Source organism: Physcomitrium patens, chromosome 17 (assembly GCF_059467195.1).
Source record: "Physcomitrium patens ecotype Gransden chromosome 17, ASM5946719v1, whole genome shotgun sequence".
Classification (NCBI taxonomy): domain Eukaryota; kingdom Viridiplantae; phylum Streptophyta; class Bryopsida; order Funariales; family Funariaceae; genus Physcomitrium; species Physcomitrium patens.
Genome location: NC_143426.1, coordinates 8,028,138 through 8,098,555, shown reverse-complemented (window position 1 = coordinate 8,098,555; position 70,418 = coordinate 8,028,138). Strand labels below are relative to the sequence as shown.

Below are 70,418 nucleotides of genomic sequence, written 5' to 3'. Positions count from 1 at the left end.
TTTATGTCCACTTTTAAAATCTTGAAAAGGGTCCTTCAAAATCTTGACACAAATTGAGTTCCCCTATCTGATATGATATCTTTAGGTAATCCATGATAGCGATAGATATTATCAATGAAAAGCTTAGCTTTTTCTTCACCTGTGATAGATTTTGTACATGGCATAAAATGTGCCATTTTGGTGAAACGATCTACTATCACAAATATAGAATCATAAGATCTTGAGCTTGGAAGATCTGTGATGAAATCCATAGAAACTGAAGACCATGGTTGTTCTAGTATAGGTAATAGCTGAAGAAGTCCGTAAAGTCGATGACGAGGAATTTTTGATCTTGAACAAATATCACATGATTGTACAAAGTCTTTGACTGAATTCCACATTTGTGGCCACCAAAAATCTCTTGATATGAGTTCCAAAGTCTTATTATATCCAAAGTGCCTTGTTGTTGGAAAGTCATGACGTGCTTGAAGAACACGTAAACGTGCTTCTCCTTCTGGAACATATAGGCATCCTTCAAAATATAATAGATTATTCTTGAACTCGAACTTAGAAGGATCATGAAACTTGGAAGAATTATTCTCGATATCATAAACAAGAGGGTCTGAGGACATACTGGACTGGATTTACTTTAGAAAAGTTGAATCAACAGTCAATGTTGATTTCATTGCTCGAAGATGAAATTGCTCCGGTTTCAAGAGGACCGTTCTTTGTTGCTCAAAAGCTGCATCTCCCTCTTTTGGTGCAAAATAAGAACGTCTAGATAGGGCATCAGATAAACCTTGTTGTTTTCCTGGCCGATAAGTGATAATGAACTCGAATCTTGACAAAGACATACTCCAACGAGCTTGACGACGATTCAACACGCGTGCTGATATGAAATACTCGAGGTTCTTGTGATCTGTATACACAGTGACTGGACTAGAAGCGCCTTCTAGATAATGACGCCATTCTTGAAAGGAATCCACGATCGCAAGAAGTTCTTTATCGTGGATCTCATAATTGATCTCGGCTGCTGAGAATTTTCTTGAATGAAAAGCTATCGGATGAAGTTTGTCATCTGTTCCCATTTGTGATAAAACTGCACCCAAGGCAAAATCTGATGCATCTGTTTCCATAAAAAATGCCTTGGAAAAGTCAACACGATATAAGATTGGTGCAGAGACAAACGATGTCTTCAAGGCTTCAAATGCTGCTTCCGCTTCTTGATTCCATTGGAATTTATCTTTACTAGTCAAGCGTGTAAGTGGAGCTGCAACTCATGAGAAATCTTTGATGAAGATCCGATAGTAATTGGCAAATCTCAAGAAACATTGGACATCTCTTACTGTCCTTGGAATCTTCCAATCCATGATTGTTTGGACTTTCTTAGAATCCATCATGAGACCATCATTTGAAATGATGTATCCTAAAAAGTCAACTTGAGTAGTGTGAAATACACACTTTTCCATCTTGGCGTACAATCCTGCATCTCTAAGTTTTTGTAATACTTGACGAACATGTATTTCATGTTCTTCGACGTTCTTAGAATAGATCAGGATATTGTCTAGATAGCAGACGACAAAATTGTCTAAGAATTCACGAAATACATCATTCATGAGATGTTGAAAAGCAGCTGGTGCATTCGTGAGTCCAAAGGGCATGACATTATATTTGAAATGTCCATACCTGGTTCGAAACGTGGTCTTCCATTCATCTCCTTCTTTGATCCGTACTAGATTATATGCTCCTCTTAAATCTATTTTTGTATAGATCTTAGCTTGATTCAACTGGTCAAGGAGTCCTGATATCAAAGGTAATGGATACCTGTTCTTGATTGTGATCTTGTTGAGTCCTCGATAATCAACACACATTCGTAAAGATCCATCTTTTTTCTTTACGAATAGAATTGGAGCTCCTGCTGGAGATTTTGAATGGCGTATGAAATTCTTCGCTAAATTCTCATCAATATATGTCTTGAGTTCAGCCATCTCATCTTGCGATAAACTGTAAATTGGTCCAAATGGTGGCTGAGTTCCTTCCTTGAGGTCGATTGAACAATCATATGGGCGATGCTCAGGAAGAATATCTGCATTCTTTTTCTCAAAAACGTCTTGATACTCCTGATATTGACTTGGAATGCCACTTGAAGTCTTTACGTTTTCAGAAATAGGTGCAGCATAAATAGCAAAAGTTGATCCTTCTTTTGCTGCGTGTATAAATGCTTTTGCACCTATCAGTACGGGTTTTACTATACTAGACTTATAATTTTTTACTTGGTTGGTAGAACTATTAATAACGCTTTGGAAAAAGTCAAGTTTACGTGAATTCCAATCTATTCGAGGGTTATATTTTTCTAGCCAGGATAAACCTAAAATAACTGGATTGGACGGGGATTTAATTATGTTAAAAGCTATGTAGCTATCATGACCGTCTATTGTTACTTTTATAGGATGAGTTTCATGAGTGACATCTCCAGAAGACAAGGGACGACCATCTATGACTTCTACATGTACTGGTTTAGGTTTCTATACAAAGGGTATTTTACGACTTTTAACAAATTATTCATCTAAAAAACATGCTGAGGCTTCCGAATCTAATAAAGCAGAGGCTTTGTAATTCTTAGGTCCTAAATATAAGTCTATTATAAAACAAGGAGAGGGTTCTGAGGAGAGGATAGGACCTTCATTAGGAATTGTACAAGGTTCCAGCTGCACGGTCCCTATTGTAGCTGGACGAATCCGTTTTCTGACATGTTGTCTTCTTTGACCGTCGTACCCCTCATTTTATAGTTGCGTCGTTTCTTTGGACAATGTTGAGCAGTGTGCTTAGGTTCTCCGCAATATAAACATAATCCTTCTTGATGACGACGAATCTTTTCTTGCTCAGTTAGGGGTTTAAAACGTACCGCGTTAATTTGCATGTCTTCTACTTCTGAATGTACGTTTGGCAAAGATGTTGATGTTGCCATTGAGTAATAACGTTGAGGTTCCCGTGAATGATTCTCGGATCAAAATTCGAAAAGTCGATTATCACATTTTACTGCAAAATCGATTGCTTGACTCAAAGTTTGAGGATCACGTAAGTTGAGCATCAATTTCTTTACTTCGTATTGCAATCCATAAAGAAATTGACTGATGAGTGCAGCATCATCCCACTTGATGTCAATTGCAAGTTGTCGAAATTGTGAAGCATATACTGTTACTGAGCGATTTTCTTGTCACAGAATTCGGATCTTATTTGTTGCAACACGAGTTACATCGTGTTCACCATACATAGATCGAAACTCCGCCAAAAAAGCTTCCAAATTGTCCAATATTGGATTTCGTTGTTCAAGAAAAGACAAAAACCACGATAATGCAGAACCAGAAAGTAGAGTGTCAATAAACCTGACTTGTGATCTTGGAGTTGGATAGCTTCGCGGTTAAAGTTCAATTGCCAATTGTACTTGATTGATGAACCCTCAAAACTTTGATATCATACCATCAAATTTCTCGGGTAAGGCAATTCTTGGTTCTCTAGTACTTACAGGGTGTTATACAATTGGGGAAGGAACGTGATTTGTTGTAGATGTTGAAGCAGCTCCGATCATCTCTATATCCCTACTTTTTGCTATTCTTGTTCTTTTATGTGTTGGTAAATTGAGTTGATGCATCGCAAGCATTAACTCCCTCATTTGCTCTTGCATTTGTGCCATTGCACTCTTCATTTCAACAAGCTCTGCCATAATGACACTAAGAAGAAAAATTTGTTTGATACTGCTCAAGACAAAAGAAAAGAAAGACTTGATAACAAAGAAGATACTAAGAACAATATCAGTTTAGAAGTGGGTAATCCGCAAACTTCTAATACGCTTATGTCTTGTCAAGAGAAAGGGGTAATCCACTCTTACTCAAAAAAAAACAAAGCTCTGATATTGTAAGTGTACTCTTGTCAATCTGTCAAGGACAAAGACTTGATGAGGGAAAATATACACCAAAAGGCTATCTCGATATAATAAGTCAAAATATGAACAAGTAGGTATATTAAAAGGAAACTGGAATGGCTATTGCCACAAGACAAGAAACTAAAGACTCTTGAACCTGGACTAGAAGCAAGAAAGGAGTTGACAAGAGTGAAGAAGCCTTCACTCTTGTCTCTATATATACTATCTAACAAAGGACTACGTGGCGACGTTCTATAGGACCTCCAATATGTGTTGACTTTGTAGGACACATGCCTTGACTTAGAAGGCAAGTTTTTCTACGTGTGGGCCACATAGTTAGCTTGATCTTCAAGCTAACAACATGTGTGGCACATGGCCAACTTGTTGACCACGTTTCTAATCCAAAAAGTCAATTAAAGACACCTATGAAGTCAAAGCAGCGTCTAGGAAGTTTCTAGGAAGCTTCTATATTAAATATTATAGAATTAACTTACTTTTATCTACTTTTACTTACTTCTACCTATTTCTATATGTAATTATTAGCTTACATGATTATGGCCGTGACAAGTACTTATCAATAATGAACACCAAAATTTTAATATTTTTTTGTCAACTTTACAAGTGGTCAACAACTTTCTATCATCACACATCCTAAGATTCAATTAGAACAACAAACATTGTAAAGAAACATGTGTCATGGTACACCTTCATTAGACATATATATCTTTATAGCCTAATATAATAATAAATAGCTATAATGATATAATTTTAGCCAATAATACTTATTTAGATTACTATGAAATTTGGAAACAAGTCCATTTGAAATTGAAACAATGTCAAAAATTCCAATATATTATGAGCATTTAATTCTTGTTGGATGATGAAGTCCAAATATGCATATGTCAAATTTGGCATATATATGCATTTCTATCCTTCTTTGAAAAGAAAAAAATATACATAAAATTCTACAAATTATATTATATATGCAAAGCATAAGATTGGTAATGTTATAAGGACCACCTTTGATATAAGTTGGGTGATGCAATAGAAGAACTTCAACATTGCTTAAGCAATGAAAGGAGTCAAACTTGGCTTGCAAAATGCATAGACAAATTCCAACAATTAGAAGCCACAAAGATCATTGGACAAAGCTTTTACGTGCAACTAAAGTAGAAATGCATGAAAGATGGAACTTCGCCTGAGTTTCTCAAAATATACAACAAACAATTAGGAGCCTCTCACATAACAAAACTTATTGATGAATATGGACAACTCCATGGTAGCCTAGAAGTTTTGGCATATTTATGCCAAACCTACTATTAGAAGTTATATTGGGCCTGCCTAGCCCTTAAAAAGATAAGGGTAGTAGGGCAATAAGTAATAGAAGGAGTCTCTAATTAACTAACTGAGGAATTCAAAGAGTACCTTAGGAGGCTATTCACCTTAAATAAAATCACAGTGGTACTAAACTCTATATCAATCGACAAGTAACTTAGTTCCAATAGAATTATTTTAAAATTCTATAGAATATTTTGAAATATCATAAGACATGAATATTTAGATATGTTGCTTAGAAGTATTTATCATGATAGCTTCTTTAATAGAATAATCTAAGGCCTTATAGCCTTGATTTATAAGAACAAACGAAGGTATGATTTCTCTAATTGGAGATCTATTACATTACTTAATATTAGCTATAAGATTTATGTTAAGGCCTTGTAACTTTGATTTCAACTAATATTTATATATATTATTAGCATAGATCAATCTATATTCCTATCAAAATAATATATTTTTGACAACCTATTATTAATCCATAAAATTATGATACAGACAAAAAAATTAAGTCAACGATTTTTTTTTTTTTTTTTTTTTTTTTAAACTTGACTTCTCAAAAGCATATGGTATGGTGGAGTAGAACTTCTCATTCAAATTATTATACAAAATATAATTTCTATAGAAATTTATATAAATAATATAATTACTATTTTAAAATATTAAATTAGTATTAAAATTAATTTTTCTTTTTTTTGACATCCTATATAATTGAGAGAAGTATAGAATAAAGATATCTACTAGTGCTGTACTTATTTCTCATAGTAAAAAAGTTCTTAATTTTATTTATGATAAAAGGAGTTGAACAAGATACAATTAAAAGAATATAATTTTTTATGATGAATTGACAAAAAATTATGACATAGTATACAAATGTTACATCTTTTGCTTTACTAGGCACAAAAAACAATGTGAGGCATGCAATTGATATTTTGGAGACTTTTTTCCAAGGTTTGGGATTCATTATTAATTGATTCAAATCTAATAGATATTGGAAATTAAGCACATAGTAGTATGTCTTTCATAGACAAATAAACTTAGTATTATCTAGGCAAATGAAGAAACTATGTGTAAGCTATTAGGTGCCTTATTTGGTTTCTCTCTTAAATAAATAAAATTTGACATATTTTTATAACAAAAAATCAACAAAAAAACTAAACTATTAGAATTCAATGATAGTTAATATAACAAGAAGAGGGGCCATAATTAACAACATATTATTATTTACAATGCTCTTCTTTATTTCATTATGGAGAGGCACCAAAAAAAATATATAATTAAGATTAAAGCCTCATTTAATAACTACTTAATATGATCAACAATACAATGTGCCCACACAAAAGTTGAATGAATATTATGTTATCAATTCACAAATAAGAGAGGAATTAATCTCATTAATGCAATGGTGTTGTATCACGTGATTTATTATTTGGGAATACACTAGATATCTAGCTATAGAGAGTTTAGCTTAAAATTTTATATGTATCTTGTCTTAGCTTCTAAAACTCCTTTATTTTGCATAAAATTCAAAATATAGCAAAATCCCTTTAAAACATATTTTTTCCACGAAGGATTTTCTCTTTTCAAACTTTAGAAATTTATAACTCTTGATCTAACAATTCAATTTTTTTCAAATTTATAGAGTAGGTAGAATTCACCCTTAAGTTTTATCACAAAAATATCCAACTGCAAAAATATACCTCTGAGCTTCTAGCATCTAAGAAACCCCAGCACATGCTTTGAATCCTAATTTATAAGTACTTGAGCACTATTTTCTTAATATCTTAAGAATCCAATATTCAAATGCCATAAAATTAATATAAAAAGTTTATTAACATGAATATACACATTTCTTAAAATTTTGAGCCAAAACCTTGTCAAATTTCTCAAGATATAGCTCAAGACACAACTACTAGTAAATCAGGTCACTTACTACCCTTAGATTGTATGTGTTGACTTCAAAATCCAATATCTCTTTCAATCCAACTGAGAATCTAGTAAGCAATATACAAAAAGTGTAGCCGCAAAAGTACTCTATCTAATTGCAATTGCCAATCCTCAATTGCCCTTTGTACACATGCGTTATGTTAAAAAGAGTGACAGTAGCTCCAACATCAATAGCTTAACTTTGAGCGCCTATATCTCCTTCATATAAACTCCAAATCATACAAGATTTGCACCATAACCATAGCCAAAAACTTGAACTCTCTAATCTTAGTCTTTAAAGTTCAAATTCCCTGAAAAACTAACCTTAATCCCTAATATGGCCTTAGGCAGTCTCCTTCAAGTCCATTGGACTTGATTTTTAGCCAATAGGAATAGAGATTTATATCATCCATCTTCATTCATCCATATTGGTACCTCAATTACTCCCTTTTCTACCAAAATCCTTCTTCAATCATTTTTCTTATAAGATTTACATAATTTATGCTTTAAATACCAAATAAAACAAGCAAAATAAGTTTTCAAAGGTCACCAATGTCTAACACAGGTGACTCTAAATATTTAGAAGTTACTATCAATCAAAACCAATCTTAAAAGCCACTATCAAAAGAAAATAATTTTTTACAAATTCTAATAGTAATCCTTTTATAAAACCTTCTTTTAAAGTAATAATTTAACCACACTCTACAACCAACTAAAATCCAGTAACATGGCTCTTATTATGTTGCTAAGTAAATTGTACATAAAATATATAATCACATTATTTTTACATGGTAGCCAAACCACAACACGACAATGGATGTAATAATAATATTGATGGATAGTTAAGAGGATGGAGCCAAGCAATTTTAATTTACACCTAATATTGAGATATTACTTAAATAAATTTTAACTATTTAGAAGAGAGAGATGGCACTTAAGCTTAGAATTCTTCACTCTATAGAAGCATTAAAGTAAGAAGGATTATATAGTATAAAATAAAATTGCTATAGCATAAAAGACCTTCCTTCCATGCATCACATATATGAACCCAACATGCAATGAAGAATGGTTAATATGTAGTATGTAGTTGCAATCTAAAATCTTTGGAATTATCCCAAGATTTTCTAAAACTATGGTAGCAATTCTTCATAAAAATGAATTATAAACATATAGGGATATAGAGAGGTAATGCAATCTTTTGAGTTTTATAGAAATTTAGGACTACTTTAACTTAAAATCAAAAGAAGAGGGAGCATAGATGATGTTGATAACTTTATTTTATTGACATTAAAAATAATTCATGATATGTCCAACACTTCATCTTTGCAAAGGAGAGTAGGAATGGCTCTTCCCCTCCAAAGAGTCAATGATGTCCAGAATGATGTAGCAAATTAGTCAAAACTATCAAGTGGATCTACAAGCTATAGAACATTAAATATGCCATAAGGTTAAAACATATGTAGTAGAACCTTAGTCACAAAGTGTCAAAGAAATATCAATGGAAATGAAAAGGCTCTAAAATCAGAGAGCAAGGAGGCCACAACATGAAGTGATATATACTAAGGGTAGAATCAAGAAAATTAGAATAGTTACAACATGGCAAGGGATAACAAAGAAGTTGTCCTTTCTCTGATATGGCGACATAGATTACTTACTATGAGACCTTAGGTGCCACTAATAGCCAAGTCAGATCTCTTTTATGCATTACATGGCAAAATTATGAAAATCTTTAGTTAAAAAGTGATTCACAATATAAGAGGTAGCAACCTAGAAGTGAAGAGGTGTGCTACTTGTAAACTTTAAGCTCAAATGGGCAAATACATGGAATAAAGAGTGGATGCATAAAGAGGCGGGCCTCCTCTAATTAACATGGCATTATGAAATGGCTATTAACAAGTAAAGAAGGATGATAGATGATAGTGTTGACCAATGTTCTCTCATGTATTTGATGGAAATTAGAGAATCCATACTTTACCATTTTGGGGAGTGTTCCTCTACTAGTAAAGTGTGGAAGTAGGGGATTTACATTCTACAATTAATGGCAAACATAGACCAAGGTGATAGACAACAAAGAATGACAATTTGAAATGCAATTATGCGAGTGCAATATGAGGGACATGAAGAAAGGAACCACAGTATGGGCATTGCGACTGGCCATCTTCCAAGCCCCACACAGTTCCAACCCTTGTAGAAACATTATCTTTTTGCCTACAGGATTCCCAAAAGCTTAAAAGCTGTGAGTAGAATTTGGCTACTGTTGAGAGGTGTGATTGTCTAGACTCTTTGGATCAAGAGAAACAATGCTGCATTCAATGGTGTGCAGTGGGCGGAGGAAAAATTATACCAAACCATTTGGTTGCATATCATCAACTATGGGAGAAATGCTTGGTTTAAATCCTAACAGCAAATGTGCAACACAACACTGCAAGCGGAAGAGTGGGCCTAGAAGTTCTGTCAACAGTGGTGCAAGAACAACATTCTCTTTTTGTGTTGTTGATCTCTCTGTTTTTCATTCTCTTTTTCTCCCCTTCCAAATTCCCTTCCAACTGAAACCTCAACTTCTCCCATGGGCTATTACACCAGTCTAATGAGCCTTTGGGTATAAAGGAAAAAGGAAACATTGAGCACAGGAGAAGACAGCAGAAGCAGCAGCAGCAGAGGACAGAAGGGGAACTGGAGGAAGTGGAGTGGAGTGGGCAGCCGTCAACTGACCGAGTTAAAAACAAAATGAATGCAACAAGGGATCTTGTCTGGGAAAGGGGAAGGGATGGATGTATAGATGGATGAAAACTCTCCATCCATTTTTTTTGTCCCTTGATCTCCATGTGACAAAACAAAAGAAAAAAAAAAGTTTTTTGAGAGAGAGAGAGGCTCTGAAAACAATTACAAATTTCCATCGATCAGTCAGTCAGTCAGTCAGTGCATTCAATGCGCTGCCAGAGCTTGAAAAATTAAATGAATACAAAAACGCCATTGCTCTGTTCAAAATAGCAAAACAAGATAATCATACAGATTATATAATCATACGTTTTTAAATATATACATGTATGTACAGATATATTGGTATCTACTATTTATATATGAATTTTCATTTCAGTGTCTAAAGGAAGGCCGAGGAAGGGACACCCAGTGGGCAGGCTTCCTTTGTCCGTCTTATTATGTGCCTATTCTCCCCTTCTGGATTTGGGTTTCCCTCCTACTGGTGCACATGGAGACCACCCAACATTCCTTTCATGGAGAAAGTCCAATGGAACCCACAAACCATGAAATCATTTAATGCAATAAGTGAAAGGATACATATAGAAATGGCAAACAAAGAATGAGGTTTTCTATGTCCTCCAATGTAAAAGCTTGTCTTGAAGTTTGTGTAATCACAGCATCTCATCTATATGTAGACACATTAATTATATGCATGTGTATATATATATATATATATGCAAACAAAAGTTATTGTGCATATGTATGCAAATGCATGAATGTGGTGTGGGACTTTGGTCCAACTGGGCTGCAAAAAGCCAACACCCAAAGCCTTCCCATGTGGAGCAGATAACATGGCAGCAACACAGTGAGTCTTAAGGCTCAGGATTTGAATTCAAATCACATCATATTCAGGTGCTATTTGGAGACAAAAGTTTGTTGGAAGGGGTGGGGAGGGTAAAGAGGGGTTTCAATGTTTTATGCCATGGCCTATTCCTATAATAGACTGAGTTGGTGCAACACATTATCAATTAGCAACAGCAAAATAGTCTGATGCTGTTTCCAGCCTCAGTGTATGATGCCCCTTTTCTTTAATCTTCCTATTCTTATTCCCTGCTCCTCTTTTCTTCTTTATTGTTTCCTACAGTAATGCTCCAAATTCATTGAATTCTGTGCACAGCCTGTGGTGAAGGGAATTTTCTGAAGCTGATAAAGAATCTCACACTTCAAGGTATTGTGGGTCATACCTGTAATGTGTGTATGTGTGTGTTTATATATATATATATGTAGAGATAAATAAATAAATATATATATATAGATATATATATATACATACATATGATTCTTTAAATTTATTTATTGTTTGGCACTTTGGGGGATTTAAAGTTTCACATTTATAGCTTTAATTAACCCGAATCTAGCTATCATCCCATACTGTGAAATAAAATATCATTTTTTCACCTTGTGGCTTACCCAATAAACTCGGTTCAAGACACAGTTCTCAAAATATGTGCATGACAGTTTTATTTATCAAATTCTCTGACACCATTTAGTCAACACACAACCCTAAATATATACATAAATCTTCACTTGATGCATCATATGGAGTGTGATTGCTTCATCCATGTGAATTTCACATCTGTTTCATAAAATATGTAAGAAAACAATTTATATGTAGAATGTGCAGTGGGTGAATAAAGAAATACAATACAACTGAGAATATGAAAGAATATATATATATATATATATATATGCATACATACATACCCACACACACACTCACTTTCTGCAAGATCATTCATGAATTCATTTTTAAAGCTGATTTTTTGTTTTTATCTATCCACATAGAGAACAACAATGAGCTCGTAGAGTTAAAATAATAATGCATCCATGTGAATAATATACTCATCTCCTTTTAATGGTTATGCATTGTTCCATTAATCCCTTTCAAAATTGAGATGCCTTGCCAAACTAGTTGTCAGACTACTTGTAAAACACTTCCTATTGCTTCTCTTCATGAAATCTACAATCACCACATTGAAATTTCTTGTCAAGTTCAGAGAATGAAGTATGGGTCAAACCAGTCACGAAGGGATGATTTCATCATCTAAATTACAGAAGCTTTTGTTACAGTCAGCCAGTGCCATTCAATTGGATGCTCACCATGGTGCCCAACCACAACTGTCGGAACTGGGCTTGACTCTGGAACAAGGAACCTGTTCCATGGCCAACTTCACACGACTTTTTGGCAGTATGGGGGGAGATTGCAGATGGAAGCAATGCATCCCCCCCAGGCAGGGGAAATTTAATACACAAGTCAGAATGGTTGGTACCACCAGGTGCTCTCCTGGATTATAGAGCCTGCCTTGGTCTCTAGTTATATTTTGAACTGACCTTACTGTTCTCAGAAAGATTAGGCTTCTGGCATACAGTTTTGCACTGCAGTCTTCTTCTCTCTTGAGATTCAAATATAAATATTAAAATAAATAAATAAATAAATAACCCACCCTTTGCATGGGGAATGGTGAAAAAAACCATCCCTTCTTCTCCCCTCTCTCTCTCAGACACTTTCAAAAAACCATATAAGTTACATTGATACAGAATGAGGTTGACCCAATGGTTTGGATTAATAAATGAATTCTGGACAGAGCATCTTGGATCCTACCACCCAAGGGTGTGTGCAGAGACCATATCCTAGTTGACCTACTTGAGTAATGCTAACATGAAAACCTTGAACCTTACAATTGATTGGCATCTGGGAGTACTAAAACTCCACACGCTCTGAGACTTTAGAGTTTCATGTAATTTTCATATCCCATTGTGCTCCAATCCTACTCTTATCCATCCACAATTTATTCCGCCTTTTTCGAAAATGTTGTGCAAAAATCATTCTCTAAATTTGTTTTCATTGCATGGAAAAAAGAACTTAACTATACATTGCAATGTTCACTTACCAAACTGTGGAAATGGACAGATAATGTGCAAAAAAGCAAAGAGAAAGTCAAATATGGGGGTTGCGAGAGTATTCAAGGTCACCTTTTTCTTTTTTGCATCTTTGTCATAACTTTGGAGGGGATTTTCCACTTCGCCACATTATCACCCAAACTCCTGTCAAGGGTCGAAACATTTGGGATGGAATTTAGCGTGCAGACACAGAGCTACAGTCCAATGCGTGTGTGCATGGATACGAGGGGGCACGATTATGGGCTTCAGATCCTCTAGGTTTGCTTCATGTTTTGCTGGATGTCGACAACTCTAGGGCTGGCTCCGTGTTGGCTCGACGTCGATTGCTCAAGGAAAAAGGGGACCTTTGTCGACGAACAACGGGCGAGAGTGTTTTGGACCAGGATTTCTGTGGTACAGAACCACCTAGACTTGCTTTCATTTTCGCGTCCTGGATCTATAAAGAGAGACCTGCAGAGAATAGAAAAGGAGGTGACAGTCAAGGAGATTGACCATCACGTTGTTTTCCTAGTTATGGAGCCTGGACCTACTTCCCCCTGTTGAACTTTTGAGACGAGCCCCTCCCTCCAAGTCTAAGAATAATCCCAGCTACAGATTCGACTAAATTTAGAACATGGGACTTTTTTGTTTGGGCGTAGGTGCCAGTTTCGGCGAACTGCAAATGGATCTCGGGTGGCTATGAACCCGCCGATCCTCGCACTCCTTTTCTTTTGTCAGGCAATTAATAAATTCCGGTATATTGGTTCCGCTTGCTTCCGATCGCAGTCTGCGCGGCACTGATCTCGCCTGTCACGGCATCCGCACCACTCTTACCATTCTACCGCGCTACTTACCCCCTTTCAGACATCATTTTACCGAACTCATCTTCTTCTGTTTGCTTCTGGAGCAGCACCCAAACTGTTCTCCTGTTCCATGTACACACGGGTTGGGATCAAGGTAAATGGCCTCTTATGCTCCTCCGCGTGCGATTAGCAGCGATTCCATAGGTTTAAACTCTACTGTGGAAATGCAGAGTCCTGAAAAAAAGTCACTGGAGGTAATTTTTGCGAGTCCTTTCCAGCCGTTGGGATGACACCCAACAGTAATTTTTTTGAAAACATTCTGAGCAGGAAGTGTTTGTAGCGCGGCAACGAAGAGGGATATGTGTATTATACTCTAGGGAGTCAAAGCAAGAGAGGGATAGATCGTTTTTATGATGAGTGAAAGCGGACACATTTCTAGATTGGTTCGAAATATAGATCCTTTAAAGCTCTTGTTGGACTGTTGTGAGCTGCTTCTTATCGTTGGTGGCTTTGTAACGGTGTTTTGTGCAGCCTCTGGAAACCGTCCCCTCATCACTGTGGACAGAGAATCGCCACTGGTTCAGCTGTCTACTAGTCTCCGTAGGTGCTTTGTATTGAAAATCCACAGCCGTCACCGTGCCGAATGTGAACCTCGACAGCGGCAGCTCTGTGGCTTCTAGCCGTCTTTGATATGTAGCAATTCGGAGTGATTGCTCGTTGAAGGCTGTGTGATCCTGTCTGGTACTTCTTCTGATCTGTTGGTTTCAGCACAACTTCTGTCGTTAGTGATTGGTGTCGCTCTTAGCACGACATGGCAAAATTGCTTCGTAGCATGTATTTCGCTTGTTGCCATTAAGATCGGTCCCATGTTAATGGGTCCCGGGTTCACAGCTATTCGTCATTTAATCTAGGGGCTCCTCTTGTTGCTTCGAAAGGGTACACAAAGCTGAGAATCTTCTTGTTGTGTCATGTGCGCGAAGGGATTTTGGTTTCAAACGAACTTCCTTATAGAATCCTATTTGCTGCGAGAAAGAGTAGAATTTTGGCAGTGTCTCTTCTCCATCGCTCTTAATCTTGCGGAATGCCTGCAATTGAGACAATGTGAAGAGGAGCTGTAATGTACCATGATTTGAAACTTGGATATAATGCTCACCTCACTATAATTGCGAAGCAAGTGGGTAAAGAGGGTTTGAGGTCAAATAGCATGCATTCGATGAGGGGAGGTTGCTCGTAGTGGTGTATATTCTGCAAGTATTCTCCGGCTTTTGGAGCTGAACATTCCAATCCTCTCAAACACAACCACCTGTTATTACATGAAAGTTTTGAACTTTGCTCCCGCTTAATTTTTAGTCGATCATGAAAGTTGCTCAAGGTGAACATGTAGACCTCTCCTGAAGTGCCTTAGCAGAGTCAAGCGACAGTTGCCTCCGCACATGAGCATTACTCGGACAAATCGTCATGGCACAGGTTAGAACCCCATCCCACAACCATGTGCAATCTTCTAAAATTGGAGGATGCACGGGTGCCTTCTTCAACCTCTTCGACTGGAACTCGAGCCACCGCCCCGCTTCGATCAAGCGTCTACCTGCAGGTGAGCTTGTGCCCGGGTTTAAGCTGATTGTATGGACACGCTTCGATATCTACGAAGTCTATTGTTGGAATGCTTGTGGATTTCCTGGTTTGCTTATTTCGCAATGCAGGAGTTCAGGGGTGCACACTTCAGGGGATTTTATTTCCCCCCTGGAATAGCCCCATCAGTCTTTGCATCGTTCTTCATTTGTGAGTGTAGTTTTTTTTTTTTTTTTTTTTTTTTTTTTTCCCCTAAGTGTATTGCACTTGGCATTGACTAGTCTGATTCGCTGTCCTGCTGTTAGTACGGCAACTGCTATTATTCGACACATTACGGTGTCAGTTGAACTTGTTCTGATACAACTGTGTTGATAAGCAGAGCGGCCAGAGAAATCACTGGGAAGATCCACGAGTTTTCGGGATGATCGCAGTGCGGGCACGAGAGGTGAAAAGCACCGAAATGCCTCACCAGCCGCCAAGACCTCCTCACTCGGGAAGGATCGTGAAGTTACTTCCGATGGTGATACAAACACCAAACCACCAGGATTGGTTGCGCGTCTCATGGGGTTGGAGTCTTTACCGGAGGGTCCTCCCCATTCCAAACACCGTCGATCGCGAACCTTCTCAGGAAGCGAATCAACCCTTCTTCCAGAGAAAGCCAGTCGTCCAGAGAAGTTAGCACTGCGAGACTTGTTAAAGCAGGATCACAAATCTTTGGATAACTCCCTGAGGGACGAAATCCTTGTGGTTCCTGTGGAGTACAAGGGGACGCCGGAGACAACATCAAAGAGGGATGTTTTTCCATCGCCGGTGAAGAGCATAGTAAAATATGTGGATTCCTCACCAGGATCTTGTCGCTCCGTCTATGCTCTACCATATGTGCACAAGGATGAGAAGTCGCCATTTCTGGCTCGCTTACACACCTCGCCAGCGCACCCTAGCCCGGTGTTGCAACCCTCAAAATGCCACAACCAGATGGACTCTCCAGTTAAGAATAGCCCAGCAACAAAAGCTAAAAGAGCTTCTCGATTCCTCGAAGCTGCTGTGAAGATTTTGGAAGAGATTTCCGACCATGAACGAGACCTCCCGCGAGAGAGCATTGGTCCGAGACCCATCACTGATTTTGAAATTTCAAGTCCCCCTTCTACAGGAATTGATCCGCTCCATTGCCGTTCAATGAGGAAAGTCTGGCGCGGAAGCGAGGACGCTGATTCAATTGACAGTCGGAGTAATAGATCCCTGGCAAGTCGCGGCTCAGTTTCATTCCGGGAACCACCAATGAGAGACCGCATCTGTAGAGACATTTTTGATACGTCTTTCTCGGAGCGCGCAAACTCCCTGTCGCCCCCTCCGCGGAGATCAGGTTCCAGGAAAGGAGCAGTTGTTACTTGCACTGGACACAAGGAAGTGAAAGGAAGTGGAATCTTAAGAACGCCGGAGGCATCGGTCGGAGGATTCAAAACCGATGTCAGAAAGTCCCCTGCAGGCGGAGGAAGGGCCGGAAACGAGTTCGATCAATGCCTCTTAGACCGTGCCCAGTTTACGCATCAGACAGCGGCATCAGCATGCAAAATTAAGATTGCGTATTCCAGGACTAAAACAATCCCAAGTGACTTGGAGGAGAATGACTATCTCACGTCTGACGAGGAATCGTGTACTCGTCAATTTACCTTCCCAGAAGCGACTGTGCCACGAAGATCCAAGTCTCCAGCGGATCGCTCCAACTTCAGTAAATCTCCCAGTAATGGCACCTCGTCACTCGCCGTGAAAGCTAAAGCGAGAGCGAAAGGAAACTCGGAGAAACAATTCTCTTTGCACGTGGAGCGACAATTGCTTGATAAGCTGCCCCCACCGCAGTTGCATGGTCGGTCTCCATCAGGAAGCTTGCTGTCCCAACCTGATGGATTGCAACCGGTCAGACGGTCGTGGGACCGAGTACTACAAGAGAATCTAGAGAATCTGCCTCCAGTTTCAAGCGGTCGCATTCTGCCGAATGAAATTGCTAAGTCGAGGAATGCGAACTCCTCCATTCATCCCAAACAATTCACAAGCCATATGGACGAGGTGAAGCTCTCGGTTCGCACAAGGAAACACGCTGCTCACAAGCAAGACAAACAGATAGTAGCAGCAACACAGTCAGCTGCGTCGCCTGCTCTTCAACGCCAGTCCGAGTTGCCAGTCGCACCGAGGCGAACGAGAAGAAAGAGCAGGCAGGGATGTCAGAAGGTCCGAGAGAATTCTGAGCCGCCATCAGCCTCAAGGGCAGGCGAGAAAACGACGGCTGCTTCAAATCTACCTGGCAATCGCAGAATTAAGAATTCGGAGGCAGTTTCCAGTGCAAGACGAGAGCAGCTATCTGGTAATTATAATCATGCCGTCACACAAATCTCTAAGAGGGGAGATAATTCTGCTAAGCAAGCGGCAGTACGAGAAACGAATGAGCCTCCCGAGCATTCTTTGAAACTGGACGATGGAGGCCACAAAGTCAATGATCTTGGCAATTATCATGACTATGAGTCCACCGAGCCTGCTCTCGGAGAGGATGCAATCCATTCTATTTCTGATTTTGTCGACGTGAAATCAGATGCGAGAGTCGAGGGTCGTGAGACTGACCTGCTCGATCATGACCTTCAGAAGCTTGATCAAACTCAAGGTCCGGCGAGAGACTTGTTTCCTGTTTCAGACATTGGTCAACTTGGCCTGGGAGAGCTTGTTCTTGGAATGGAAGACCTGCATTGGGATGATGACATGGTTGAGCAACAAAGGGAAAAACCCTCTCGTGCAAGGTATTGTGAAATTCAAGCTTCTGGAGAGTCGTTGCAGTCGGTTTGCGGTTCATTGGATGAAGATGTTTGCAACGTCGATGCTGGAAGCTCTCCTTCACCCCGCAAGGTATAGTTCACCTCAGTACTTGCGACCTGTGATGGCTGCACTCTTGGTCATGTTCTCATTTTCATTCTCAAACGGCCAGGCATCAGCAGTCTCTATTATGCTTTAGCTGTGTTTGACTTTGTGAATATAATGCAGATTGCAAGGGAATGTCTAGAAGCCGACATGCTCGACGAAAGCTCGACGTCGGTTTTGATGAAGCATTTGCCTGGTAAGCCTTTGAGGCTGGACTTGGACATGGGAGAAATAAGCCCTTCGTCAGTTTTAGAGTCACCGTTTGGAGATTCCACTACTTCGGAGTCCAGCATTGCAGGTGCTTTTTATCACCGCTTTACATTCCTCGAACCTCGTGTTCTGGTTGGCACTTGTCTTTCTTGATTTCAATTTCACTTCTTAAAGTCAGAGTTGTGGTCTCCTGCTGAACCATGTGACTTTGGTGATCGCAGAGACAGAACAACGAGAGGCTAATAGTCTTGAAGAAGATGACACTATGAATCTTACGGATATTGTTGGGGAACTTGAACGCGAAAATCAGATGGAGGTTTCCAGCCCTACAACGGTCAGCATGTCGACGCAAGAAATGACCACTTGTGACAAAGTCCGGCAAGCTCTTTTGGACATATCCTCGTTCAAGAGCCTTAATCAGGAACATGCATCTGAGTTCATGAAGGACGCAAAGACCGGTCTGTATGAAGAGAAAACCTTCGTCCGGGAAGTTCTTTCGGCTGCTCAGTTGCTGTCCAGTCCGGGTCGCTCACCAAACTGGCATGTGCGGGACCTTGCGATGGATCCATTTCTCTTTGATAAGCTGGAAGGTGGTGAATCCTGCCCTGAAAACGAGGGATTTCTTTTTGAATCAGGGGGTATGTGGAGATCTGATCGAAGGCTTCTCTTCGATTGTATAAATGAGTCGTTTTCCCAGGGTTCCAGGCAGTACAATGACCCGCATCCATGGCTGAGAAGACCGGTAATAAGAAATCCTCCAGTGCAACACAAATTGGTTGAAGAGGTCCATGACCAGATCAACGAGTGGCGGAATCTTGCATCGCATGCCATCGACACCCTGATTGATATCGACATGAGCACTCGTGCTGGCAAGTGGACAGATTTCAGTGAAGAAGTAGCAGAAATGTGCACCGAAGTTGAGGCCCTTCTGTGGAATGTGATGATGGATGAGGTGGTTCATGAACTTGACATATTCTTACACTGAGCTGGTAGCCAAATGCTGGTAAACAATCGTTCACCAACCCGACTAGACGGCCACCTCTTTATGCCTGCAATTTGCATGCTTCAACAAGCGCTGGTCGGAGTTTTACGAGCTTTTTAGCATATCTGAGATCAGGCAGGACAGAGCATCGTCTCCACATTAGGTTTAGCATGTGTGTCCTGCACAGCTGCAGGCAGCAAACATGCTTTATTTGTGTGTGTATAATACTTATTTTATTCTGAACTTCGATGATTCTCACGCAATTGAGTGTGCAGAATCTCTGTTCCTCAGTTAGTTGTGTCATTTGTGACGAAAGAGTGCATCGCCATGCGCCTTGTGAAGTGGACTGTTTTCAACTCATGGTCTTTAAGGGTAGCATTTATACAAATCCTGTCTTCCGGATTTTTCTCCCCAAGTTGAAATCAGCATAATTGACGGCTGCTGTCAGGATTGCAATCGAGTTCTACATCCATCTGCAAGTCCTTGAAACCCTTCGCCTGTCTCACACGCTTACAACTTCCCCACGGTCCTTAACAACTGTGCCAGACTTGCGTAGCTGTTAGAGAAGTTTCTTTGTCGTATATCATCCAATGAAGAGAGCTTCTTACAGCAGTCATACATTGAACAAACATGACAACCAAATAGGTGACTAATCGCAGCCTGAAATGGTCGAGCCATGGGAGGGTGGCACTTAAATCACCGCTGCATGATTTCGTCTGTCATGAGGAATTGGAAACAATGGTTTGAACTGTCAGGGATACGGAATGTGCACACTGAATCCGGGGGTGTCAGCGTGTAAAGTTTGCGGAGCGTTCAACAATCACTGGACGCTGAGTCTTGCTATGAGAGAGAAGCAAAATTTGTTGCTCTCAGAACGGAAGAGGTACAAAGGTGGCGGCTTGATTCGTGGTTGACGCACAGCAGGCCATTTCATGTGTGCGTGAAGAGGTCGCTGTACAGCTGTTATGGCGTAAGGTGCAAGTCCTCATCACACGACATTCAACTTGGTTAATTCTTCTCCATGTAACATTGACAGATTTCTAAGTTCGATTTCCAGGGTGAGTGGGACGAAGACCCCTTCAATTGTGGACACTCGCGTAGAACGTTTCGGTGAATAGATAACAGGGTTTCTGAGGCAGAATATTATTGAATCTCGGGGATAGGGTGCTTGCAAGTTTTGTGAGTGTTCGATGTAATATAAGCGGTTCAATTCTTGGAACACAAGTTGGTTGTAGATATTACGGAGTTGAGATTGGCCTCTCTGACTTGAAATGGAGCGTATCGAAATGGGGGTTTAGTCGTGGATGTTGGTAGAGGACAATACTTCCGACAAGATGGCGACAAAAGAAGAATCGCTCTTCGCATCAGCTGGATCCTGATTCGTCTTTAATCAGCTTGTCTTCCGTTGCAGCATTTTTAGGAGTTGAAAAAATCTTATGGGATTTCCTTCTGGCATTCCCTCTCATGTCCTTGGTTTTGTGTTTCATACACTAGGCTTAATCTAGCTTGTAGATGGAGGATTACCTTCTCAGTAGATACAAGTATGTAAAGGAATTATGCAAGCCTGACGGTCGTTTGCACTCAAGAAACCTACATGTAGCATTTTGTCACGAACGTTATTGTACCCACCTTCAGACACATATAGAATTGAGCTTTCTGGACGTTTTGTTGCAATCACTTCAATTCCGCACTTGAAAAGGCATATAAATACATCGACAATCCAACTCATGTTCACGAACACATATTTTTGTACCGCATTCTGTGATGTTATGACTCCATTATTATATCGAAGTTTATACCCGTAGATTACGACTTCTCATCAAGTCGTTGGCCCTATCTGTGTGCCCAGACGTTGCAGTTTTTAATTTGAATTGGGCACAGGATAGTAGATGTTTTAGGGTTGCCTACACATGTACCACTGTAAGCCATCGCATTTGGTAAAGAATGGTCCCTGCGATTGGAATAATAATGTGGCCTTGTAGGTGAAGCTCCTGAATATCTCATCTTGAGCATCGTATTTACATGCCTGAGATTGTTCAGTGGCAGATATGTGCCGTATATCCGCAGCAGGCAACACTGTGCTAATAGAGAGTGCCAGAGCATATCGAGTTGTGGAATTGCATTTACCAAACGTCGTATTTGTTTTCATGGTTGTGGGTGTGTGAGGCAGTCTTTTCCGTTTACCAATTGGTGGTAACGTGCACATTTATAGACATCCGCATTCTGTCTGCGGTTGACACTGTTTACACTCCCTATTAATTTTAGTCGTAGTGTTGAAATTATGAGGTTCGAGCAGACCGTGTCGGATCCGGGTTAACTCCTCCTGTAAGATATATAGATGAAAAGGTATCTGACCTAAATGTGCTCGGTGTGTACCTCTCAATTTTTTATTTTATTTTACTTAATTTTTTTTTCTCCCCTCTAGTATGGGAAAGTAGAGCAATGGAGCACAAAAAGGATCCAATCATTGACCCTTTCCGTAGTGCTTTCAAGACAACTGCAGTTACTGCTGGTCGGTGTACAAGAGAAGTGGGATAATTCAGACCTTATTGCCTACGTCAGACTGTTCATATCCAACCCAGGTCTGCCTAAGCGTTTCAGACTGAAAACACCTCTCAACAAGACCGAGTCACGTTTCACTTGACCAATAAGGCTACCGATTACATAGATAATTTCAACACTATACGACTAAAATTAATAGGGAGTGTTAACAGTGTCACAGCAGTCCCTTGCTAAACCATTTCCATTAATTTGTGCTCGAGTGTGTGAATCAAGTGACAGCATCAAGATTAGCGTACGTCTGCTCATCTGTGTGGTTATTATTACTGATCTGACCCATGATATCTTTGCGAACTTTACTCTATAATAAAAATTTCATCACTGATGTGATACCAATATTTCACGAGAAGCGAAAAAATGTCGGTGGTGATAAAAAAGATTGATTTCTATGCCCTAATTCTGTACAGGATTATGTGTCATTACTTACCCTGGTAGAAAAAGCGGAGTCTTTTGAGGACTCTGGTTGACTTAATTGAGGTGCATTTCATTCTGGGTGGCGTTTTGAGGAATCTCGTTTGGTGCCCTCGTTCATGTATCTTCTGACGCGAAGATACACCAGAAAAAACCCCGAAACGTCTGGTGCATATCACAGTGTTTTTTTTCATGCCTAGAACTCATATTTAATCCTCATTCCCATGACGCAACATGCGCACCAACCCCAACTTCTAATGGAAGGAACAAACTTGAGGATCTGCTCTTAAGCCAGTCGATCGTACACAGTACCAAAAGGACTGCATTTCCAGTAAGTGAGGCAAAGTGAGTTGCAAGCTTCATTGTCAAAGCGGGACAACCAATCTCAATTAGGGTTGTTCTTCTTACGCACATGTGTTTTGTCGTTTTTCATATGTACACATACATATATAAATGTGTATGTTCAGTCTTTTGTATCTTTCGTTCCGTTCAGTGATGACCTGTATTCCGCATACTCACATCTTTAAACTGAGGTGATGATCAACCTGGTCTGTACTCACGAGAATTAGAGTGGGGAATACTGTGATGTTCAAATCACTAGATTCGGTCGAACTATTGCTTCATTCCGGATGTGCATCAAACATCGTGCCTCATAATCAACAATACAGGGTATATTCTCTTAGTATCCGTAGGATGTGCAAGTTGCCAAGTTCGAGCACCAAGAGCTTTGTGCATGAAAAGGAATATGTAGAGATAACATTTCAGGCGTTCAAAAAGGAAACCTAAAATTGGATAGTCGTACGGATGGATGTCTTGTTACAAGAGAAAAACGAAAAATGAAACCAGAAAAATATAATTATTCAAGAGTAACTCCAAAGACGCATGAATATGAAGACTTCTGTGGCCTGTTTTAGACCTACTGCCACCCTTTAGATTCACACAACAAAACAAGAGCCTGAATTCCTCTTGTACTGCTGAGGACCAGCAAGTTGGAACTGCAAAGTCGGTCATTTAGAGAAAGAAATCTGACATCGTGGTCGTTTGGGTTTCTGCATATCCCTGTTTCACAATTGGCTGCTCATATTTGGCTGGTTCAATTGAAATCATCCAAAAAGGAATGATTAGCTTCTGGCATTCAAAGCTTCTGTATAGTGACCTTTACTATGTACAACTACAAGAATACAATGGATTGTTGTCGCCCCTGTGCAGTTGCGTACTGGAGTGTTCAATGTTACAAACTAGAAGTTTTCTCCAAGTGAAAAGAAATGAGAGTTCTAACAACTCGAAAGAGTCCAGACCATTTAAAATTTGCCGAGTGGATTCCATTGTTTCCACCGTGAATGGATCTCTTGGTGAAAATTTTGCTAGAATTATAATTTAGTCAAATTCTGACTGAACTTTCGGATGGAATTGTGGAACTTGTTACAGTCTCTACAAGAGTGCGCAGTATGTATCTCTCTTTGCAGAGAGTTGTGATCAAGTGCGCATATTTTATGAGGAACTGTTCATACTGTGGAGTTGGTCACATGACATAGAAATATACGTGCAGTTGATCGAAGTGTGGAACAATCTTCTAACCATGACAAGAAGAACCAAAATTCGTCGCAAAATCCAAACTGTCATGAACATGGTCACACATCTTCCCAGCAATGCAGGTGCAGAGGACTTTTCAGCATTCAACTCTCTGTCAGGAGCTCGGATTACGAGGACGAGAAACATCCATTCATTAAACTCACATTGGTCGGTTCTGCCAGACCGTTTCCAGGTAGACACATCCGTACAGAATGTGAGACGTCTAATCCTTGCAATTAGAGATCGTGAAGGCCTGACAACGATGGAGGTTTTCTTTCGCATAATTTGATTTGAGATAATATATCAATTTTGCATTTTATTTTTTTGCAATTGTCATGGAGCTGCAAGAACATTCTACAAAGGCGTTCAAGCGTGGTTGTGTGGTCACAGGAGACAATTGATATGAACTGTTCCAGACCACAATTTGATTCCGTCTCTGAAATATGCCGCATTAACTTGCATGAAGTTCTATTAATTATACTTCTATCAATGCTGTCAAGTTGAACTGAAATTTTAATCATGGTAGCTGTCGACGTCTGGAAGACCTGGGTCTATGTCTGATCTCGTTCGCTGGTACATGCCGCATTCACTTATCGTCGCTGAAAGTAGGATCCCTCGACGCTTTAGCGATTCTTTAAGAGCACGTTTCCCATGTTTCCTTTTGAAAAGATCCTGAGCGAAAGCCGAACAAAGTAGATCCGTGTCAACTAGCCACTGCCAGAAGCACATGCAGCGAGATTTAGATGGACCATTACGCAGCGATCTTGAGGCAGAGTGGATCTTATCATCAGTCATCGTGAACGGTGAATCGGAGCCACACTTCTCAGCAAAGATAAGAGAACCCAATTCTATCTATAACATTCTACCTATTCGATCTGCCGAAGGAAGATCACCTTTGGACCTCTGAGTATTGTTTCATGAGTTTCAGCTGGTTTGTTTTCGTACTTAGTGAGATTAGGAGCAGTGAAGAAGTGTTCATACTTGGTCAGTTTTATAAGTTATGTTGATTTAGTATGTTTTTTTTTAAAGAATCGCAGCATTATCATGCACATTGAATAGCTCTCTTCACTATATTTTAGATTTGGATTTGAACACAATTCTCATGCACATTGAATAGCTTTCTTTAGTATATATTAGATTTGAATACGAGCAAAAATCTCATGAAAAATAGCAATTGCTTTTCAAACGCTTGTAGTGATCATAGTCTATAACTCAAGCTTCCTCTTTTTCTCACATCAAGAGGCTCATTTATCAATAGACATTCTATTGTTTTAAGGTTGTAGCTTCTTGTCTCCATCATCATGGAGTTGAAGGCTTGGTTATGTCAAAATTTGTGGTATCTTAGTTTGAAGTATTGACAGGTAGTTCCACTAGTTTTGGTTTCAATAGCATCTAGAGTCATTCCAATTTGATTTAATGCAACTTCTGAGATATGTGCTAGACTTTTAGAAACTTAGTTGTTCAATTGTACTTGTTAGAGAGAAGTAGTTACTTTTCAAATACTTATAGTTGCCACCATCTATATCTTAAGCTTCCTCTTTCTTCTCACATCAAGAAGCTCACTATTCAACAGTCATTCTATTGTTTTAACGTTTTAACCTCTTGTTTGCATCATGAAGTTGAACTGTTCGTTACATCAAAGCTTGTGGTCTCGTGGTGTTACGTATCGACACCCGGTTCCATGAGTTCTGATTTCAATAGCATCCAGAGTGATCGCAGTTTGGTTTCTGGAACTTCTGAGATCTGCGCTCTACTTCGACAAACTTGGGAGTTCAGCGGTACTTATTCGTATCTTCATACAATCACTTGCAGAAATTGTTCGACGGCTTCCAAATTTGCAATACTCATTCACACAAACTGCGTTCCAATCCAACTGAAACCATTCAGTCTGCATTTCGAAAGCATTGAGTTAGTTTATTGAGAATGACTAGAAACAGGTTGCACGAGTAAGTTTTTCTCCGAGCAAGTCTTACAAAAGTCCATCTTCCTTGAACTACAGTACTCATTTTGATAGATCAACTTGCATACAAATCACAGTTGAAACCCTAGCTGCAATTACTGGCAAGTAGATTTGGAAACCATTGTCGATTGTTTCCATTCAACCCAGTCATTCAAAGTGCAAAAAAACGAAACACCGTTTCTTCGATAAAACTTCAAAACCACGTTGCAGAAACGAATCTTTGAAACATCTTTATTCCCCGGAAAGAATATTTTATCTGTGTTTGTTCCTCTTTCCTCTTAAAGGAAGGGGATCTACAGAATCTGCTCTTTTCCTTGTTCCTTTTTTTTCCTGATAAACAAGGAAAAAAAAAGCTTTTCGAAGCTGCAATAAAGTATCCACGCCGGGCAGGTGAAGTGGTTTCTGACAAAAGCCTGCTCGGGACACTGTTAGTTTGACGGATTTGGGTTTGAATCTTTGGTCCCCACATCATGATATGCTTCTTCTAGGTGCCTATCCTTCACCACTACACATACACAGGAAACCGTTCCCATTTGTGTCTTTTTGCTCTTGGTGACCCACAATCATGTCCCACAACCCATCTCTCATTTCTTCACATCACTCCTGAATTACCAAAAATCAATACTTGAAATTTGTGGGAGTTTCTAGAGAAGAATATGCTACAAAGAGACTTTTTGCAACATTTTATTTATCATTTATTATTTACTAGCTTGTAAAACAGACATGTTCTTTGAATGGGAGCTTTCAGATTTCTCCTCCAACAACATTAAGTATTCAGTATACAAACCAAAAAGCCATTGCACTAATAATAACGAACAGCACTGCAGTTTTATCAACTCAAAAACATATAGTTTTATTTTTATAATAAAGGGGGTGTGCAACGGGAATTGGATGCCAGCAGGGATTTTAGTGTAGGGGTCCAGGTCTAGGTGGAATCGGGAGACAGTTAAAGGCAGAGAGGCATTTGGGGATGGATGGGTTTGGTGATGGGACCGCCTTCCTGGGGGTCTCTCACCACCCTCGATTTTTGCTATTTTGGGGGCCTATTTACCTAATCCCGCGTTTGCCTTCTAGGGTTCTGTCACCGTGCCCTAGTTGTTCCCCGACCAAAGTGGTCATAGGTGGACAGAATGGCCGGGCAAAAGGCTCTTCCACTGGCATTATGTCCAAGGGTTTGTATTCATACATGTATAAATACATTCATGTAAATATTGGGTAATATTCATTTTAGGCAAGTTCCGAACTTTGCAAAACTGTTCATTGTTCTACATGTGTTTTGTATACAATATTCAGTATCATGAATACACAATGAACTGGCAAAAAAGGGATAAGGGTTGCATAATCAACAATTGTAATTGTTGCGTAGCTCCTTGAAATTGTAAAAAAAATACTTGAGAGGTTTCTATTCTGTTTTACGCAAAAATGGTCATGATAATAAGAGGCAACAAAGTGGGAAGAATAGCTTTAAAAAGGCTTCTTAGAGGGGTGGGAAATCAGTAAGAATGCATGATGTATCCATCCTTTGGAAGATGCAACTGCCATTGATAGAATGAGAAAGTTGCGTTTTTTAATTGAACAATTTTAATAAAGGAAGGCAAGTTGGATCAAAGTGGTCCTTGTCTCCTGGGCAGGGAGTACTTTGGTCAATCTTTTGCTATTGTGGCTCATAATTATATTCCTATGAAATGTCAAACCAGACCAAATCCATTCCGCTTAGATTTCCCCACGTCATTTCTCCCAGTTTCTTTTCTCCATTCTATTCTCTAGCTCTACCCCAAATGGAATTCAGATGGCTGTACACAGCATCGAGGGATTTTTTTACGTTTGGAGGAAGAAGGCTTAAATGGGGACTGCTGTTCCCATTCCATTATTTTAAGATCTGGTATCGTCCTTCGGGAAAAGTGCACAGGCACTCCACTCCATGGTTCATCATCAAGTGTCCACAACGCATGAATGAATGAGTATTTTCCACTAGATGCTAGGAAAGCCTTTCGCCGTGATAGGCTGTCTCGAGGCTGCATCCGCGCGGGGGAGTGGCGTGCGCTGCTTACGCGACTGTAGAGCTGCCGCCTGCAGTGCCGTTCGTCGTCGCAGCAGAAGGTGAGGCGCGAGAGTGTACATAGGGGCGCGGGGGCCGCAACCGCTCACGTGCTCAATTGTCCGCTGCCGATTTTAGTCCCACCTCCCCGCAGGTTGCCTGGATCCTGCATGAACGCGGCACCATGAGCCTAAAGGAAGATAGATGAGTTATAAATCTCGAATTAAATTCGCAAGCAGGATGGTTCCTGCACCTCGCACTCCTCCCCGCATTCGATCCGCAGCACTTTTGATGCACGGGTCTGACCCGTTGCCTGAAGGTCCTGGCCCCTGGTGTGCGTGTGGTGCTAGTGAAGCCCAAGGTGGCGTAAGCGTGGTACAGTGTGGAGCTCGGTGAGTTGCAACTTGGGCGAGCCGTTCACTACAAGCAGCGTTCAAGACAAGCTGCGAGGTAGCTGGTTGTGAGTCTTCGTTGGTGAGAGGCTGTTTGAAGGGTGGTCCTTCGCAACTTTATCTTTTGCGCGGCTTCGGCTGGCTAGTATGAACTTTACCATGGTACGCATGCGCACTTGCTCGGGAATTGTGAGCTGGGGATGTTGCAGCCAGAGGTTTTGGCTGGGTTGCGAGCGCTACTTAAAGTGAAAGTAGTGGGTGGGGAGGACAGAGGAGAGTGTCTGAAAGACTTACGCACCACCATTAGGTTTCGAATGTTTCCATGATTAGCCATCGCACCTAACGTCGTGCTTCGTGTTCAAAGCTGGATTTCATCACAAAAGTAGTTGGCTTGACTCAGTGAGACATAGTCGTGAGCTGTGGTATGTGGTATTTTCAAAGACTAGTAAGAAGTGATCTCAATTTGTTTCGTCTCCAAGAGGATGCAGAGGACGTTGTAAGAGAACTGAAAATTTAGAAGTTTCCTTGTCGTCGCTTTTGAGGTTGCTAATGTAAAGGGTACAGCTTCGTACTTCCAGGGATTGCTGTAAATTATTGCGATTGGCATCCGCTACTCATTTCGAAGGTAGACTACTTCTACAGGCTGCGGTTTTGCAAACCATATTCCTTTATTGTTTCCTCCACTTCGTGTTTCTGTGGGCTGCATTGGAGCGCACATGGCTTCTGAACTTTGCTATCCTAACTTCTACCTCAACATTCTACAGCCCCGTGTGGTGTTATCTTTATTATCTGACCTCGGAAAGGTCTTCGCTGAAATACTCGTCTAAAAAAGCAACTCTCACTTCGAGATTTTGGGTCAATTTGGTGAGGGCATCGATGTTGGTGTTCGCGAGTAGATGTTGATGTAACCCTACTTTTTTACCGACTGGATCATGTGAGTGCAGGCCAAGTGCACCGTGGTACTTTGGGCACATTGCCAGTGAAGGGAGGCGAGAGCAAGCTGACGCTGAGGAATTGCCGACGCAAGTTGGAGCTGAAGAAAAGTTGACGGTCAGCGAAATGTTGGAGGTCATGGATAAGCACTACCATTCGAGTTCCATGCCTCAAGGTCCTGCATCATTGGCTGAGCCATCACCACCTGTCACCATGGACTTCTCTTGCGACAATGCCTACCACAGTTTTACCCCAAGCGGGTGCAACGTATTTTCGTCGGCATGGAGCCAGACGCTTCCTGAGCTCGACATAGATAACAATATGCACACACTCTTCGAAGGGCTTCCGGAGATCGTAGAGCCTGACTTAGTCGGCCGAGATGAGGGTGGTTGTAAATGTTCCAATGTCACACTGTCGCCCTTCTTCCCATCGACTCCTCCAGCGCATGCGGGCAGGCTGAGCTCGATGCCTTACATGATTGGAGCCGTGACCCCAGCCATCCCAGCGCTGGACGCAAGGTCTTCGGTGTCTCATTTGGCCGGGGATGCGGCGAAGGCACCCTTGCTGCTGAGGCCCAAGCCTCAAGAATTGACTCAGCCTGTAAACGAGGCCGCTGATCTCAAAGGAGGACGCTCTTGTAAAGGTAAAGCTGCACCAGTACGGAGTAAACTTTCAGAAACTAAAAAGCCGTATAATCAATCTTCAGTCAAGAAGGCTATGGAGGCGATACCGGCCACAATTCAAGCGATTTCCCAAGTTCAAGTGCAAGGAATTCCTCTCACATCTGCTGCTTCCTCCAACTTTCAAAGGATTTTACCTGCTACTTCTGCTGTTACAGATATGACCACTGTTAAAGCGAATCAGTGTACACCTCTCCGTTATGGGGTAGGTTTAGGCCCCCAGGTGCTCTTACATCCAGCGAAGAGATCTCGGAAGGACGCGGCGCAAGCTGCCAATACACGGACCCAAAAGACAAGATACTTCGACAAAGTAGAGCACATCGTCCGAGAGCGCTGGCGGAGAGACGACATGGCCGGGAAATTTTTGGCCTTGGAGTCACTACTGCCTCCCGGCTTGAAAGTAAGGCTACTACCACCCGTTTGTCTCTTTTCTTTTCTCTCAATCCCTCTCTGCCAATTGAGCCCAACATATATTGACCTGCTCAAGGTTCTGCTTATCTTGTAAGTATGGGCCTCGGAATCTGAACTTGTAGTGTACCATGGCAGCGTGATAGATCAACTATCGTGGAAGACAGCGTGAATCTGGTGAAGAGTCTGCAACATAGAAAACAAGAGGTTTTGAAAAGACGCTCTGAACTTCGATCGGCCGTGGCCTCTGGCGGCCTGCCCCCTACCCCCGGCGTTAAGCTCAACAAGTTCATCAAGACAATCGGCTCGCCGGCTGTTATCCCAGCGAACAGCCTGCAAGCGCTCGAATCCGGCTCCCTTTCGTCCTCCTCCATGGCCTTGTCCAGCGGCCACTTGACTGTGGGGACCAAGAGTCCCCTGCAAGTCCAGCCCAACGACTACGGTGCCGTGTTCCAGATCCCCAAACCTCTTATTAATTGCGTGAAGAGGTTCTACGTTCAATCGGAGCTAGCCTTGGGAGATATCGTCATTGAGATGATCTGTCATCAAATTCCAAACTTCCACAGCCTGCTGATGAAATCCATGGAGTCCCTGTGTCTGGAAGTAGTTCGATGCAGCGTAACGAGAACTGTCAACCAACTCATCTGTAACCTCGCTGTCAAGGTATACGAGCTTGCTCTCCACCATCAGTTGCACTACTTTTTTTTTGTTTTTTTCTTTTTCCTGCATTTGTGAGATCAACAATTAATAACATGATCTGATGTTCGTTTGTGTGGTGTTTCTCTACAGCCATTTCCTTCCTCCACAGCCGGCAGATTGTCTTCGACCAATATAATGGAAGCTTTGAACTTGGTATTTCGGACACCGTATCCCGAACCGTAAATAGACTTCATATGCTTGTCTTGACCTGCTTTTATTCTAGTAAATATTGGACAGTCTCACATTGTGTCCTTTGCAAGGTTTGAGTTTGGATATGAGCCATGTGGGTTCATCTTTGAACGTCGTCCTGCACTTGTGCGTGTCTCGGTCATCGACCATGTGCACCAACTTACAGTAGAAATAATAACAAGCAAAAACAATTATAAGACACTGTGTGTGTGTATGTGCGCCATGATACTCTTGCAATGTGTGCTTAGTTGAGATTTTGAAAGACTACCTGAAATCTGTGGAAGGTGTGTAAATTATCGCTTTCCATCAGTTCAATTGTTACGATTGGTCTCGAGTGTAATGTGGTAGCATTATAGGAAAGTCATTAGGAATAGTAGTCTTTTGTTCTTTATATAAAATTTAATAATATTTGATAAAAAATTGATATTTACTTACTTAAAAAATCTTTAGTAAATACTTGAAGAACTCTTCATATGGATTTGATTGGCATCAAATTATTACACATGGTGGGAATTGCATGAACAAGGAGAGCTATCTGGTTTTATACCTCAATCCCAATAGCTATTAAATAAGTTTCTTTAAAGCTTTTACTTCTAACTCATGATGTTAAATGTGTTTTTTAGTATTCCTCTTAAAATCTAAATACAAATTACTCACAATGATAATTCCAAATCAAAGCTCAAATTGATTTTTTTTTTTTTTTTTTTTTTTTTCAAGAATAGATAAATGGTACAAAAATGTGTTATTTTTGTTATAATCAATTGTATTATAAGTGATATCTTCTCTCTTTTACTTATGGTTATTATAAATATAAGTAAGTTAATAAAAATAAAATACATGACTTATTTTTAAGAATGTTTTAGTAACATTTTGGTTACATATCTCTAATACTTCAAAAAAAAATCTTAAATATTAATTATTACATAATTATATATTGTGTTTAAATTTTAATTTAAATATTGGATTACTTAATTTAAAATTCATGATATCTTAATCTTAAATTGTTAGATCCACCTTCTTCTTGCAAACAATAATGTTTAATTAAAGTTTTGATTGCATGTAGTATATAATATTGAAGAACAATCACTTTGAAGTCACAATACTTAGCATCAACAAGGTTGCAAACAAAGAGAGTATGGAGTAAGGTATGTCTAACTTCCAACACCCAATACTTTTAGGTAGTGGTTGATGTCCAAAAAAACAACTTCCATTCTTTGACTTTTGTATACATGGTCCTAGGATCCTTTTGGCATCTCACTAACCTCAAGGGTATCCTATGCCATACACTAATTACTCTTATCTAGTCTTTGGATATTTCCTAGTTAATACTTTATCCTCTTGACTTTGACTCTTAATCCTTGACCTTGACCTATATCCATAAGATTCCTTTTCTATACACCAAAAGTCGATTCTTTGACCATTAGCAACTTATCTAAGGTAATATCCTCTACAAGATAACTTATTCTACTTTTACTTTTACTTCAACATATAATACCAATAATATCATCTTTTTTTTAAAAAAATCATATAATAAATTAATAACTTGATTTTCTTTTTCTTATTTTTATCTATATCATCAATTTTTTTAAAGTAATACAAAATATCAATTTCTTTATTTATGTATAAGATTCAATACAAAGCCAATATTATATATAACTTTATTAGATTAATTATTCACAAGTTATTATTATTTTTTGTTTAATTAATTTTATTGCAAATAAAAATAATTTTTAAAATTAATTCTTACTTGTAGTCTTTCTTGCAATTTTTAAACTATTTTAAAAGAAATAAATTACGATGCTAAAATAAATAATAATTTTTGTAAGTTAATATAAATCTATTATTACTATTTCTACAACTATTGTTGTTGTTTAGGCTATAAAAGACAAGTTATAAGTTGACTAATTTTGAGATTGTTCCAAAAAATAATATAATCTAATGTTATTAAAAGAAAAAAGAAAAAAATACAAAGTACGAAATATATTTTTTAAAATCTATTTTAGAACCAATATAAGAATATTATCTATTAGCAAACCATTAATTCTTTTTCTTAAAAATGATATTTTCTTGAATCTCTCTCTCTCTCTCTCTCTCTATATATATATATATATATATATATATATATATATATATATTTATTTTATAATAAAATTTATATATTTTAGTTTCTAGTTTATATATTAGAAAGTATGTTAATATTGAAGTATTTTGAATAATCTAATAATTTATCAATTATAATATTTTTATTTTTTATTTTTTACTTTATATATTAAATAATTAATTTTAGTAAAAAAAATAAACAAGAGATTTCATTAAATCATTCTTGACTTTTAAATTAAAAATGATTATTTTTAAAAAATTATTCCACTATTAATGTGTTTATTTGATTTTAATACTTTAATTAATATTAAGAGCATTTGATTTTTTTATATCTATATATCTATATATATATATATATATATATATATATTCATTTCTAAAATCCATCAATAGTATAAAAAATATCAAAAGATACACAAATATGTTAACTTATTGTGTGAACTTGATATTTAAATATATTTGTACAAATTAATATCTTAAAATTTTCGTTTTTAATCTTGATAACCTCTATTACTTAAAATTTATTATTATTTGTTAATAGTAATTATGGTCGATTAATTCCATGTTGGTGAACAATTAAAAGTATTGAGTTGTAATAAAGAAGGATCTAAGAAATCAAAATTTTATAACTTTTGGTAGAAGAGATAATGCATCTAGCTATATAGAATTTTGTCAAGATTATATAAGTTTTTAATTTTGTGAAGAGATAAAAACGACCTCTAGATAGATTCAAAACTTTTCTATAGACCAATAAAACTTTTGAATCTTAAGTAGTTCTAGAAGGCAAAGATTTAGAATAATGTGTTAAGTTATTGCTTCTTATATTTATTTCAAATACTATACAAAGTTTATAAATATTTCTTAGCAAGAAGATTATGGGACTAAAATAAATCACTTTTAAATAAACTATTGATTACCAATTTAGATGGGATCTATAGAATATATTCTTGTCAAAACAAGTGATGATTGTAAAAAAAAACTTCTACTCAGATTTAATTAATTTAGAACCTTTTGATTATTTTTGTGTAATATTTGTAGAACAATTTGGATTGGAAACAATACCAAGATTTTTAAAAGAAAAAATTGGTATAATGAGCACATTAGACAAAAATCATTGTATAACTTTAGAAAAGAGAGCACTTTAGAAAAAACAAAGAAACAAAAAATAAAACCATTATTATTATTATTATTATTATTATTATATATATATATATATATATATATGGGACATATCCTAGATAGAAATACATATAGTAAAAAATAAAATAACATATTATTAAATTAAAAAATAAAACTTTACATAAAAACATAATTATAGACACATTAGAGAGAAATCAAATAAATAGATAAGTTGTGCACTCACTATTTATATGAATCTCTAATGTCTACTTTGTAAAAAGAGTATTAGCACACAAGACGTGTTGTTACTTCTCAAAAGATTGAATCTACGTGATGGCTTTAGCCCATACGTGTCAAAGAATTAAAAAAAGTAAAACAAATCAGTGCATATTTTGCATGTTAGGGAACACTAGTAACCTAGCTGATGTAATGGCAGGTGAGAAGTCATTGGTTGATAACCTCATTGATCCTCAGCTGCGTTGTTACACAGGTGAGACCGTCCGATATTCTGCAATAGAACAATCGTGTCCATCCCTGCACCATCTGGTACGAAGTTTTACTCACATGACAAGGCTTCCTCCGACCATTGATTTTCATGGGCTCCAACACAAACTGCTCATCTAGGATTCATTCTACTGTGTCAATGAGGCATGTGGCTCAGCACCCTCTTTCGTCTCTTCTTTCTTCTCGTGCACCTCCTAGATTGTGCCTGGCCTGTTTCCAGTCTAACATGTCAAATATTAGGAGTTCCTATTAGGTCTAAATTCTATCATACCTAGTTTATGTTCTGGCAGGTATGCTACTTTCTATATCTTTTACCCTTTCTGGCACCTGCAGAGAAGCCGGTCTGATCTTTGCTGCGCTGCTATTTGTGCGAGTAAGCCTTCGTTCCTTCTTCATATTTGGCCTGCCGACAAACGTTTTTTTAGAGGATATCCAAATGTGACAGTTAATCAAGGGAAGTTATACCCAAACTAACAGTCCTGTCTTATGCTCTTAGCGGATAGGAACTGGTTGCTACTCTTTCCGCATGCTGAACAAGATGGACATTGCTTTCGACTATTACCATGCGCCAACATTGGCCATCTTCGGATACATTCCAGGCAACCACCCCCAGCCAGCTACTGAAATACGTTGCAGTGCGGGGTTTACTTTTACCTCCTGGATGCAGTGGCTCAACCCCAACCATTGCAATAAAATAAAACATAACCTGTGGAGCAGAAAAAATCTTGGCTTCGAAGCTGCCGACGTGTGGTATAGGGAAAGAGGAGCTCAGGTTTTTCTTGACTTGAAGGTTTCTGAGCGAGTGCCTGCGGTGGGGAGCCCTGGGACGTCTCCGCACATAATCCTTTAACGGAAGGAACTGGATGTAAAGCCCAAGTCTCCGCAAAAAGAGAATCATTGGCATGCCGTAATTTGTGTAGCGTTAATTCCATCCGTAAGGCGATTACGTTCGCAACTGACGTATTCAGTTTCTTCGAATAATGCTTCTTTGTTCTCGGCTCTGTACTATGTTCATCTGGACCCTTACATGCTTTCAACTCGTACAAAGGACTTGGCTATTTCTGTAATGGGATGCTCATACTCAAAATTATGATAGTGCTTATTCGAAGCACCGATCGCCTAGTTTGGTATGATTATCCCAACGTTTGGACCCTCTGCGACCTAGCCAATACTTAGTGACTAAGCTGTGATTTGGGTTTCCCTTGTAATTGAAGAAATCACTTGCAAAAACATTATTCCAATAATGTGTGAATGCAATATAAGGGACAAACCTGAAAGAGCGTAATAATTTAATAGCTGTACAGTATTAGTACAACAAACGAGCACAACGTACAGTACGTCTAACACCAACTTAACATTATCATTATACTTGATTGATACTGGAGGTGCAGGCGGTGATCAATTCTATTGATCCTACATATCAAGATCCAAAATATCTGGTACCCTTAACTTGTAATAACGCATAACCAAACAAACGCTAAATCTTTAGAATGTACATGCTGCTCTCTTCTTTACAGCTGACACGTACTGTATCTGATGGGAGTTATCTGATGAAGCACCCCGAACTCAAAACACAAGTCTGCCATTTACTGCAAAAACCGAATTCTGAGAGGTACGTCATATAGACTAAAGACCGTTGATCCAGTGGTATTGTAGAGATCCGGTTTTGGGTTGTGCTTCAACAATGAAATACGAAGAATCCTCTTAAAAGATCTGGGAAAAATCAAACAATTCCATCAGATAGTTAGGAAATTTAGCATTAAAATGTTTCTTTATTCGTCACATAAAGACTGATAATAAAGTCAAACAAACATCCATCAACATTCTGCAAAAGACCGTCGTCACAACAATCTGCAACTAGGATTGAGGAAAATACATTACCTTGCAGACATCGTCCCATCACTTTCTGCAAGACGCCCAAATTTCACCTGTGTACGCTACAACTTAAATAAGTAATCAATGCATATTCAGCTTCTGAAAGTACCTGCGTATACACTCAAAATTTCAGCACTTTTGCATGCCCCTAAGAATCAGATCAAGATGTCAAAGTTAACATCCATTATCCGAACTGGTTCAAGCATCCACCAAGTAATTCTGCTAACAGTACTAACAAGTACCAGCAAAATAATCATCACCCAACCCAAACCCAAACTGAAAGCAGTCGTCGACAGAATAAGAGCCTCTGAGAAGGGGATTTAACCACTACTTAGCACCTTAAGCATGCAAAAATATTGTCCTAGAATGTTTTAAACTGAAAAGAATAAAAAAGAAAAGAAAAGAAAAAAGAAAATAAAAAACTGGATACAGACAACTCGAGGTCACTACTCGAGTTATGTAGCACGACAAACCAGGAAGAAACGGAAGTGAAAATGCCCGACTTCTTGGTTTGCACTTTCCGGTCACCATGGAGGAGTAGAGTCACTAGCCTGGTAAATGCCTTCGCTGCACAGTTGACGGAATGCCAGGTTTCCGCTGACAAGTTGTAGGATCAGGTCACGAAGCCGAGTTCGAAGGATGAAACAAAGAGTTTGTTTGAGATAAAGAATTTCTTCAGCCTCTACTATTTTTAGCTGAAGGCATGAAATACCGCAGATCTGATGCCGCCCGTCTTTTTAGGGATATAACATCTATAGAAACATAAATATTTCATAAATGGTTGGGACATGTACTAGTAGAATTCAAGTACTCAACAGGACTGTCACCCAGAGCACAACACAGAATATTCCACCATTTGATTACATCATCACAGTAAAAATAATAAGAATTCAAGAAAACTTGAGGTAAAGTCTAAGACACAATATTGCTTTTCGGCACGTTAAATTTCATCCATTTTGTCAATATGATCCTCCCGATGAAAGCAACGGCAATATCGTGTCACTATAGGCAACTGAAGAGAAAATTGTACCTGTTAAGACCTCCTCAAGCCTGCGCTGGATGTCAGAGGCCGTTGCGAAATCCATTTGAACCAATCCAGCCATACCTTCATTTCACGAGAGGATAACCAATAAAAGTGAAATAATAGAAGTTTTAAAGGTCAAAGTTTCTTTCAGAGCTTGTCGTTAAGAGAATACATGTATTTACATGGTAACGTTGTGGATCAACACGTATATCATGCTAAAAATAAAGTACCATGGAAGCGCAAATTGAAGAGCAAAATGCAAGCCAAACAGACCGGGTAGTGGACAGTTTATATAGATCACATAGAAAATTACTAAAAAGAGGATAAGAGAACGATGAGGAACAGTAACCTGTAGGGTGGCCGGAAGCTCTCTCCACAAGCAGCTTTAAGCAGTGGCTAACCTCCTCAAAATCACCTTCAAAATACTCCAGTCTCTCTTCCTCCTTTTTCTCCAGCAGCAGGGTCCGGGCTTTGCCCCGCTCTTCGGCAGACAACGGCAGCTCTTGCAATATTTTCTTAGCCTCCCTCCAACTTCCCACAAGCCTCCTGCTCTCTTCCTCCTCGATTACCACATTTTCTCCACCCGTAATTCGAAACTTATCCGCAGGAAATTTCATGTCCACTGCATCAGGAGGACCGAGCAACACGCTTTGGTGCTTTGGATGGTCACCAAACATGCCATCCATCTTCTGAAACCACACCCAACTGCATGTCTCCGCTCCAGTGCTTGCCTTCCTACCCTTCTCCAGTTTATGACGCTTCTTTAAGGAGTCCATCTTATCCCGGCACTGCTTCACCGATTTCCCACCTCCTCCTTCCATGTTAAAACGGTCCACAAGCTGCTCCCAATCCTTGGATCGGAAGCTTCCCCTGTCCATTTCAAAGTACTTTTCCTCGTACAGGTCTAAAAAGAGGGCCACTGATCGGGCCGACCATTCTTCCCGTTTCTCATCTCCGTTTCTTGCAACTGATGGTTTTTTCTCAGTCTCTGACGACTGTAGTGAGGTTGTAGACAGCATCTTCATTGGAGGAGGTAGAGACACAGGCGTCTGACTTCGGTCACCGTCCATCGCGAGAAATGTTACTCCACAGATCTTCTCAGCCCAAATTGACCGCTTAGGTCGTATTTGTAGCGCAATTGCCACCCTGAAGTACCAATCGCTGTGACATGTATCCCACGTAGAATACATCATCAAAATCTTGAACAGGTAACCTAGATATAAATTCTAAGTCCTCCAACTCTGTATGGAAAATCCACCAAAGGTATGCACAAAATTCACTTGTGCAACTCGACAATCATATAAAGCATCACGTTTCCATCCACGATCGACACAAAGTATTTAACAAGCATTTCTTCGAGCTCATTCCCAGTAAACTTGTCACAATTTCATGGCTAACGCCCAAGCTCCTCGTGTTAACAAGAAGAAGAAGAAGAAGAAGAAGAAGAAGTAGATAATAATAATAATAATAATCATCGTGATCATCATCATCATCATCATCATCAAACAAATCTATCAGAACAGGAAAAAGGCACTCAAAACTCAACACCAATGCAACACGTCGACCACAAATTTGAGACAAATCATCCATGTCACGCACCCTAGCACTAACATCACCTAATCCATGAAGACGCTCTGCATAAGACTCTCTCTCATAAAAAGAGCACATCGGCTCCAATGTTTACAAATTGGTCCGACGACACTTCCACTAACCGAGCCAAAGCTAGGTCACCATCCGCATAAAAATTGGAAAGCGAAAAAGGAAATCAAGCATCCGAGAGCAAGTGCTACGATTGGGCTCTTTCCATTGAAATTCACCAATGCACATAGATTCCATACCTTCGTCGGAAACAAACTAAAACAAACAGATACAACCATTACAAATAGAAAATTGCACTTACACAGCGCCAACCCGCACAATTCCCCTCCAATCTCCCTCAATTCGACTCTCCCGATAACTATCCTTCCCGATTGCCAAGTCAGAACTCCAGCAAACGACAGCAGCAATAGCTGCTCGAGCAGTGAAGGAGGAGGGTTCGGCCGAGGCATGGCGAGATTCTGCCCTGTGCTGGCTCCCTCCTCCACTGGATGAACAGAGCAATGAACAGATCAATGTATGATAGATTAACGATATGCCGGATGGACGTGTGATGAAGAAATATTGATGAATGAAACCGCAGTCTTCCCCGATGAAGTCCGACCACAATAAACATGAGCTGCGTTATGAATACGTTCTAAGATAGGTTTATCAAAGCCTCTGGAATCATTTCTTACTGTATGCAAATGTGTGGTTGAATGTGCCTTGACTTAAGATCATGGCCGTAATGCACAGGAATTGCAGCAAAAGAAAAAAGAGAAAAGGAACGGTATGAGTTGTTCACTTGTGGGTTGCGCCGTGAAGGCTTACCATGGTGTGGAAATGTTACGCTTTCCTGGTTAGGATGTCGGATTCTTAATTGTAGAGTCTGAATTACAATAAATGCGTCTCAGCGCAATCTGTGTTTGCCACCGTGCCAAGCACTACCTCGGCGCTTAGCTTCAAGACTTCAATGGGGCACATGCAGTGTTGCCCAGTGCTCATGTTGTACATTCAGTGTTTCCAAATGCTTCATTGTTGCAAAGTGCTCATGTATTGACCGTAACATGGTACAATTAGTAGGGGTCAGTACAATTCCAAGGATTCAACAATACTTTTGCATTCATTTATCTGTTGGGTTTTTCAAACTTCACAGTACATCACTGATCATTTCTCTCGAATTCATTGCTTGCAAATGAGCATCGAGTGGTGCGCACCTTTGGATCAAAGGAAGTGGTGCGTTCACAAGTTCTGCAGGACCATTTTGTTGGATCTTGTGCCAAAACGACAAAGTCTGGTAGTTTTCATTGGTTCCCACCCGAAACTGAATGTATTATAAATTTTCTCTTTACAGGGGGTTCATTAAGTGGAAACTAATTACCTCATGGTCACGCTATTCACAATCCTATCCTTTGATGACTTGTGGCAGCGCGACAACGCTTTGTGGACGACGGTGAATAGGCTCTGTGGGGTGATATCCACATCAAGTTGGACACTTGTCGAAAATCCACATGGGTTTGGTTTCGATGGGAGCTCCTGAGGTTAACTACCTGCTGCGCATTCAGTTGCAGGTTGTGAGAGATTCGAAACGAGTGTCGAGATCTATTAGTCCACCTTTCTCGGCGACAGGTTGCAGTGCATTTAAGTGGAAGCAGAAGCGGGGCGTCTAGGTTGGAGTCACTCGATTTGATCAGGCTGGTGAGTGCAAATTCAGTCAGCTCTGCTGTCGGAAGGTTTTGTTCCCCACCTTTCTCATCTTGGTTAGGAATTTAGTGGAGCTCGTTTCTTGCTGGGCTTGAGAACCTTGGAGTGGAATTGTAGTTGAGGTTTGAGTTTGTGATACTGTGCTGGAAAGTGAACATACTGGGCGAACGCTTTCTGCATTTCTCATCTTCTGTGTCAGTCGAAATTTCGTGACGTCATGGTGTTTCTGTTCTCAGTTCCAGCCTGAGCATCATCTGCGAGGATCCTCTCACCACCTCATGTGCATCGGTGGCTTTCTAGCCGCCGGAGCTTTCGATCTCATGTGGATCACCTGAATTTTAGTGGCAACTTAACAACGGTTGTGTGAATCGTTGAAACGAATTCAGCTTGCTTCTGTCAAAGATTTACTCGTAAGGCAGCATGTTGCGCTTTTAATCACCGTGTGAATCTGTAGGTATATACAAATAAACAATGAATGGCGAGGTGAACGGAGAGGAGGCCACAGCGTGGGCTGGAGGCGGTGAGGGTTGGAGGTCTTCAGTTACATTCGGTTATGCAAGGGTAAAGGGTTTGCGGGATCATCCCATTGAAGATTACCACGTTGCTAGAATGCAATCCTTCAATGGCGAAGAAATCGGCTTATTTGCGGTATACGATGGCCATGCAGGCACCGAGGTTGCATCTTACTTGGAACAAGAACTCTTCGATAAGATTTTGGCAGATCCCAACTTTAGGGACGACCCGAAGAAGACGATCAAAGAGACATACTTCTCCATGGACAAGAGGTCTCACTTCAACCCTTATTCTCATAATCTGCAAAACCTGATAAATGTATGATAAATCGAGCTTTTACTTGTACTATGTAGACATATTAGGTCGTGTCCTTTTATCTGTCACTACTGGCAATCAATTCGGTCCGTTTCTCTATTGCTGCAGAATATCATAGTTTTGCAGATGAGCTTGTTACAATATAATCTAAACTATGGAAATATTTGATTTGCAGAATATTGGGTAAGGCAGAAAACGAGAAGGATTTCAGAGCAGGGTCAACAGCCACCACTGCTTTCCTGCTCGACGGCGGCTCACGGCTCGTTGTGGCAAATGTTGGAGACTCTCGAGCTATTCTCGCTAGAAATCGCAAAGCTGTAGAAGTCAGTGTTGATCATGAACCTCAGAAACCAGAGGAGCGTGAAATGGTATGTATCCTCATTTTGCAATTCCTATGCAGACGGCAATTTGTGATCAATTAATTGCATTGTTTAAATTCGCTGGTTGATGGAGAGAAACTGACACACCGTGCTCACAGGTGGAGTCTAAAGGGGGCGAGGTTGCTGTATCACCTATTGGAGGAGTGTATCGGGTTGACAAGAGATTGAATATGACGCGTGCATTCGGAGACTACTCGATCAAGGAGCATTTGAGTGTGGAACCTGATATTTGGGACAACATTCTGACTGACGACGACGATTTCTTTGTCGTTGCCAGTGATGGGCTGTGGAATGTTATGAGTAATGACGAAGCCGTTGAGCATGTTCTAGCTCAGACGACTGCAGAAGGAGCTGCGAAAGTGTTGGCAGCTGCTGCCCTTAGGAGGGGAAGTAGGGATGACATTTCAGTTCTTGTTGTGTGCCTCAAAGATCTGAGTTCTTTGAGCTAAATTTTTCAATTGTTACCATTCAAGGTCACTTAGTTCTGGTATTTACAGTACAGGCGCTCAAACTAACTCAGAAATGCTGAACATTTGGTTTTGGACAAGAATTGACATTTCGATGCTAAGGAAATCTTCGGATTTTTGTATCAAGAGCTCCTATTTCAAATTAGTAAATAAATTATTCCGTACGCTCAGTAAGTAAAGCGTGCAAAATACATGTCTCAACTACCGGCCATCAAGTATAAGTATAGTTGGTTGTACAATACTGGAAATACTGCAATCCTCTCCATCGTCGTCCTTAACATACACCTTCGAGTTTAATAGTAATTGGACGATAAAACGTATTGAAACAAAAACGCAGCTGCCTAAATCACTGTTAATATGATCTCCAACCACCACTAGCACACGATCAACTGACTATTTTTTGTTTATTTGAAATACGTCATTCCCACACCACTTCTGCTGCGATTCGCATGCACAATAACATTAAGTCGTCCAATAGTTCAATGAAATCAGAAGGACCCGAAGGTACTAACCATTGTTCTTAGTACTCATTGGTTGTAAACCTCCCGGTTTAGCATACAATAGGAACTAAAAGGCCACATCTAAAACCCCACCTTCAGTCCAATACAAGGTGACAAACAGCAACTTCGTACACCTAAAATCGGTAGTATATTAAGTTTAATCACCGTGTACTATCCGTTTGAGAAATTCTAGGTACATCCCTCCAAGAAGCTGTCATCTTTGAGACCTCTGCAGCCAGTCTCCTTTGGGAACAGGCTTGGAAATATCCACATCAGGTCTATGGTAAACATACGTAAACACTTGCTCTCCCTTCTCAGTCCTTACCTGCATCAAATGCATACAGTCAAATCCATACTACTTTGTTTGAGTGATGCAACAGTCAAATCCATACAAAACTCATGCACAACAAATTTTCAAAAAAATATTTAAATGACTTAACAAAACGTCAATTTCTGCCAGAAATGTTTCAATGTTGAACACTCTCAAGTACAGTGTAATAAAACAGTTGATACAATCACCCAAAAATGTTACCCCTGATCCAGAAACAAACGACTATGTCGCAGCTCGACCATGGCAACTAGGGTTTGTCGCCCTTTCCCCCTTTCTTCGACCATAAGAAGTATTCGGGATACAGATCAATCTCTTCAACCAACAGGAATGAAACAACCATATACTTCGCAAGAAGAAATTGAGGAAAAAACAGGTTACAACATAACGCAAAAAATTTCAAATTCATCGCACTGATGTCACGGGCAAGTTTTGAAGAGAGAAGAGATTTTCACCTCTACTATGTCTCTCTCATAGAGCTTGGGCGAGTATTCCTTAGATTCCGACTCTTGAAGTAATGCAGAAATGGTTCCAGAGCAGGCGGCCTTCACAACATACCCGGCCACTGCATGCCCTGCCTCGTCCAGCCTCACTGCAGCTTGGTCCTGACCTCCCTTGTTGAAGCAGTAGAGTCTGCCGCCCATAAGCCACGCCTTCTTAGCTCCACAAGTATTACCAAGCGGCTCCGTGTTGTCGGGCGCGTCAGGTCTCAGTTTCCCGTATACAAATAAGTGATCGGCCTCCTCTGCCATCGCGATTGTTCTTCCTCCCGCAAAATCAAAGAAGCGATATCCTCTTTCCACTACCCTCAACACGCAGCCAAGCAACTTTCAAATTACGAGACTGCGACTAAATGCACTCTAAACACCGTACCCACGTAGATTTTCAGAGTTTGTGCAACAATGAAGAGGACACGCAATCTGAAACTTCTCCTGTGGATATGAGCCTTTTCAAAAATTTCATTTGTGATTCTTTAGATCTCAGGTAAGGCCTTACAAGGCGGTGTCCTCAGATCATTCTTGGGAGCTGTCAACGTGGCCAAGACAAGTGGATAATGCTTACTAGACCATATCCTTAAAGTTTTCAGGTGAACTACAGTACCTCGATATCCCAGGGTTGTTGATTTTATGTCGGGCTAAAATTTCTTACCAGTTCCAACTGTAAAACATTTCAGTGGCATTGAATTGAGAGTGCGTATCCTTGGCCGTCGTGTTTTGAGTAACTGATCCCAATCGATTGCTTTGTTAATGAGATGAAAATCCCCAACAAATACTGCAGAACTAAAACATTCATGTACTTAAACTAAGCTAGTAGGAAATGGCATTCAACGATATGACTCCAGAGATCACTGGAATACCTAGAGCACCGACCCCATTGCATGGTTCTTTTTAGCTTGCAAACTTGCTGTCATCGGAACTCACTTATACAAACGATTGTATCTCTTAAATTTCAATTAATCACAGGTCGAATGCCAATTGCAACAAGGAGTTGAATTGCTGTAAAGCAGATATTGAATCCTCGAACCATATTGAGGCTAGCTAAATTCTGCCATTATTAATTGAACTTTCGTTGATCGAAGCTCAAAAAATACGAATAGAAAGGACCTATAAAAGCATCGTCATACCCATTTGCAACTGTCTATTTGCCTTGTTAGCTTTCACGAAAACTTCAAATGTTGAACCATAGTTTCGAATGAGGTTATTCATCCCTCTTGAACACTTTGGATCGAAAGAGCTCCAGATTGAGATCAGGACGTGTAAATTCATGGCTCTCTGTGACTTCATTTCAGTCATACACGTTGTAAATATCATGAGCAAGGGGCTTCAACAAGACAAGACGTTATACGAAAAAAAATCTATATATAGTTTACAACGCTCATTTCACGAAAATAAATTGGGCATGAAAACTAGCAAGTCTAAACTGATATTTCTTGACCTTCAGAGGTACGAACAGAACGATCAACAATGAACACGGGTTTAGGAACTGGTTGATTACCTGAAACTATTTCCAACTGATGATCCCACTCCTCGAGTGTCTAGAATAGAGGCAACAAGAAAGTCAATTGAAAAGTGACGAGGGATCTTTATATGTATGTATTTATTTATTTATTTATTTATTTATTTATTTATTTATGCGTGTGTGTTTGTGGAAAACAGATTCAACGAACTGTGTGGCTCCAACAAGACATTGCAAGAATTAATCCTCGTACCTTCACAAATGACGAGTAGATTGGATCGTCTGCGTCACAACTTACGGGGAGACCAGCCCGAGCTTGTAATTGACATAGTAACGTCCTGTTCTTCACCAGCGTAGTTCTTGCAGCATCTATAAGATCCTGCGCATCACGATGAATGCCCGTCTACAGAGCTTGAAGCCGTCTGATCAAGTGTGATGGCTACAACTTAGATTTGCCTATGCCATGATGAATGTGGCTAAACTTTTCCAGATGGTGCAGCATTCGCTTCTGTTCGAGGCATATCTAACACGATGACAAGCTAATAAAAATTCAATCTGGTAGTTGATGTGACCTGCTTGGCAGCTAAAAGCTTGTCACACTCTTCTCTGAGCAGCGGAAGCTCATCCTGCAATCTTTTCTTGCGGGCAAGCAACTTCAAGGGATTTGCCTGTTTACATGAAAAATAATGGAAAGAAATCGTTAAAAGGAACTATTTCTGCATAAACCTACCATATGGCAGGGGCAGGATGAGTCAAAATGAGATATTGCTTACATTGCCTGGGTAGGTTACTTCAAATTCGTGCTCCAATTTGCTGTGCACAATCTGGGCGTTTGAATCATGGAAAAATCATCAGAATTCGAATAAAAGTAGCTGCTCAGAATAATCGCAAGACGTCTACTAAAGCAATAACGTACCAGAACAATTCCCATCGGCCTCATTAACAAAGTATCTCTTCAGAATATTTTCTAACAAATCCATGTAAACCTTTGAGAACTGCGAGTGCAAATAGTTTCTGAAAATGCGATCAACTTTTCTGGATTCTAACCACCTTGTAGTAATGTTCAAACAACCAATCTTTTCTCAGCTCAAATTATAAACTGCAGATAATCGAACTCAACCTGCAAAATAGCATCCGCCTTGGCAAAATGGGCGTCTATCGTCTTCACTGCGACATGAAAAGCACCGTCCATTCCACCAAATCCTTTCTCCATGTCCGGTCCTTTTTCTCGCCACAACTCCAGCTAATTAAGCCATTCACCCTAAATCCGAATCAAACATTACACCTTTCTGGCTACTCCACCACTATCAGGTACCTCTTCCCAACCTTTCTCCTGGAAAACCAAGCTCCGCCGCAATCAAGAAAATCTTAACCCACGTTAGAACTTCGGATTAACGCTTCGAACAAATCCACAGTTTCGTGAAAATGGTGGCATTGACGATGAATAGTTCCGGCTCTTTGTCGGAGTTTCAAACTTGCAGCGCCAAATCGTCGAAGGCTGTGGGTGTTCACACAGCGCATGAAACCCCGAGGGAGTCTTTGGAACACCGGGAACAATGGGAACATAGGGAACATGTGCAACTTCCGTATAGTGTATATTATATATAAATGTATGTATGTCTGTTGGATAATTTGGACCTTCCATTCTGGGGAAATAATTCACCCGATGAATAAAATATGAAGCCCTCTTCTCAAAAAATGTGATGTTACCAGAACTTCTAATATTTGTTCATCTCTTATCTCATTTTTTGTGAACATGTGGGACACCCATTTTGAAGATTGTAAAAAAAAATAAAAAAACTATATAAGCCTAAAGAATGTATTTTTTTAGTATAATAGCAGGTATTCATTTAAAATTTAATCCAATTAGGTACTATTATTTTTTATATACATTTTATTATTATTATTATTATTATTGATTCTTATGTGATATACCAAAACAAGTGTTATAGTACACTGTATCACCAACTGAGACAAACTAAGTCCAAATCATTCAATTTTCAGCCAATTTTGTAACTAGTTGGTTTTAATTGAAATTAATATAATTTTTAAGACCATAGGAGCATTTAAAGGCATATATACAATTATAAAGTATAAGAGTCTTCAAAAGAAAATATAAAATTATATATATATATATATATATATATATATATACACATACATATCATTTACATTTAGTTTATATACAATCTATATTATTTTAAATATTATTTCAAAAATGAAAATAGAATAATACAAAAAAATAAGTAATTTAATTAAAATTACTTATTTAAAATAATCTTAGTCATAGTTGCATTTTAGATCTTTTTATGGTTTTTGATTTAAGTTTTTGATATTATAAAGGGAATTTGAGATTTATGCTTTAGAAGTTATGAAATATTTATAATTTATGAAACATGTATAATTTATATAAGCTTCATGGTGTCAATTGATTTCAGTTCATTATCTCAAATTAATTATAATGTGGAGATTTTAAAACCAAGCTTTACTTATGTAGCTTGGTTTGGGATTTTCTATGCCATATATTGGATTTTATTTATTTATTTTTTGACTTAATTTAACTTGACATTTTGAGAGAAGCTAGATCTTGTTGTTAGCTTTTCATCAAGCCTTAGCATGCAAGAAGAGGAGTTTGTGACAAGAGAGATCTATGCAAATTTGTAGGTGGAGGATCACTAGAATTTTTAATAGTGAGATTCAAGTCTGATTTGGAGGTTTCTATGCCATTTATTGGATTTTTTTTCCTTTTTGTTATGAAATTTTGAAAAAAGTTGGATCTTATTATTAGCTTTAAAATAAGCTATTATACTTAAAAATAAGAGTTAAGATAAGAAAAATTTAAGCTAATTTTTAGAAGGGGGTTTTGAAGGTTGTGGTTGTATCAAGCCGCCAATGTTTTCCTTGATTTGGCTCTCAATTTCTTTGAAATTTATTTGTTGACTTTGATATTTTGAAGTTTGTAGCTTGAGTTAAGTTCTATGAACTAGACTTTTCTTAGATTAAGTTAGTAATAAATGATTTATAGAAATTTTAGTAATAAAAAAAGTTTGGATTTGAAATTAGAGTTAGGAATTGAATACATCTTGGGACAAGAAAGAAATTAATCTAAAATTTATACTAATTCTTTGAGCTATATTTTTTTAATTTGAATTCATTTGGACAACATTATGCTTCTTATAATCTACTTATAATTAAGGATCTCATGTTCTCTTGAAAAGGCTTACTTTCTTGATAACAAAACTTTGCAGATGTGTATAGACTATCAAAGACTCAATAAGATTACCATTAAAAATAGGTATTTTCTACCTTTGATTTTAAGACTTCTTGATTAGTTGAATCAAGAAAACTATATACAAAATAGATCTACAAGAAGCATACAAATAGTTCATATTAAGAAATGAAATGAATGAAGAACTGTATTTCAAACTAAGTATGGGCATTTTAAATATAATGTCATGCCTTTTGGACTCACAACTGTATCAATTGCTTTTCAACATCTAATGAATGATATCTTTCATGAATTTCTTGATAATTTTATCATTTGTTATTTAAATGACAACCTAATTTATTTTAACAACACAAAAAGATATGAAGTTTATATTCATTATATGTTAAAAAACTAAGAGATGCAAGATAATATGCCAAAATAAAAAAAATTATATTTCACACTACTCAAGTTGACTTTTTAAGATACATTATTTCAAGCAATGGTTTATGATAGATCTTAAAAAGGTGCAAATTATCATGACTTGAAAGATTTCAAAAACAATCAAAGATGTATAATGTTTTTTGGAATTTTCCAATTATGTTAGAAGATGCATCTTTTGATCAATAAAAAATAATTTTCTTAAAATTAGAGCATTTTCATTTTTGAGCAATAAAATCAACATTGACTATTGATTCAATCTTTATGAAGAAAGTTTAATTAAGTATGTCCTTCAATTCTTTTTTTTCATGATATTAAAAATAATTCTTTTAAGTTTTAATGAATCTTCTAAATTTGAATTCAAGAATAATCTACTATATTTTGAGAGACAATTATACATTCCAAAAAGAAAAGCACAATTACATATTCTTCAAGCTCATCATGATTTTTCAGTAATTAGATAATTTGGATACAATAAGACTTTGGAGCTAATTTCTAGAGATTTTTTGTGACTTCAAATGTAAAAGGCAATCAAAGATTTTGTATAATCATGTAATATTTGTTCAAAATCTAAAACTCTTTGTCATAAATTTTATTGATTTCTTCAATCAATACTTATTTTGGAACAAAAACGATCTTCTATTTCTATGGATTTTATCATAGATCTTTTAGTCTCAGATTTGTATGAATCTATATTTGAGATAGTAGATTATTTTACTAAAATGGCACATTTTGTATTATGTACAAAATCTATCATAGGTGAAGAAATAGCTAAGTTTTTTTTGACAATATTTATTGCTATAATAGATTATTCAAGGATATTATATTAAATAGAAGGACTCAATTTGTATCAAGATTTTAAAGAATTATTTTTAGGATTTTAAAAATAGATAAGAAGCTTTTTTTAGTTTTTTATTCTCAAATTGATGGATAAAAAAAATTAATGAATGAAGTTCTGAAATAATATTTGAGGTATAATATCAACTCTCATTAAGATGATTGAATAATTCTTTTGTCATTGACAAAGTTTATATATAATAAAAAGATACATTCTTCTATTCAATAAATACCTTTATTTGGAAATTATGATTATCATCCATAACTTGATACTTTTAACTTTTTAAAAGTTGATAATCTTATAGCAAAAGATTTGGCAAATCGTTTGTCAATACTACATGCAACAATGAAGGCATAGTTAATAGAAGCTTTAGAATAACAAAAGATCAATACATATACTTATTGCAAAGAACAACTAAAATTCAATGTAGGTGACAAGGTATGGTTATTTTGTTCTAATATCAAGACTACTCATCCTTGTAACAAATTAAATTATTGTAAGATTAGATTTTTATTTTTATTTTTAAATAAGTCAATTATGTTGCTAATTGATTATATCTATTAGAATTTATGAGGATCCATCCCATATTCTACATATATCTTCTTAAATCATATAACATAGTCAATATCTTGGAAAGAAGACAAATGCCACTTCTTTCTTTAGAAGTAGATAATAATTAAGGATTCAAGGTGAAAAAAGTCTTATATTTAAGGTGACCCCAAAATAGATTAGAATACCTTATTCATTGATGCAAATATAATATTAGTGAATACATTTAGAAGGCAACAAAGAATCTTGTAAATATAGTAGAGAAGGTTGAGGCTTTTTATCAACAACATCTAGTAAAACCAAGATGAAGAATAATAAATCTTTACTATTATAGAAATAAGATTTAGAGAAGATAGCATTGTACCTTCTATTTTTGTTTGTAGCTTTTGTGTATTTGTAGTACTTAATAGATAGAGAATCAACAACCAACAAATTCAACTCAAAAGCAATTGTTTGTTGATTCATTGGACAAGACACTACAATTGTGACAACTTTCAAGACAACATAATCAAGATAAAAATCCTCAAGAATAATATATCCTTTCTTAAATAGATGGCAAGATATAATGTGTTTAGTATCACAACCTTGGAAGATATTCTCAATGATTGGTGATTTTATTACAGATAAAAATAATTTTTTACAGTATTTCAAATGTTTTATTTGAAAAGAGTTATAAAGGCCTCAGCAACAGTTAAATAATATGGTAGTCTTTTTGCTATGATATAAAATACTATTGATAGTTGAGAGGACCTATCAACTATCTTCAAAGAGAATAAAGATCAAAATATGTAGCAAACACAATTTGTTGTATCTTAGATTTTTTCAATGTATGATGTCTACTTTTCATGGAACTTCTTCCTAAAAGAAGATAATATTACAAACATATATATACAATGATTCAAAAAATTATTTCAATATTGATATATTTTAGAAAGAATGGTGTATTATATATGAATTATATTAAATAATGACACGTGGTTTATATAGCAAATAAAGTACTTCTTTACAACTACCAAATGAACCGAGGTTGAAAAGAATCTATTAGGTAATTGCATAGCTATGACCAATCTAATTTAAAGTAGTGTTAAAATAATTTTTTAGGTGTGGTGTCTAATTTTTGGATTCTATAAATTATTTAATATTATAGCATTCTATCATCATCAAATTTATTATGATAATATTAATACTAATCTAATAATATCATTAATATCTAATAACAATTATAAAATTACTATTTTTAATCACAATTTCTAGTACGAACATATTCCAAATTATCTCATTTTAGAATCTTCTAAAATCTTTTGTAAATTTTTAGCACCTTTTAGATATTTGTAGAATCTTCTATAATCTTTTAGAAAGTTCCATAGGCTTTTAGAAGCTTCTTTATTCTTCTAAAAACATCTATAGAAAGTACTATAGACTTTTATAACCTTCATTATAGTATAAATAGGAATCTTTGGAACCACTTTTGCTATCAATCTTATTTTTTTCTTTAATCTTAACATATTTCTTTGTTAGATTCTTATATCCTTAACAATTGTTTGAACAATTATGAGACCCATTTTCTACTTTCTTTAAGACAATATTACCTTTGTTTTTCTTCAATTTCAAAAATCTTATGGCCAAATTGCTTCTAAACTTGGCTGTAATAAAGCTACTATCTTTAAGCTAGTAAAAAAGATCAATTTTAATAGAGAGAACCTTAAATTAGGTAGACTAAAGAAATTCATTGTAATAGATGAAAAGACAATCATTTGCCAAATCAACAATGGGAAGGCTAAAAATATTGTTGAAGTTACTAAAAACTATAATAATATTATCAGTAATCTTGTGTCAATCCAAACCATTTAAAATGTTCTCAAAAAATGGAATATGAAAGCCATTGTGAAGAGAAAAAAAACCACTACTATTTATCTGCTATAAAAAATAATGATCAGATTTTGCTCTGAAATATAAGAAATGGAATATAGAAGTATAATAAGATATAGATAAGATATTTGTATATGAATAGATAGTTAGAACCATGGACATTTCTAGAATTGAAGTTAGGTTAGTAGACCAAGTAGAATCCATTATAAAATATTCTAGAAAGAATTTAGGGTGGTTATCTAGGTGGGGTCTACTAGAAAAAGAATTTAAGATAATTATCTAAGTAGAATCTACTACCTACAAATATTCTAGAAAGTCTAGGGTGGTAGAACAAGGTATAAATAGGACTAGCTAAGGCCTTTTGAGGCATCTAATTGAGTATGGCTTTAGATCCTTTCTCTTAGTAAAATTTGGTTTTACATCTTTCTATTTACTTCTATTTTATTCAATTTCTATTTGCTCAATTTTATCTTTCATGTCATATTCTATTTAATTCTGTTCAATTTTATTCAAGTCTATTTTGTCTTATTTTGTGATGAGTCTTTATGTTGTTGTCGATTAGAAGGATCTTGGATTTTTGACATAGACTAGTCATGTTTTGTTGATATCAAAGCAAGTGTTAGACTATTCACTTTTGATAGTATGTCAATAGTCACCATCTTATTTAAGGTCAGTTGCTATCATTATATTGGATATTGTATTGAGGCTACTTCAAGCTATTCTTAAAAAATCAATTGAGAGGTGAAAAGGCTTTATAATAGTAGAGTTCAGTGGAGAAATTATAGTACGATAGATATGGCAGAGTAATCTTAGATAGAGACTCAAATACAAGACCTCTTAGACTAAATAGCTACTTTGCAAGGACAAATAGAAGCCTCGAGGATAAGAGAGTCGACATCTATTAGATTGAAATAGAATAAATCTAGTACATACTCTAAAACTTTAAGACAACAAGATGTATATCAACGACTCTTCAATATGCAACAATACCTCTAACTATCTAGGACAAATACCACTAAAGAAATTATATATGCAACCAGCTATTTGAGAGATGTGGCAGCCATTTGGTGGCAACATCGAGTTCAAAGCTATAGAGCACAAGGTAGATTTTGTGACTGAGAAGAGTTTAAGGCCAAGTTTGAGAATCAATTTTGGCCTATCAATGTAGAGAAGATAACATGTAATCTTACAAATCTTACAAAAGCTAGGTTGATATAAGATTATGTCTCTTAATTCAAGTCCATATGTCTCCAAATTGATAATATTTTGGAGGCAGTGATGATGGATTGATTCCTACAAGGTTTGAAACTTTGGGTCCAATAAGAGATCGAACTAAGAGATCTACAAACATTTGAAGAAGCAATTGAGATTACAGAGAGGGTTGATGCTATGGATTTCAAATATTGTGGAGCATAACCTATGGTACAAAGGCTAATTTTACTATCTATTACTATGGCACAATAACCAATGCCAATGGACATCGATGCCCTACAAGAATCATTATTATTACAAAGATGGCAAATATTGGTACAAAGAGGATTATGTTTTTATTATTGAAAGTAAAGCCATTAAATTGGAGGTTATTTAAAACATCAAAATTCAAGCACCAGTAGGACAAGGTAGATTCATAGTCTCAAAACTTATTAAATTGATAATGAATCCGAGTAGGAAAACAGGGCTCTCCAATAAAGGTAATGAGGGCCAATACTAGGAGTAACTACTGTCTCTCAAAGACAAATGGTATAGCCTTGGAAAACCATAAAAAAAATCAATTGGTACATCTAAGGGACTAAAGGACAACTATGTCGAGTGCTTATAGATTGTGGCTCTATAGAAAATTACATCTCAATTGAAATTGTCCGTCGGTTTGGAACTAAAACTAAGGCAATCAAGGAAAGAAGTATATACCTTGCAGATGACCTAGAGAACATATTAAGTGAGACATGTGAAGAAGAAATTTTGAGATTTATAAACGCCTACGTCTTAAGAGAGATTCAAGGTGACAAAGCTAAGATATGATGTTATCATTGCTATGCCATGGCTAAAGATGAAAAATAAGCAAGTTGATCGGATAGTAAGGAAAATCTCTTTTAAAGATGGAGGATGCAAGGTGATTCTTTGCACCTTTGCATCAAGTGAGGAAAAAAGATAATCGACAGTAAAGACTTATTCATAGGGATGACCTTTATAAAAAAACAAATATAGCATGAACAATAATATATATGGTGGTTACAAATCTTGTGTCAATAGTAGGAAAGACATCCAAAGGAATAAATAAATTTAAAAACTCATAAGAAAATATCAAGATGTCTTTTCAACCAGCCTATTTAGTCGCATGGTTCTTGATTGAAATGCCTCCTTTCAAATAGAACTCTTGTTTGGAGCCAAATCAATAAGTCAACTAATTTATCACCTAGCATCAAAAGAACTTGAAGAATTGTAGAAGACATTGGATGAATTTTTAGAAGAAGGCCTTATTTAAGAAAGTACATCACCATAGAGAGCACTTATACTTTTTGCTCATAAGAAAGTTGGTAGACTTTGCCTTTGCATTGACTATTGAGGCCTCAATAAGCAGATTGTTAAAAATACATATCCACTTCTATGCATGGATGAGCTACTTGACTAACTTCAAGGTGTGATTATCTATAGTAAATTAGATCTTTGAAGCTACTATTGGCAAATACCTATTGTAAGAGAAGATATAGAAAAGATGGCATTTTGTATGTGCTATGGACATTTCAAATAGTTGGTTTTATCCTTTTGCCTCACCAATACTCCAGCTTCTTTCATGGAACATATGAACAGATTATTTCGGGATCTTTTAGACAAGTATGTAGTTGCCTTCATTCATGGTATCCTTGTATATTATAAAATCCTTGAAGAGCATGAGCAACACCTATGAGAAGTATTGCACCAACTACAAGATAATTACTTCTATTACAAGCAATCAATATGTGAACTTTGGAAGTTGAAAGTCACCTATTTGGAGCATGTAGTGTGCTTTGAAGGCATGTGTATGGAGCAAGATAAGATAAAAGTAATAAAAGATTAGCCAACTCCCAACAATGCTTTTGAAGTTTGCTCATTTTTAGGTCTTGCTACATATTATTGCCATTTTGTTTGATAATTTTCTCACATTTCTGCTTCATTGATAAACCAATTGAATAAAGATGCCCTTTTTGAATAGAAATTAGAGCAACAAAATGTCTTTGATAAGTTGAAAGAGACACTCATTACTCCTCCAATATTACAATTGTATGATCCTAATATTTCTTGTATGCTTGACATTGATGCTTTCAACTTTACTATTAGATCAGTCTTTTAACAAGACTTTGGTAGGGGCCTTCAACCTATGGTATATAAATCATGCAAGCTCAAAAAGATAAAGCGCAATTACTCTACATATAATTGAGAGCAATTTACAATTGTACATGTGACAAAGATGTGGCAATACTATCTATTGGAAAAGCTAGCGATTGTTTGGATTGACCATTGATCCTTACCATATGATTTGCATCTAGAAAATATGAAATCACAAGATCATCGTTGAAAATAATAGTTACAGCTTTTTCATATCTAGCTTAAATATAAGCAAGGGTGATAATATATTATACTAGACAACTTATTATGGAGACCAAATTTGAAGGACAAATTGAGAAATAAGGCAAAAGTTGCTACCATTAGTATTAACATTTCAAATCTAACAAAAGAGGCATAATGGAAAGAAGCTATACATTGAGATATTTCATTTAAGATGGTTAGCAATCAAATAAAGATGGGTGATATATAATATCAAAATTACACTTTTAGTGATGGCTTGCTCTATTTCAAGAAGGAGATTTATGTATCCAACAATGCTATACTTTGGATGCGCATACTTTAAGAAAGGTATGATATTTCAATATCAGGACATCTAGGATGAGAGAAGAGTCTAGAATAGATATCAAAGACATGATTTTAGACAAGTTTAGATCATGATGTTTGAGCCTTTGTACGCTCCTATGAATCATGTCAATGATATGAAGCATACTGTCAGAATAGAGAGAGTTTGCCTCATGAAAGCATTGGACTTTTGGTTACAACTAAATGCTCAATCAAGTCTAAGATATAAAATTTCCAAGTTTATGTATATAATATTTTTTTCTTTTAGGAAAATTTCATCAATATATAAGCCTAAGTATAAAGAAACATCCAAATATATGATAAAATATTTTAAAATCTTATATATCCTTATGAAATTTTTTTCTTGAACTTCATTAGTTCATATTTCACGATTGGATAGTCTAAACAAATTATAATTTTACATGAAGTATCGATATACTTTCAAAAATTATTTAAACAAATTTCAACTATAAATTTATTACGGATCTTCAAATATCGCCAAATCCTAATAGTAGCTTCAAATCCTTATTTACATACACCTATATGTAATTTTCTTCATATTTCACAAATTAAGTACTCAAATACCATAAAATTTTGATTTATAGCTTCTTAACCTAATAACATACACTTATAAAAATTTTGAGCCAAAAATTTGTCTAAAAATTCAAGATATAGTTCCAACCATTACTATCAACAAAATGACTCACTTATTAACTTTGAATTTTATGTACTGTCTTCAATGTCCTATAATTCCTTCATTTAGACTTATAATTCATCAAAAAATATATGAAAAGTATAATAAAAAAAGTCTTCTCTCCAATCCTAGTAGCCAATCTTTTGTTGCTCTTTGTAAGCATATGTTATGCCTTGAAGAGTGATAGTAGGTATGAAATTGAGACCTTTACTTTGAGCGCCTATAACTCCTTCATAAAAATTCCAAATGACACAAAATTTGCACTCAAACCATATCCAAAAACCTAAACTTGCTGAGTCTTATCTCCAAAGCTCAAATAACCTCAAAAGAAAAACCCTAATTCCTAATATGGCCTTGGGCAGCCTCCTTGAAGTCCATTGGGCATCATATTCAACTAATAGGTATGAAAATCTTCTCTCCTTGTCTTCATTCAAGCATATCTTGCTTTCATCCTTCCTAATAAGCCTCCAATTGGTTTAAACTTTCATCTTTATACTCCAATCTTCTCTTAAGTTTTATACTAAATATCTAAATCCTACATAATACAAACACTATAATCAAAATAGATAAACCTTCAAATAAATTTTCTTATATCAAATCTCTTTTAATTTACTTATTAACCATTCTAATCCACATCAAGACTTACAAACATAATATATACTTTAATTAGTTTTTATATATTATAAGCAATTACAATATGACAACATAATGCAACATCTCTTGAATTATTACAGCCAATTCCGCTAGGTACTACATATTGAAAGTATGTGACTATGGATCTTGCTATGTTTTTGCATTAGATGCCTCATAATTATACTACAATTGTCGTCTTTATGGATCAATTCTCAAAGAAACTTCATTTGGCTAAGGTGCACTCAGATATTCATGCCTCAATACTTGCATGACTCTTCTTTGATATGGTCTTTTGTCACCATAGATTACCTCATATCATTATTTCAGATCAAGATCCATGCTTCACAAGAAGTCTTTAGTAAGCCTTATTGTAGCTACTAGGTATATAATTTATTATGTTTATAGCCTTCCATCTTCAAACAATTGGACAAACAAAGTGAGCAAATTGGACCTTAGAGGATATATTGTGGACATTTGTAGTAGTTCATCATAATAATTGAGATGAATAGTTGACACTCTTGGAATTTACTTACAATGATAGTATTCAAGAAAGTACTAATCATTAACCATTTTTTCTTAATATCAATCAATATCCGATTATATCAACAACCTAATAATGGAGGAATTTATACAATGGCTTACAATGGCCTTATAAGAGGCACTGCATTGCCTATTTACTATACAAAATTGACAGAATCAATATACGGATAACCACTGGCAATACAAGACCTTTTAGGATAGTGATAAGGTGTTACTCTCTCACGCCAACTTGCCACTTGTTACATCAATCCAAATCTATAAATTAGCACTTCAGTGGCTTGGACCTTTCTATATTTTTTCAGTGATTTTTGATGTTATATATTGCCTTGAGCTTCTACCACATATTTGAAACCATCCAATCTTTTATGTTTTATAATTATAAGAATTTTATACCAAGCCAAAGCGCTTTGTAGATGGACATCAACCACCACCATCAGTAGTTGTAGTTAATGACCAATAAGAATATGAAGTCAATAATATTTTAGAGTATCGCTATCTTTACCGTGGTAGTGGACATCTACAACTATAGTACAAAGTTCTTTGGAAAGGTTATCCCATTCATGATATAATATAAAAACTTGTACAAAACCTCACATATTGCTAAGAGATAATTTAGAGATATCATTGAAAGTGAAACAAGGATGTTCTACATTAATAGAAGAGAATTAACTATAATAGGATATAGATAAGATATTTATATAGAGATAGATAGTTAGAACTATAGAAGTCTCTAGAATTGAGATAAGAATAGTGGATTAGGTAGAAACTATTATAGAATCTTTTAAAAAAGTCTTTGGATAATTATCTAAGTAGAGCCTACCACCTACAAACATTCTTGAAAGTCCAGAGTAATAGAATAATGTATAAATACGATTAGCCAAGGCCTTTTGGGACATTTGGTTAAGTTTTGCTTTAGATCCTTTCTCTTAGTAAGATTTGGTTAAACATCTTTTTGTTCAGTTCTGTTCAGTTTTGTTTCTATTTATTCAATTTTTTCTTTTATGTCCTATTTTATTTATTTCCATTCAATTTTGTTCATGTCTATTTTATTTTATTTTGTGATGAGGCTTTATGTTGTTATGGATTAGAAGGAACTTAGGATTTTGAGATAGACTAGTCCTATTTTAAGAGAATTAAAAGAAGGCTATTTAGTCACATGAGACATAAATTAATAGATTTGGATCAAATAGCAAAAAGTGGGTATAAAAATAAAAGGGTCAGTTCTTCCTTGACAAGAAGTTCTAAGAAACAGCTAAGCATGGAAATAGAAATATAATGATATGAGGTTGTATGGAATGGAATGGATTGAAAGATGATAGAGGTTAAAGGAAGGATGGATGTCAAGCAATTTGTAGAAATTCTTGAAAAAAACGTGCTTCTTTGCAGTAAAGAATTTGGAATTTTTAGGAGGAAGTGATTTTTCAACAAGATAATAATTACAACCATAGTTCAAAACTAGCATAGAAGTAATTTGATTATCATGGAATTAAAGTAATGGATTAGCTTACTTAGCCTCTTGATCTTAATTCCATTGAATATCTTTGGAAGCACTTCAAACACCAATTCAATACATGGAAGTTAAAATCAAAAGAAGTCTAAAAATTATGAAAAAGAATAGCTGCAAAATAAAATAATATTAAAGTAGTTTTATACCAAAATTTAATAGAAAGTATCCTTAGGAGGTTGAAAGTAGTTATCAAGGCCAAAAGATGTTCTTCAAAGTACTGATATGTAATTGGATACCACATTCAAAAAAATTAGATTGATCATAGCTCTACAATTACTTAATGGATTCTTTTCAACTTAGATTTATTTAGTAGCTATAAAAGAGTACTTTATTTGCTATATAAATTACGTATCATTATTTACTAAAATTCATCTTTAATACACCATTCTTTCTAAAATATGTCAATATTAAAATAATTTTTTAAATTACTATATTTATTCCAATAATTATTTATATGATTAAATAGAAATAATTAAAATAGATTAATTTTATAATATCTTCTAAAAATACTTCTTAAAAGCTTTATAAATATTTTTTTGACTTTATATATATTTATAATTAATTAATAGATGTCAATAAAATCAATCCACCTTAATTGTATTTTGATAGTTTGGAAGAATAACTTCAGTCATGTAAGGTTAGATATCTTCTCTATCTTAACTATTATTTATCTATTATTTTATTTTATAAAATATTTATTATTTTATTTTATAAAATATTTATTATTTTATTTTATAAAATATTTATTATTTTATTTAATTACTTATTTTATATATATTTATTTTATTTAATTAATTATTTATTTAAACTATGCAATAATCAGCTTATGAAAGTTTTTATATGCATCACATTCTTCAGCAAAAAAATAACCATATTAAAATATTAATCACAATTATCTATTATTATGCATAAATATGTATAATAAAAATATGCATAAGAACTCTTTAAAATTTATTGTCTAACTACTATAGAAAATCAACTACTACTTCACAACAACCTAGCAAATTATGGTTGATTTACTATGGTTGTCAACTTCTAAGCCAAGTCCTATCGTCATTGCTACCAAACTATCTCTACATCCCTAAAATACCATTGCTTTGATCTACTCTGGTAGAAATGCCTTCACTTCACTACCTCTTCTAAAATACTTGTGTAGCTTAAATCTGTCAATACCAATCTAGTGCAACATAGCCATTGCATCTCTTTCAATCAACTCAACTTCCTCTAGAATCTATACTCTCTCCTTTTTTTGATTGGCAACTCTCTCTATTAATCTATATCTATTCCTATATTTTATGACCAAAAACCTCTTCATGTCGCAATCCTTGCCTTCTTTTCTTGAAGCCTTTCACTTGTCCTATAAAATTAAATAACAATCCAATCTTTTATATGACTTTGATCTAAATTGCTACCTGATCTCCTAATTCCAACTTCTTAGTAAGTACAACCCTTTTCCTTCCCTCTCCTCCCTTAAGCAATATATATATTTTAGCCAAGATCACTTCTTGCATTGCCTTGCTTTGTTGTCCTAATTAATTTTTTTGTGTTCTAATTTTGGCACTCCAGACCTCATCTATCTAACATTGTTAACATAACTTGCCTAGTTTGAAATTGTCCAAACCAAAACTTGTGCAGTCCAGACCGGTCGAGCAAAGTAAGTCGCCAATTTGTATCTATGTAAGTGTATTTTTTTTAAGTCTTGACACATCCTTATGAAAGATTGTTAGAGGCTCTTTTAAAAGTCTCTTCCATTCTATTTTTGCTTAGAAATAGTATACATAAAAACATAATTTATAAATACTATTTATAAATTAAATCAAGTGTCTAATAAAGTCAACACTTATTGAAAGTCCTATAGAATATTATCACATAGCTCCTAATTAGAAAGTATATTTGGAAGCAAGATTGAAGCCTTTTTTACTCTTGTCAATGCCTTTTTAAATCTTAGTCTTGTTTTAAGACTTATTAGTCTTCTTGTCTTTGGAAATAACCATTTTGATTCAATATATTACCATCTATGAGTGATTTCATAGTCTTTTTGAGTAACTTAAGAGTGTATTGAAGATTTCTTTCTTTAAGATTCATATCATTGATAATAAATGGATGAAAAATCACTAATCAAACTAAACTACATACATTTGATAAGATTTGGCCCCCAATGCTATATCATGAGATATTTGTCTTTTTCAATTTTTTATTATCTTTCAACTGAAATTATATAAATCTTCTAATACATATCTAACTTTCGGGAAATATAACTAACTTACAAAAAAATTTCTTAAATGTGTACTACATAGCCAATTTATACTATAAGTAGCTAATATTTATGATATGTGGCTAACTTATTGGCCAAATTTTTAACCTAATAATTACCTATAAATATATAGAGTCAAATTTGCATCTATTAAGTTTCTAAAATGCTTGCCCATAATATATTATATCATTTGCTTTCTTTTATTTACTTCTTCTTATTCTAAAAAATTATTGATATCAGTTATATATTTGATATTATGATTTAGATTAAGATTTGATTAGGATTTGAGTTTATATGGTATAAATTTTAGATTAGAAAGAAGATAACTGCATCAATAGTTTTATATACTCCTTGTTTGAAAATTTATTTTTTAGTGCTAGGTGATTATTTTATTGTGGAAATTTTTAAAAACCAGCACCTTAAAGTTAATTTTGTAATGGTAAAAAATTCAATGCTATTAAATCAAAATCGAATTTGTGGCGATTTTTGAAGTTGAGAGAGGTTGTTGCTATAATCGAAATACAATTGAGGTTAATGATTTCTATTTCTTCTATTGTTTATATTTTGGATTTTATGTTATATTTAAAAAAAAATTAAAAATCTTCTTCTTAATTATATCAAATTTAAAATATATATATATAAAATAAAGAAAGAAATAAAATAAAAATAAAAATAAAAGAGAATAAATATTAAATTAATAATAATAAAATAAATAATAATAATAATATTTTAAAATAAAATTTTAATTAATTTTTAAAAATTTAAATTTCATTAATATTTTAAATTTACTTTTAACTTTTATTTTTATTTTTAATTTTAATTTTAATTTTTTTCATATCTTTTATTTTTTTATTTTTATTTAATTTTTATTCATATTTTTATTTATTAATAGTATTTTTTCTTTTACATACATAATAATTTTATATATATATTCACTAATTGATTTTTTTAAGGCAATATTGTTATTTTTAATCTTAAGTAATATTTGATTAATTTATTGTTAACATTAGCATTACTTGGTGGTTTTCTTAAGTTGGTTGTTAGTTTCAAAAGCATAAGAGGTGGAGCTTATCTTCAAGGTTTCATCATCTCCCCTCTTTATAATTTTTCCTGTTGAAGATATTTCCCTAGTGGTAGGAGGATTTAATCACTTCCTCTTTCCTTCATACTATCTCTTTTCATCTTATAAAATTCTAGTAGAGGGTCTTTTTATAGTAGTAGGGAAATTTAATCACCTCTTCCAATCTTCGTATCCTTTCTATTCATAGAAGTAGTGTACAAGAAGCTTAACAAGAACCTGAAGAGAATTCTTCATCAATAAGAGAAGAAGAAGAGAATTTAAAAGAAAAATAGATAGAAAAGCTAGACCAAATAAATTTAGAAAAAAAAAAATTTCGAAAAAATCAACAAGTTCAAATTACAATCCAAGTTGAGTCTTATTTTGACAAAATTCATTGAGTTTTACTTTATTTTGCTAACACAGATTATGGTTTAAGAAGAAGGAGCATAAGAATAAGAAGAGAGTGGTACTAATAGCTTGAAAATAAGTAAGTCCCTAAAATTTTGTCAATTATTTCCTTCTTTGAAATTTTAGCAAACAGCTTGAACGCAAGAAGCAGGAGCTAGGAATTGGAGAGTAGAATCTAAAAAGAAGATGTAAGAGAGGTAAGTCTCCAATCTCTCTTATAGATGTGGATGGAAGGAAGTAAATAGAACCATCAATCCAATATACTTAAACCTTAAATTCCTACTTAAAATATTTAGTTTGAGATTGATTAGGAGAGAAGTTATGTATTTTGGAAATTTGTTGACAAGTATCCTATTGAATAAAAATACAGCTAAGTGAATTCTTCTTCAATATGGTATGAACTATTTGAAAAGTATCATTTTTGTAACATGACAATTATTACTAATTATTATAATAGATAATTCCGTAATTATCTTATTATAAAAAATCTAAAAAAAAAAATGAGAGCTTGAGCTCCTTACCGTCTTGATACAAAATTCTTTTTTATAATTAAAATTGCTTAGGATCACTCTTATACAAAAATAGTTTTTTTTTTAACAATTAAAATCAGGAATTATCTTGCTTGGGATAATATTCAACTAAATATTCTTCTTTTAGTTGTTTTTGTTTTGTTTCTCTTTCCTATTGGAAGTTACTTAAGTGAGTTGTAAGTAGAAGAGGCAAACATTTAAATTATAAGAAAATTGGATAGATTAAAAAATGTGTTAAGTTAAATGGTATATCTATAATCGTGTAGATGTATAGTTTGACCAGATTTAAGTAACCCAACCTATCTTCATCCATAGAAAATCCTGAATCTATTGGCAAGAAAAATAAACCAAAGTTCAAATAAATAAAGATTCAACTATTGGACATGCAATCTTTACCTCCAATATTAAAAGAAGTTTTTGTTTTAAATATAATTGAATTAATTCTGAATAATAGAATAAAAGAGAAAGAATTGGATCTTAATTCTCTTAATTTAGTTGTAGAAGTAAATCAAGGAAGAAAAGGATCAACACCTCCTTCTCTTCTAATTAAATATAAAAGAAAATCTATATCTACTCTTATATCTATCAATATCTTGATTCAATCAAGGAGCTTACCAATAGTAATTCCTAAGGATTTATAAGCAGCTTCTATGCTCTACAACTTCCCTATGTTTAAAGAGATTAGAGATGATAATCCATTGGCACACGTGTAGAGATTCATAGAACTTCTCATGACGTGTTTAATAACCAATCTAGGTTATTATCTTGTATGGTTTTCAAGTACCTTAAAAAATGGAGCTTACAAATGGTATAGAAACCACCTCCTTCAAACCTTTAAGAACTGAGACATGTTCATGAAGATGTTCTTAGAAAAATTCATGTCAGAAGTATGGCAAAGTAATATCTTCACTATTCTTTCTTTTTTGAGATAAGAAAAAAGAGAAGAAATCACTGAATATATTTGGCAATATGAGCTTGTAGTAATCCGATTCATGAAAACTCTTTTCACGGATAATACTTTCATCTATTTTTATGTTCAAAGATTTAATACTGAAGGGATAATTTGAAAAATCCTTAAAGAAAGGTCAAATAATTTAAAAGAGGTCAAGAAAATAATTCAAATAATTGAAGACATTGACAAGTAGCAAAAACAATTGTAGAGGAAGAAAGACCATAGAATCATTAGTTTCATCTCCATATATGCTCAAAACATGAAAAATTCTCAAGGATATTTTTTTGTGCATGTGGGAACTTAAATTCAATCTATAAAGCACTACCCATTACCTTAAGAGGTTAAACCACTTCTCATCCTTCCTAAATTGACATAAACTGAAGATAGGAATAAATAGAAGGAAGACTTCAAGAATAAAGTCTTTAAAATCCAACAAGGATTCTAAAATAAACTTGTCTAGCAAATGAAGGCTATACAAGAATAAATGACTTTCTTGATTAAAAGTCAAAATTCAAACTAAGTCCTACCTCCTATAGAATCTAATAGGCATCCTTCTAGGCTTTGGTGCACTCATAGTCACCAATTAGGGCATAAAAGCTAATTTTGCTCAAACTAGCAAATTTACCATCAAAATTAAAGAAGACAATAATTATATGTCCCACTTTATAGGAACCAAAGTATGGTAGATTTCAATTCCAAATTCCAACTTCAAAAAAAATACTACCTAAGGCTTTAGAATCCAACAATGACAACGATAAGAAGTGTACCACCTTTGTCAAAAAAGCCATCTACTAAGAAATTGTTGGATAGAAAATAGAGTAATGTCGTACTATAAAAGCTTATAGTATGTAAAAATTATTTAGAATATATAATATGTTCATAAGTCTTTATTAATGTTAGAATAGTTAAATAGATTAATTTAAAGAGAGTGGATTTAAGAAACTTTATTTTGAGTTTATCTTTTTACTTATAGTATTTCAAAAAAACATTTATAGAACCTAAATGTTTAGTATGGAGCCTTGAGAGGAGATTAGAACCTAAAGAAGAAATTCTTAACTATTAGGAGGCTTATTGGGAGGGATGAAAGCAAAGCATGGTTGGATGAAGGCAAGGAATGGAAAACTTCATTCCTAATGGTCGAAGGCCATACCCAATAGGCTTTAAGGAGGCTGCCCGAGGCCTTATTAGGGATTAGGGTTTTTTTTTTGAAGTCATTTGAGCTTTGGAGGCTAAGGTCAGAAAATTCAAGGTTTTGAGTATAATTTGAATAAAGAGTTTGTGTGATTTCGAATTTTTGTGAAGGAGATATAGGTGTTCAAAGTTAAGGTGTCAAATTTGTACCTAGTGTCACTCGTTGAGGCATAACATATGCATACGGAGTGCAATGAAAGATCGGCGACTAGAATTTGAGAGAGCACTTTCTTGGCTATACTTTACATGTACTTTTTGATGAATTCCAAGTTTAGATGAAGGAGTTATAGGGCATTGAAGACAACACATGTAATTCAAAGGCAATAAGTGAGTCATTTTGTTGATAGTAATGGTTGGAGCCATATCTTTAGTTTCTGGATAAATTTTTGGCTTAAAATTTCTATAAGTGTGTGTTATTAAGTTAAAAAGCTATAAATCAAAGTTTCATGGTATTTGAATACTTATTTTGTGAGATATGAAGAAATTAGCACATAGGTGTATGTAAGCTAGGGTTTAAAGCTATTGTTAGGGTTTTGATGATATTGCAAGATCGGTAATGAATTTGTAGTTGAATTTTTTTGTAGTAGTTTTTGAAATTATATCAGTACTTCACGTAAAATTTTAGGTTGTTTAGACAGTCCGATCGTGAGATATGAGCTGTTAAAGTTTGAGAAACATTTCTCATAAGGATATATAAGGTTTTAAGAAACTTTATCATACATTTGGGTGTTTTTTCGGTACTTGGGCTTATGTTTTGATGTAATTGCCCTAAAAGGAAATATATTATGTATATAAACTTGGTACTTTTATATCTTAGACTTGATTGTATATTTAGTGGCAGCTAGAAGCCCAGCGCTTTTTTGAAGCAAACTCTCTCTACCTCGACAATGGTATGTAGAAATTGTAGGAGAAACCATTCTATAGATGTGTATAGATAATATAGTAAGGTAGTTCCTTTAAAATTTCTACAAATAAATTATTAATAATAGGCCCAAGACCAGTTGAAGGGAGTGAGAATCTCAAATTTTGATAGTAGTTTAAGACCTCTTAATTTATTTTATGATTACAATAATAGTTGTCAAATCTACTACCGTCCCTCACATTTAGTTATTCAACAAGGATTTATTCCATTAAATGGTGGCCAACCTCAATATGACCAACACAATGAACGACATAATTCTTAAGATGTAAGATATTTTGAAATATCATGTAAGGAACAAGGTACTCAACCTATTAGAGACTAACCTTCATCTTCTCAAATACATTACATCTTTCATGAAGAAGTTCCTCATAAGGTTAAAGGACTTCTTAATATGCTAGCATTGACAATTATAAGTAGGTCTAGATATATAAGTCATCTCCCTCAAACTTCAATGGAAAATAAAAATAAGTAAAAAGATTCTCTTCACTTCTTTGATTTAAACAAAGCTACACAAGAGGCAATGGATAATGTGAAGAAATCAAGATAAGTGCCCTATGATTTAGAACCTACTACTATTTCAAAAACCAAGATAATAAAAGAAAAAATCCTTGTAAAAGAATTTCCTTCCATAGAAGAGTGGAAAGGTCTTGAGGTCCCAAGATCAGAATATGATATTCTAATTTCTTTAAAAAAAATGATCAAAGGGAGTCTCATGATTTGTGGGAAGATTTGAAAATAATCAAAGCAAATATAAGTATTGTTCAATGATTGGAAGTATCTCCAAGAATGAAAAGAATTTTTAATACAAGCATGCCTATTAAAAAAAGTCAAAGGTCTAAGGCAAAAATTGAAGTCCATATAAGAACGATTCAAGGAGCACATGAAGTCAAGGTAATTGAATTAGAAGTATCAATAGTTAATAAGATCATCTTCTATACAATTATGGAAGGAGATAGTAGGTTAAATATAATGTCTATACAAACGATGGAGAAGTTGGACCTTAGTATAATTGGTCCTTCTTCTTATGTAATTAACATGGCTAATCAAAGCCAAGATACCTTTCTAGGTGAGATTAGTGGTTGTAGAATGATAATAGGTGGTGAAGAGAATTCCCTCACTTTTCATGTGATTTACATGCATTCTAGTAAAAATTCATATCTACTGTTTTTAGATAGATCATGGTTAATGATAGCAAGTGCCAAAATTGATTGAGTTGGTAAAAAACCTCATATCATTTATCGTCCATTAGAAAACCTTACAAAAATCTTCATTCAATTTCAGAGACTATTTTTGGAAAAAAACTCACTTAATTCTTCAAAAGAAGAAGATCAAATTCCACAACCTAAAAAGGAGTTCAAAAAAAAAGTGAGGTTTGTCAATTTAGAATGAAAAGAATTGGCTCACTCTAATATGGTCCAAACTACTCCATTAAGTTGCATGGGCCCAAGACTATATGATTGGGAGGATGATGGAGAATTCATCAAGTGGTTGACAAGTCACTCTACATGTAGCCCATATGAAGTGATGCATATTAACTTTATAGATGGTTTTGCTACTTGGCAAAATAATGAAGTAGGTATTAATTTATCTACATTGAAAGATATCATTGGAATGAACTTTGACAATATCAAAGTTCATGAATTAAATGACTTAATAGAGGAAGATGATCATATTCCATTATTACAGTTTAAACAAATTTTTAGTAGTCTTATAATTGAAAATGACATAGCTATCTATCTACAAATATCAAATGATTGATATAGAGAATCGATAGAAAATCTCATGTCCACAACCTTGATTATAAATTTATAGATGTAACTTCAAAAAATGAGAATTCAATACTCATTAAGGTGAGATTCTAATTAATCAAAGCTATATAAAGAAAAAAAATTACCTTTGATAAATGATATAAGGTTAGAATCTTTAGGCTTGGCATGTTGGTCCTTTTATAAGATGTTAAGAGACTAGATTTTCTAGGCAAATTTGATGTAGTATAGTCAAGTCTGTATCTAGTGAAAGAAGTTTTTCCAAACAATTCAGTTTGGTTATAAATTCTCAACTGAAAAGATTTTCCTATTAGAACTTTAAGAAATAGATGCAAAGAATATCAAGTGTGATTTTTATCATACACATGGTCAAGCATCTCATCTTTAAATTCATTCTAATTTCAATCTTTAAATGGTAAATCATCAAAATTGGAGAGAATTTAGAGAATTAAAACTCTAGGATTCAAGGCTAGTATTAATTGATTCATTCATCTTAACTTTTATTTAATTTAATTCTTCAAAGAATAAAAATAAAATAAAAATAAAAATAAAGTATTATAAAGTAGTAGTTAAGTTTTATTAACCATCTAAGGATTGTAGAATTGTTGATCAAGTGAAAAATTGTTAATAAAAGGTCCCGAGTTCAAATCCCATTGAAAAAAAATAAGTTATCCCAATGAGCTACTATTAATGCATGAAAGACCAACATTGCACACTTAATGGATATGTAGGCCTTAAAGGCTTGATATTAAAATCCTCTCATGTTGAGAAAAAGTTCTAAGCTACCATCTTTTTAATCCTTAGTCTTAGTTCTTTTTCTCTAAAAGCTTTAATTTTTTAAAGATTAGATTTGAGTTTCTTCTATCTTCTTTGTTTAAATTTGTAAAACAAAATTTATTTTAATTCTCTTAGATTAGTAGAAATTCACTCATTTTTGAATTGAATAGATATTAAAACCTTTGGTAGACAAAGCTTTTTTTTATTCAATAGCATTTTGAGATGTTGATTCTAAGTTCTTCTCTTTTACAAATTGTCCCAGATAGTTGCTATATATAAGTCATCAAATTGACTTTCTAGTTATTTTAAGACAAAAGAATGCATGTAAAGTACCAAAATTACAATTTTTAGATAAAGGTGTGCTTAGAGGATGTTAAATGAAGGAAAATAGTATTTTTGGAGAAGAAATGGAGTCTTAGTAAGTCTTGGAGGTAATTATTTTAGTTGATTTAGTATTTTTTATTTATTATTGAATATTAAGGAATATTTATTAAAAGAAATATTTACTAAAATTAATATTTATATTGGCCTTCTATTTATACATATTACTTATTAAAAAATCTATAAATATTAGTTAGAAGTTAGAAGAAGCATGAAAAAGAATCTCATGTCTTTTTAATTATTTATATAGAAAATAGGATTTATAGTAGATTTAAATTGATTTTATTACTATAGAAATCATCAAGATAGGAAATTTTAGCCTTAAATTGATATTAGTATTAGAGAACTATTAAAAAAATTATAAAATTTATTTAGAATTTTTTAAGAATTTTTAGAGCAATTTCCAAGACTTTGGTAAAAATAAATTTTACTACTTTGAGAGCCATTATGAAGAATTGGAGTAAGATTTGAAGGCCATAGAAGGCTCTTTGGCTATTTGGTTGTTTTTAAACACCATGGTAAAGTCAAAAATATAAAATTATGGA

The 70,418-nt window shown here is 35.8% G+C and overlaps 7 protein-coding genes and 1 long non-coding RNA gene across 13 annotated transcripts; 5 read left to right on the top strand and 3 right to left on the bottom strand.

Moving 5' to 3' along the window:
* Positions 1-10,270: 10,270 nt before the first annotated feature.
* LOC141046462 (uncharacterized) lies at positions 10,271-13,728 on the top strand. 2 transcript variants are annotated; one of them, XR_012219464.2, is made up of 5 exons: positions 10,271-10,486; positions 10,709-10,774; positions 11,040-11,090; positions 11,993-12,660; positions 12,834-13,728. It is a non-coding gene; the product is annotated as an uncharacterized LOC141046462 (long non-coding RNA). The 2 variants fall into 2 exon arrangements; XR_016497899.1 differs by having other exon boundaries at positions 11,920-12,660.
* Positions 13,729-13,998: 270 nt separating this feature from the next.
* On the top strand, positions 13,999-19,685 carry LOC112294094 (uncharacterized). The gene is made up of 4 exons (XM_024544248.3): positions 13,999-15,196; positions 15,554-18,066; positions 18,202-18,376; positions 18,510-19,685. The coding sequence occupies exons 1-4, from the start codon at positions 15,064-15,066 to the stop codon at positions 19,271-19,273; spliced, it is 3,585 nt and encodes a 1,194-aa protein (XP_024400016.1). The 5' UTR covers positions 13,999-15,063; the 3' UTR covers positions 19,274-19,685.
* An 8,379-nt stretch (positions 19,686-28,064) lies between these two features.
* On the top strand, positions 28,065-31,310 carry LOC112294746 (uncharacterized). Of its 2 annotated transcripts, XM_024545524.3 has the most exons (5): positions 28,065-28,364; positions 28,767-28,827; positions 29,147-30,215; positions 30,362-30,886; positions 31,013-31,310. In XM_024545524.3, exons 3-5 carry the CDS (start codon positions 29,262-29,264, stop codon positions 31,103-31,105), a joined length of 1,572 nt encoding a protein of 523 aa, XP_024401292.1. In that variant the 5' UTR covers positions 28,065-28,364; positions 28,767-28,827; positions 29,147-29,261; the 3' UTR covers positions 31,106-31,310. The 2 variants fall into 2 exon arrangements, with proteins under 2 accessions (XP_024401292.1, XP_024401290.1); XM_024545522.3 differs by lacking the exon at positions 28,767-28,827.
* Positions 31,311-34,983: 3,673 nt separating this feature from the next.
* Positions 34,984-35,844, top strand: LOC141046469 (uncharacterized). The gene is made up of 2 exons (XM_073540506.2): positions 34,984-35,207; positions 35,331-35,844. Exons 1-2 carry the CDS (start codon positions 35,127-35,129, stop codon positions 35,682-35,684), a joined length of 435 nt encoding a protein of 144 aa, XP_073396607.1. The 5' UTR covers positions 34,984-35,126; the 3' UTR covers positions 35,685-35,844.
* Positions 35,845-36,093: 249 nt separating this feature from the next.
* Positions 36,094-40,694, bottom strand: LOC112294274 (uncharacterized). Its single transcript, XM_090243888.1, has 7 exons — positions 40,690-40,694; positions 39,634-39,816; positions 38,083-38,894; positions 37,740-37,814; positions 37,261-37,461; positions 36,716-36,818; positions 36,094-36,547 (listed from the first exon to the last, which is right to left on the bottom strand). The coding sequence occupies exons 1-5, from the start codon at positions 40,692-40,694 to the stop codon at positions 37,385-37,387; spliced, it is 1,152 nt and encodes a 383-aa protein (XP_090100014.1). The 3' UTR covers positions 36,094-36,547; positions 36,716-36,818; positions 37,261-37,384.
* Positions 40,695-40,896: 202 nt separating this feature from the next.
* Positions 40,897-42,876, top strand: LOC112294045 (putative protein phosphatase 2C 28). 3 transcript variants are annotated; one of them, XM_024544151.3, is made up of 4 exons: positions 40,897-41,006; positions 41,467-41,797; positions 42,016-42,208; positions 42,319-42,876. In XM_024544151.3, the coding sequence occupies exons 2-4, from the start codon at positions 41,484-41,486 to the stop codon at positions 42,667-42,669; spliced, it is 858 nt and encodes a 285-aa protein (XP_024399919.1). In that variant the 5' UTR covers positions 40,897-41,006; positions 41,467-41,483; the 3' UTR covers positions 42,670-42,876. The 3 variants fall into 3 exon arrangements, with proteins under 3 accessions (XP_024399919.1, XP_090099808.1, XP_024399920.1); XM_090243682.1 differs by having other exon boundaries at positions 41,249-41,797; XM_024544152.3 differs by having other exon boundaries at positions 40,897-41,041.
* A 289-nt stretch (positions 42,877-43,165) lies between these two features.
* On the bottom strand, positions 43,166-44,470 carry LOC141046470 (uncharacterized). Its single transcript, XM_073540507.2, has 2 exons — positions 43,971-44,470; positions 43,166-43,512 (listed from the first exon to the last, which is right to left on the bottom strand). Exons 1-2 carry the CDS (start codon positions 44,265-44,267, stop codon positions 43,402-43,404), a joined length of 408 nt encoding a protein of 135 aa, XP_073396608.1. The 5' UTR covers positions 44,268-44,470; the 3' UTR covers positions 43,166-43,401.
* A 466-nt stretch (positions 44,471-44,936) lies between these two features.
* On the bottom strand, positions 44,937-46,968 carry LOC112294046 (uncharacterized). Of its 2 annotated transcripts, none has more exons than XM_024544153.3 (6): positions 46,592-46,968; positions 46,245-46,295; positions 46,044-46,139; positions 45,725-45,850; positions 45,511-45,550; positions 44,937-45,293 (listed from the first exon to the last, which is right to left on the bottom strand). In XM_024544153.3, exons 1-6 carry the CDS (start codon positions 46,682-46,684, stop codon positions 45,214-45,216), a joined length of 486 nt encoding a protein of 161 aa, XP_024399921.1. In that variant the 5' UTR covers positions 46,685-46,968; the 3' UTR covers positions 44,937-45,213. The 2 variants fall into 2 exon arrangements, with proteins under 2 accessions (XP_024399921.1, XP_090099809.1); XM_090243683.1 differs by having other exon boundaries at positions 44,937-45,287.
* Positions 46,969-70,418: the final 23,450 nt, after the last annotated feature.

Bases quoted from the DNA above. Each gene is read 5' to 3' on its own strand.
- LOC112294094 (XM_024544248.3), top strand. From the start codon at position 15,064: ATGGCACAGGTTAGAACCCCATCCCACAACCATGTGCAATCTTCTAAA. The intron at 15,197-15,553 runs GTGAGCTTGTGC...GTTGATAAGCAG, and splicing joins GATCAAGCGTCTACCTGCAG to AGCGGCCAGAGAAATCACTG. The intron at 18,377-18,509 runs GTGCTTTTTATC...TGGTGATCGCAG, and splicing joins TTCGGAGTCCAGCATTGCAG to AGACAGAACAACGAGAGGCT.
- LOC112294746 (XM_024545522.3), top strand. From the start codon at position 29,262: ATGTTGGAGGTCATGGATAAGCACTACCATTCGAGTTCCATGCCTCAA. The intron at 30,216-30,361 runs GTAAGGCTACTA...GTACCATGGCAG, and splicing joins TACTGCCTCCCGGCTTGAAA to CGTGATAGATCAACTATCGT. The intron at 30,887-31,012 runs GTATACGAGCTT...GTTTCTCTACAG, and splicing joins TCTGTAACCTCGCTGTCAAG to CCATTTCCTTCCTCCACAGC.
- LOC141046470 (XM_073540507.2), bottom strand. From the start codon at position 44,267: ATGGCAGAGGAGGCCGATCACTTATTTGTATACGGGAAACTGAGACCT. The intron at 43,513-43,970 runs GTGAAAATCTCT...CATTTGATGCAG, and splicing joins ATGAGAGAGACATAGTAGAG to GTAAGGACTGAGAAGGGAGA.
- LOC112294046 (XM_024544153.3), bottom strand. From the start codon at position 46,684: ATGGAGAAAGGATTTGGTGGAATGGACGGTGCTTTTCATGTCGCAGTG. The intron at 45,851-46,043 runs GTCACATCAACT...CGTGATGCGCAG, and splicing joins AGCTTTTAGCTGCCAAGCAG to GATCTTATAGATGCTGCAAG. The intron at 45,294-45,510 runs GTAATCAACCAG...ACTGAAATGAAG, and splicing joins TCAGTTGGAAATAGTTTCAG to TCACAGAGAGCCATGAATTT.
- LOC141046469 (XM_073540506.2), top strand. From the start codon at position 35,127: ATGCTACTTTCTATATCTTTTACCCTTTCTGGCACCTGCAGAGAAGCC. The intron at 35,208-35,330 runs GTAAGCCTTCGT...TTATGCTCTTAG, and splicing joins CTGCGCTGCTATTTGTGCGA to CGGATAGGAACTGGTTGCTA.
- LOC112294274 (XM_090243888.1), bottom strand. The intron at 38,895-39,633 runs GTAAGTGCAATT...TACATGTCACAG, and splicing joins ATTGTGCGGGTTGGCGCTGT to CGATTGGTACTTCAGGGTGG. The intron at 37,462-37,739 runs GTACAATTTTCT...ATGTTTCTATAG, and splicing joins GCTTGAGGAGGTCTTAACAG to ATGTTATATCCCTAAAAAGA.
- LOC112294045 (XM_024544151.3), top strand. From the start codon at position 41,484: ATGAATGGCGAGGTGAACGGAGAGGAGGCCACAGCGTGGGCTGGAGGC. The intron at 41,798-42,015 runs GTCTCACTTCAA...TTTGATTTGCAG, and splicing joins TACTTCTCCATGGACAAGAG to AATATTGGGTAAGGCAGAAA. The intron at 42,209-42,318 runs GTATGTATCCTC...CCGTGCTCACAG, and splicing joins AACCAGAGGAGCGTGAAATG to GTGGAGTCTAAAGGGGGCGA.